At 50.7% G+C, this 70,935-nt stretch overlaps 2 protein-coding genes across 2 annotated transcripts in view; both read left to right on the forward strand.

The window, feature by feature from the left end:
• The first annotated feature begins 769 nt into the window (after positions 1 to 769).
• On the forward strand, positions 770 to 57,041 carry pde10a (phosphodiesterase 10A). The gene is made up of 22 exons (XM_056291679.1): positions 770 to 1,081; positions 15,566 to 15,697; positions 31,761 to 31,789; positions 33,006 to 33,126; positions 34,036 to 34,085; positions 34,193 to 34,333; positions 34,429 to 34,584; positions 35,326 to 35,376; positions 35,957 to 36,015; positions 36,311 to 36,362; positions 37,225 to 37,367; positions 37,563 to 37,655; positions 38,071 to 38,257; positions 38,854 to 38,996; positions 39,406 to 39,489; positions 39,630 to 39,780; positions 41,218 to 41,373; positions 43,104 to 43,276; positions 43,472 to 43,583; positions 44,763 to 44,843; positions 46,559 to 46,647; positions 54,385 to 57,041. The coding sequence occupies exons 1-22, from the start codon at positions 1,018 to 1,020 to the stop codon at positions 54,506 to 54,508; spliced, it is 2,391 nt and encodes a 796-aa protein (XP_056147654.1). The 5' UTR covers positions 770 to 1,017; the 3' UTR covers positions 54,509 to 57,041.
• A 13,595-nt stretch (positions 57,042 to 70,636) lies between these two features.
• The window catches only part of pla2g12b (phospholipase A2, group XIIB), a 3,619-nt gene continuing 3,320 nt past the window's right edge, over positions 70,637 to 70,935 (forward strand). The window contains exon 1 of the mRNA XM_056292260.1: positions 70,637 to 70,935. This exon is cut by the window's right edge and continues 413 nt beyond it. Coding sequence (XP_056148235.1) covers positions 70,637 to 70,935 — 299 coding nt within the window.

Below are 70,935 nucleotides of genomic sequence, written 5' to 3' on the forward strand. Positions count from 1 at the left end.
GCGGCGCCACGGGGCGTCAGCGGCGTCGCCGCCAAACTACTCCTCGTGTCCCCGTGTTAACTCCCGTTTCGCTCGCCGCGCACGCGCACGCGCACAGGGTCGAGCCTCCGTCCCCCACTGTGTTGATTCCCATTTCCGAGCTCCTTCCCTCTCCTTGCGCACACACACACACACACACACACACACACAGACAGACACACACAGAGAAAGATCTGCTCATCTGCCTCTCCCTTAACTCCCATTTCTCTCTGCTCCTTCACTCTCCTTGCACGCGCACGCGCACACACACTATCTCTTTCTCACACACACACACACACGCAAACAACCACATACACACACACACTATCTCGGTCTCTCTCTCTCTCTCGCTCACACACACACACACACAACCACCCACATACACACTCACACACTATCTCTCACGCACTATCTCTCACGCACTATCTCTCTCTCACACACACACACACACACAACCACCCACATACACACTCACACACTATGTCTCACGCACTATCTCTCTCTCTCTCTCTCTCTCTCTCTCTCGCGCTCTCTCTCTCTCTCTCTCACACACACACACACACAACCACCGGCATACACACTCACACACTATGTCTCACGCACTATCTCTCTCTCTCTCTCTCTCTCTCTCTCTCTCTCACACACACACACACCCGCACACACACACAGAGCGCTGCCACGCCGAGGAGGAGGCGGACCGACGTCTAAAAGCGACACCTCGGCGAGCGGCGGTGGGGGGAGCACACTGCCGATGCCTTCACCGCGCTGCTGCTGCTGCTGACGGCGTCGTCCTTCTCCCGCACCGAGCATCAGGGCGTCCGCTGCGCCGCTTCGGACGAGTCGGTCGGTTTGCGACGGGGCAGCGACACGCTGCGACTTCGGGCAGTTTCTCCGTGGCCTCTCTCTCTCTCTCTCTCTCTCTCTCCCCTCCTCTCTCTCTCTCTCTCTCTCCCCCTCTCTCTCTCTCTCTCTCTCTCTCTCTGCGTTCACAATCCGAACATGGAAGATGGTCCTTCTTCGACAAGCTGTTTCAGAAGGTTAACGGATTGTTTTCTGGGTGCAAGTAGGTACTTTTGACTTCAACTTTACCCCCCCTACACCCACCCCCACCCCCCACCCCCACCCCCCGCGGTTCCCGGCCGTAACGCCGCGTTCGTGAGCAAGACGGTAACGAGGAGGTGTTCCGCGCTTCATCCCGAGCGGCTCGTAGCTATCTGCGTATATCGGGAGTTCGCGCGGCGTTCAAGCGTGCGCCGCCGCGCGGCTCCGGCGTGAACACGCGCACGTGCTGTTCGCACTAAAACCCAATAAGATCCAATAACATCCCAGCAAGAGCCGAGTCATTCCGCTAACGTGCCCACCCAACTTTATGAATGGCAGGCTGAGACCCGACCTGGCTTTGGAACATGGGTGGGGACTTAATTGGGGGGGGGGGTGTTCCGCCATCGGTGCTGGCTGTTGCGGAGCGTTCGAGAGGGTCTGCGCCGAGTCGGTTTTGCGGTGGATGAGCGGCGGACCGGGGGGGGGGGAGCGCCCCGGTGGTGATCCGGTGTCTTCGGACCGGGGGGGGGGCGCCCCGGTGGTGATCCGGTGTCTTCGGACCGGGGGGGGGGAGAGCGCCCCGGTGGTGATCCGGTGTCTTCGGACCGGGGGGGGGAGCGCCCCGGTGGTGATCCGGTGTCTTCGGACCGGGGGTGGGGAGAGCGCCCCGGTGGTGATCCGGTGTCTTCGGACCGGGCGGGGGGAGAGCGCCCCGTTGGTGATCCGGTGTCTTAGGTCTCCCCCTCCGCTGCCTGTGCAGCGGCGGCGGCGGCGGCGAGACGAGGGCAGCATTGCAGGGAGCAGCCCAGACACGTGTGTGTCCGTCCGGCCACCCCCCCCCCCCCAGTAACCCGAGCGTGTGATAAAGTTGTTGTGAGATCACATACACACACAAAAAAAACCCTATACGAATAGCTGACATCCATACAAAGTGGAAGTTGTGTGAGGTTTGCCCCGGGCTGGCCTACTTACCACCAAAAATGGAGCAGGCGTCAGATCCACAACTTGTTGGGGGGGGGGGGATTAATTAAAAAAAAAAAAGATGAATAATTTGAAAGAAACGCCAAACTGAAAACTGCAAAAAGCCTTCAACGGCTGCTTTATTTATTTTTTTTAGGTTGGTGTCAGAACTGGCAAGTCACGACTGGCAGTCAGGACTGGCACCCCGGACGTCATCTGAGCTAACCACCAAAACCGCCAGAGTTGGGGTTTTTTAGTTTTTACGGTTGGCTGCACTTTTCCCTGAACCCCCATAAATAACACTGAGCCGGGGGTGATGCCGGGGCCCTGAGCGGCCCCGCTGAGCCACCTTTTGGGTCGTCACAACGCCCTCTCGGTTCCGGTCCCGTGTTAGCCGTTCGTGCCGAGGCATGAGAAAGGTGGTAGAATGCAGCCCTCCTTCTTTTGTTCTGGGATGTTTGAGCCCTGAGGTGGGGCTCAGAGGCCGGGGCAGAACCCGGGTGACCCCTGAAGGTAGACACCGCTTGGCTAACGCTGCAAGCCTGGGTGGCGGCTCGTTGCACGAGGCGGACAGTACATGTTAGGGGGGAGCAATTACAAATAACCATCATGCTTTGCTGCTAAGTGTCAGACAATATTGAGGGCTAAAGGAAAGCGAAACTCGATGACGAACGAGGCTCGCAAAAAAGAGCAAGATTGTCACATATCGGGGTGGATAGAGAGAGGCAACACAGTGTGGCAATCTGCAGAACATCTCTACGCGTTTAAGAAACCGCAAATTGCCCCCCCCCCTCAGATTGCATACAGTACCCTAGAATACGTGGGGGGGGGGGGTAGTTCTGAAGCAGCGTCCCAGGCCAGCCTCCTCGCAGAACGGCTTCTCGCGGCCGGTCGGTTAGAGAAGGGGTTTCGTCGTAGGCGGGGAGGGTAACTGACGTTGACGAACCAGCACAGGTGCGGTTCCGAAGACTGCGGCCCGATTAACTCGCCCGTCTCCTTCGCCCACGTTTTAGTCTCGAGGTCCTCGGGCGGTGTTTTGCTCCGCCTGTGGCATATTCTTCATACAGATGTGTGTCTCGTATCGTAAAACGTTACGCCGTATGAGGGAAGTACAGGATGTTTTGGGGGGGGGGGGGGGGAGGCGGTATTATTTTGTGTGTTCTGGTTTTTCTGGCCATTCTTGGCACGTTTTACCCCCCCCTCCCCCCCTCTGTGATTATACATGTGATAACTGAGCTTGTATTGAGAGGTGGGAGAGTCGTAGCTGGTGGCGGGGACTGCCGTGCCCTGCACCGTGGTGGACACGTGCTGCAAAGCGGCTCCTCGGCGGACACACAACCTCACTTTGTTTGTGAAGGCAACAGTGTCGGGTCGTTCAGGTACTGGCTCACTTGTGTATTTCCAGTCCTGTCACACTCAAACATGCTCTGTGTAGTCGCACGGTGTGTGTATGTGTGTGTGTGTGTGTGGCCCCCAGTCAGCATGGCCCGGCCTTAGAGGTCACCCTGGGTCAGCCCTGAGGTGATCCGGCAGGCATTTTCCTAACCCGGCTGACAATGAAGAATTGCTCAACTCGGCGAAGAAGAGCGCATGGTCAGACAGGAAGTACTCAAGCCGGCCATTTCCTGCCCCGCTACATGCACTTATCGCGCTGCCGTCTTCTCGCAGACAGTTTGTGTAGCGAGTGAATATCTGTATACAACGTGCGCGCTACCGATAGCGGCGCTTTTCTGACATTTCGGTGGCGTAAATTCCACAGTGACGCGCTTGCGGGGGAAACACGCTGGCCCGCGCGGCGTGCGCGCAGCTCTTACGCGGACCTTTAGGTTGGGAAAACCGCTTGTTTTGAAATGTAATTCCTAGTTTTGGATGTCCGTATCAGCAGGGCTGGATGGTTGTCAGAGCGGAGTCACACTTTAGCAGCGGTGGAACAGATGGCGTTTTCCATTCGTTGGCCTCTCGATGACTTGTAGCGGGTTCAGATCCGAGGGGATGGTTAAAGGCCACATATATATATATATATATATATATATATACACACACACACACACACATGTAGATTTCTTGTCCTTGTCCTAGTGTCAAGGCTCATAAACGAGTGTGGCGTCAGGAGAGGAGGCCCGGGTCTGCAGTTCTCGTTACTGGGTCCCCGCTGGCCCCCGCGGCGTGGCTGCAGAGTTCAGCACCGGTCCAGATGTGGAGGGCCGGGAACGTGATCCTATCACTGATGTGGCTCTGGGTGGGGGGAGTGGGGGGGGGGGGAGTGGGGGTGCGGCGCCACATCAAACCCTCGGTCTGAACAGGCCGCTAGCTCCGAGGCGACAACTCCAGCCCCAAGCGCACGGTCGCCGCGTTAGGGGGCACGGTTTTGTAGTCCTCGTCCACCGGCGTCCGTTCGGTTTCGCTCGACGGGGGGGAAAGTGCGCGAGTTAACGGGTGCGGGCAAGGCTACGGGTAGCGCGTCGGTATTTATAGCCTAACCTTGGTGGCGCAGAGGACAGGGCCTTTCCTAGTTGAGTCTGAGGGTTGACTTAATGCGTCTAATCGCGGCAAGAGTGTTGCAGCACGATTGGACGGTGGATCAAGGGACATGCCTTATCTACATCTCGGCTTGCCATTTATAGCCCTTACCCTTTACATCTAATGACCTGGGCCATGGCAGTGGAAATAATGCAAATTACATTTCCATGGAAATCTCTCTCTCTCTCTCTCTCTCTCTCTCTCTCTGATTCGGTGAAGGAGGTGTGAGCTTGCATGTTTGTGCAGCGGTGTTTGTTTTCACAATGTGTGTGTGTGTGTGTGTGTGTGGGAGGGGGTGTGTCTCCGAAAGTGGTGGTGTGCCTACAGGTGCAAAGCGAAAGAGCATTTTTTTCCTTCGTTCGACCCCTTTTCGTCCAACCGAACATACGGAGCAGGAAAATTTAGCAAATTGTAGGCTCACCAGTCAGCTCCACCACTGGCTGCTGCAGAATGAGAAGCTGGAGTAGTGTGTGTGTGTCTGTCTGTGTGTGTGTCTGTGTGTGTGTCTGTGTGTGTGGTCAGATGCATATAAACACTCGCATTCTTGCCCGGCGTCGCTCACACGGGGCAGATGAATGAACCAATGAGCTGCATGAGAAGAGTCTCGGCCTTTTCATCCCCGCTCTTCGATCTTTCTGCCCCTCCGCCGCCGCTCGCTGAATGTCAGCGTTGGACGCGGCGCTCCGGCGCTCCGGCCCTCCCATAGATAAGATAAGAACCACATGCTCTTCCCACCTCCTGGCAAGGGAGTCCCAGGCGGACCTGCTGACGCACGCAGCACGCTGGCCCCCCCCTCCCCTCCCCTCCCCTCCCCTTTCCTGCCTCAGCCTCATGTCAGGAAAGTGAAAAGTAGTACCTTGGCAGCTTGCCCTTGACTCTCAGCCAGGCGGAGAACGCTTCAAGAGAAGCGGTCTTTTCCCTTCTTCTTCTTCTTCTTCTTCTTCTTCTTCTTCTTCTTCTTCTTCTTCTTCTTCTTCTTCTTCTTCTTCTTCTTCTTTTCATTCGCTCGTGTGCATTTATTTATCTATGCATTGTGTACGGAGAACATCCTGCCCCCCCCTCCCCATACACCCCCCCTCCCCCTCCCCCTCCCCAACCACAGCTCGGCCTCCGCTATTGACGGCGCTTCTTTTGGGCGAACTACTACAGACCGGTACGCCTCCGTCGCGCTACTGTCGTGCAGACAGCCACGTATCTTGTAGGACTTGGAGACGCCTGACGGAGTTGGGGTTGTTTGGGGGTTGTTTGGGGGTTGTTTGGGGGTTGTTTGGGGTTTTTTTTGTTACCTTCCTCTATCAGCATAAAAAACCCCTACGATGCTTTGAATAGAAGGCTTTAACGCCACTAAGTCGGACTCAGTCAGCTGCGTCTAAAGTGCACGAGTTCAGGGCGTCCGGGTGGCCTGGCGGCCTATTCCGGATCGCCGGTTCGAATCTCCCGCATCACCTCCGGCTTGCTCGGGGCGTCCCTCACAGACACAGCTGGCCGTGTCTGCGGGCGGGAAGCCGGATGTGGGTATGTGTTCTGGTCGCTGCGCTAGCGCCTCCTCTGGGGGGGGAAGGGGGAACTGGGGGGAATACGAATAAAGCATTCCGATGACCCTCCCGCGCGCTACGTCCCCCCCCCTCCCCCCTGGCGAAACTCCTCACTGTCAGGTGAGAAGAAGCGGCTGGCGACGCCCCATGTACGGGCGGAGGAGGCGTGTGGTAGTGTGCAGCACCTCCCCCCCCCCCTCCGGATCGGCAGAGCAGCGCCCGGGAAGGCTCAGAAGATTTGGGTGATTTGGCCAAATACGACTGGGGGGGAGGGGGGGAGGGGGAGGAAGGAGGAGTATAAAGCTGTTGTGAGGTTGAAGGGAAGTTGACGTGTTGGATGAGGGATGGTCGCTCCCTTCCGGTCGCCCGGCAGCCGGGGGCAACGAGACACGAAGTAGACCACAACGCGGGCCTGACGACGATGTAACGTAGTCTTGAGAATCAGAAGGGGAGCCAGATGGTAAACTAAGGGCAGATAGACACGACCAGAACCAGGAGGTACAGGGAGGGGGGGTGGGGGGGGTGGGGGAAATCAAGTCTTGCTTCATTTCTGTTTCCTCATTTGAATCCTCCGGGCGTTCGCACGGCGAGACGTGGCGTGTTGGAGAGACGGGTTTTCCTCTGTTGCGTCATGCGCTACACACGACCGTTGACCCACAAAAGGGCCTCAGAAACTTCAGGCCCGGCTCGTGACGTTACACCACAGCCCGGCGCTCGCATTTCGCAATCGGGAGGCGTAGCTCGCTGACGTCGCTGTTGCCGCCGTGGGTTACGGGAAGGCTCGCGGAGCGGTTTTGGTCGGAGTTCACTCGACCCGCGGCTAAACCGGCGTTTTCTGAACCGTGCTGCCGGTGCTGCAGAGAGCTCAAACCCACGTGTGTTTCCCCCGCAGGCGCTGTTGGACTTTTTGTGACGTCTTTCGGACCAGGGAAGATGCTCCGCATGATGCTTTGTCTCATATTCAGACTCGCTATATATAGATTTATATTTCAAACATTGTTTACGGAAAGCGCATTTTTTTTTGTACATGAGAGGAACAAATAAAGTCCTTTGTACCTTCGATCCATCACTTTCACAACCCGTTTCCTTCCTTGTAGTAGACTGCACCCTGCCCGCTGGATTCCCCACCCCCCCACCCCCCCCCCACCCACCCCCCCCCGGTGCAAAATGTTGCAGGATTTTTGCAGCAGACGTGCAGCACAGAAGTCCCTCGCTGCCCCGGCCCCCCGTCGTCTTGAGGCCTTCCCCGTGAACCGCCTGGTGCGTTTCCCTGCGGAAACGTGGACGCGGGTGAGGACGGGGAGACCCAGACCAGACCGGGACCTTTTCTTCTGTTTTTCCGGTCCTTTCCGAACCCGGGGCGACGACGCCTCACTGGCTGAACTCGGGGCCCCGGTTTTGACACAGGAAAACATGGCTGAACTCGGGGGGCCGCGAGCGCTTTGCCAACTGGGCCTCTGGCAAACATACTGCACAACAACACCGACAGCACGCCACCCTCCACCCGCCCCCACCCCACCCCCCGGCTTCCTGTCCCCATATACTGGTGGATGAGCGAGGCGCCAACCTCTCTCACGCCGAACCGTGAGCTGTTATGCAAATGGCGGCGGTGACCCGCCGGAGCCCTTACGCGGCGCTTCGCACGACGGCAGACGCCGTGAATATCGAACGTTTCGGCGATTCTCGACCCGCCGTCCGTTTCGAGAGCGCGGCGATTTTATGGAGTGACAACGAAAGTTTTAACACCGCATTCCTCTCGGATGACGAGGTGTCGGGGGTATTAAACGGCCCCGGCATATGTCTCTGGGAAAAACGCTCGATGCGTCAATCACTGTGGGAAAACTCCTCCGGTGCTAATTCGGCATTCCTTTATACGCGTCCGAGACTCTTTTCTTTTCTTTTTTTTTTAAACCGGATTTCTCTTTTTCGACACAATTCTCTTAAAAGTCCGTGTGATAACTTGCCGCGAATCGCAGCGCCGTGGCGACAGTTCACATTTGCGGTCTTAACACTGCGGTCGCACTTGTCACGGCGTCGGATAACGAGCATGTGTGCACGGCGGATCAGCACAAATGAGCCGAATGGCAATAAACTTTTTTCTTTTTTTTTTTTGTTTAACCAAAAGAAAGTAAAATTTTATATTATCTCATCTCTTATCGTCTCATCATCAGCCCGCCGAGACCGTGATCATTTTAAATGAGCCCTGTGAAGGCCTGGAGCCCGGTGAAGGCCTGGAGCCCGGTGAAGGCCTGGAGCCCGTTGAAGGCCTGGAGCCCGGTGAAGGCCTGGAGCCCGGTGAAGGCCTGGAGCTGGCCTGGAGCCCGGTGAAGGCCTGGAGCCCTGTGAAGGCCTGGAGTCCGATGAAGGCCTGGAGCCCTGTGAAGGCCTGGAGCCCGGTGAAGGCCTGGAGCCCGGTGAAGGCCTGGAGCTGGCCTGGAGCCCGGTGAAGGCCTGGAGCCCTGTGATGGCCTGGAGCCCTGTGAAGGCCTGGAGTCCGATGAAGGCCTGGAGCCCTGTGAAGGCCTGGAGCTGGCCTGGAGCCCGGTGAAGGCCTGGAGCCCTGTGAAGGCCTGGAGACCTGTGAAGGCCTGGAGCCCGGTGAAGGCCTGGAGACCTGTGAAGGCCTGGAGCCCGGTGAAGCCCTGGAGCCCTGTGAAGGCCTGGAGCCCTGTGAAGGCCTGGAGCCCGGTGAAGGCCTGGAGCCCTGTGAAGGCCTGGAGCCCTGTGAAGGCCTGGAGCCCTGTGAAGGCCTGGAGCCTGGTGAAGGCCTGGAGCCTGGTGAAGGCCTGGAGCCCGGTGAAGACCTGGAGCCCTGCGAAGGCCTGGAGCCCGGTGAAGGCCTGGAGCCCGGTGAAGGCCTGGAGCTGGCCTGGAGCCCGGTGAAGGCCTGGAGCCCTGTGAAGGCCTGGAGTCCGATGAAGGCCTGGAGCCCTGTGAAGGCCTGGAGCCCGGTGAAGGCCTGGAGCTGGCCTGGAGCCCGGTGAAGGCCTGGAGCCCTGTGATGGCCTGGAGCCCTGTGAAGGCCTGGAGTCCGATGAAGGCCTGGAGCCCTGTGAAGGCCTGGAGCTGGCCTGGAGCCCGGTGAAGGCCTGGAGCCCTGTGAAGGCCTGGAGCCCTGTGAAGGCCTGGAGACCTGTGAAGGCCTGGAGCCCGGTGAAGCCCTGGAGCCCTGTGAAGGCCTGGAGCCCTGTGAAGGCCTGGAGCCCGGTGAAGGCCTGGAGCCCGGTGATGGCCTGGAGCCCGGTGAAGGCCTGGAGCCCTGTGAAGGCCTGGATCCTGGTGAAGGCCTGGAGCCTGGTGAAGGCCTGGAGCCCGGTGAAGACCTGGAGCCCTGCGAAGGCCTGGAGCCCGGTGAAGGCCTGGAGCCCGTTGAAGGCCTGGCAGCCTGTCCAGGGTGTCTCCCCGCCTGCCGCCCCATGACTGCTGGGACAGGCTCCAGCGTCCCCGCCACCCTGAGAGCGGGATAATGGATGGACGGACAAACGGTTGGCATTAGTGTCCACGGGTAGCAGGATGTTACATCAAACGCATCACTTCCTGTGTGACGGTAATATTTCCTGCCGGTTTAACTACCGGTACGGTACACCAGCGCTCAGACGAGGCCGTCGCAAAGGGTCTCGAATTAAGCTGAACATGTCGTTCTGTCTCCAACAGCCCGATCACAACTATCAAAAATTACTATATTACCAAAGAAGAAGTTACCACATGGCGCTTTTAAGTGGTGGCGGCCTTTTTTCTTTTCTTTTCTTTTTTTTGGAGGTTTCACAAAAACCTGAGGTTGGGCCATTGACTAAGACCTGCCCTTAACCCGGCGGTGTGAGCTCTGTGCCTCTGCCCTGATTGAATGAGCACATGTGGTTCCCCATCGGGTTAACCATTCGGGACCGCAGCGTGTGGGACATCGGGCTACAGACCTTGCCGCTCTCTTGCTCTTTTGATTAGCCACCCCTCGTTCCAGGCCCGGGAGACTGACGCATGTCCTACAGCTCTAAATGTCAGTATGGTCACATTAGGTTAAGCTGCGGTTGTAAAGACTTTACGGAGGACCGGAGGAAAAAGTCTGTTAGGGCTGCAGAAAGTAGCAGGAATGTCAGTAATGTTCTGGACAAAACACTATTAATCACCATCATATTGGAATGGTGAGTTGTTGGGCCAGACCAATTGCTTGCTTTTCTGAGATTGCATGGCTCAAATTTTTCCAGAATGTATGAATGCTGATCTTCATGACGAGGGGAAACAACAGTGAGTTCTGCGGGATTTTCATTTTCCATTTCTGCACCTAGTGTCTCTCCAAATGCTATCAGCAAAGTAATAGATCCAGCTCAAAATGAGCCCGGGGTAGATCCAAAAGATTAAGATCAATCAAAAGGAGTTTAAGACCAAAGAGAGGCTCTTTGACGGATGGCGAGGCGAACTTGGGTTTTTTTTTTGGCGAAGCAGGAAGTGGAAAATAATCTATTTATGCTTTCCATAAATCTCGGTAATAAGTTGCTGACGCTGATGCGCAGGGTCGAGTGGAAGTGAAACAGCGAATTTTGGCATCTCGGAAATGTGCACGCCACCCGGAGAGCTCCGACTCCACACTGCGGCCTGTGGGGCTTTATAGCCGCCGGTGCCGTGTGACCCTTTGAGCGGCGCTAATGGTGACGCGTGTGACATGCCACATGCTAACACATGTGTGTGTGGAGAAACGACAGGTGTAACTGGAGGGCTATAAACAGCCGAGGTAACGTGTAAGGGGGGGGCAGATGGGTAGAGTACGTGTGGTTCGAGCTCAGACGGATATGGGGTTAAAAAAACGAACGGCGGGGGGGGGGGCATCCGGGTAGCGTGGCGGTCACGGGGCTCGCCGGTTCGAATCCCCGTGTTACCTCCGGCTTGCTCGGGCGCCCCTACACACACAATCGGCCGTGTCTGCAGGTGGGAAGCCGGATGTGGGTGGGTGTCGTGGTCGCTGCACTAGCGCCGCCTCTGGTCGGTCGGGGCACCTGTTCGGGGGGGAATGGTGTGATCCTACCACGCGCTACGCCCCCCTGGCGAAACTCCTCACTGTCGGGGGAAAAGAATCGGCTGGCGACTCCACATGTATGGGAGGAGACACGTGGTAGTCCGGATCGGCAGAGGGGGTGGAGGGGGTGGAGCTCGGAAGAGTGGGGTAATTGGCCGGATGCAACTGGGTAGAAAAATCAACAAAAAAACGAACGGCGTTTGTGCCAGATCGGGCTGTGAGTTGGCGAGAGTCTGGCGATACGATACGTGTCACGATACAGGGGAGGGTCACGATTCGCTGCTGTAAGAAAGGCGATACATTGTGATTCCATAGGCCTGTGTTCCTTGTGCTCGCGCTACTTCCTGTCTCGGTTTTTTTTACGTCGTTGGGTTGGCGCGGAGGAGTCACATGGCCGAAGACGGATCACAACACCGCCATCCGGCGGTCGTGGGGTGACACGCAACACAACACGTTGGTCACCAGCCTTTACATGTGGACAATTACGCATCGACGTAGCGGCTCCGAGAATCGATACGGTGTCGCAAAATATCGCGATACTCGAGTGTCTCGGTATTTTCTTACACCCCCCCCCCCAGAGCTGGATGCATGATGCCCCACAGAAACCCGTCTTAGCAGTTTCCTCGTGTGCATGCCGGGCGTTTACGTCCACTCGGCCGAGGGGGCGTGGTTGCGGGTGCACGTGCGCCCGTCTTCGGCTCGCCTCCCCCCGTGGAGCCTTAAAACCAACCTGCAGCACCGGAAACGACGTTGTCGCTCATCGTCTGGTTGACGCAACCGGTGCTGCAATTTGCGTTTCATGTGCCTGCATATGACAGGCTCTTGCATATGCGTGTAATGGATTTTTGTTGTCGCTCGACCGGCTGACACCAAACCTAGATTCATTCATACAACAGGTTTTTAGGGTCGCTCCCCCCTCCCCCCCTCCGCCCTCCGCCCCCCTCCCCCTCCCCCCCGCTCCGGTGGTGTTCCTTGCTTCAGGGCCTTCTTTGTGTCTTAAATAGGACAAAGTCTATCTGCGCTCTGTCACTGCTCCCTTCATCTCACTTTCTATCCCCTGCTCCCCCCCCCTCCCTCCTCCCTCCTCCTCCTCCCCCTCCCCCTCCCCTCTGATTTATTAAGCCGTATCCTGCCGATGTGCGTCAGCGCTGGCCGGGAGTCTCGTGAGGTGTTCGCTCCTAAAAAGCTGTGTCTCGTGTCTGGACAGCGTCAGTCGGAAACCCCCACCCTGACACATACACACACACATACACACACATCCTTGTCCCCACCCCTTTCCTAGCCACCGCCTCTATTCACAACTGATTTGCCTAGAGGCGCCGCCCCTCCTAATTCACAGGCGCTGCAGCGATGACGCCTCTCGGAAGATGGTCGTCTGGCTTATCTGGGTTCGTTGTCGGACTCGTCCGTGTGTTTCACATTTACGCGCGTGCACGCGCACGCGCCGATGACTTCTGAAAAACACGGCTCGCGCACATTCTAACGCATTCCAGCGGCGCGCCCGGACGACGGCGGAAGTGGGACTCGCCTGGCCCCGCGACCACGTCTCGTTCGCGTGGGTTTAATTGGTGCGAGGGGCGAAGCTGACGCTGGAGTCACGCACGCGCACACCAGACACGCGCGCGGTCTGGTCGGTACCGCTCTTTGGGTCTGTGTGTGTGTGTGTGTGTGTGTGTGTGTGTGTGTGTGTGTGTGTGCGCGCGCGGCCGTCTGTCTCGTCTGTCAAACCCTTCCGAGGGCACAACACAAGCTTTATCCGTCCCTCCATAGTCAAAGGGAGCCTGCGCAGACGCGGCCGATATCGATCTAGACAATTTGTGAGAGAGCGGTATAAAAACTTTATTGCTGTGCAGGGGGGGGGGATAAAAACCCGAACCCGCTTGGCTCTCTCTGTGGTACTATCTTCCCACAGATGTTTGCCGTTACACGTTAACTCGGTACCACTGTAAATATTTGATGATGGGGCAGTGGGCGACGTCAGGGGTCGGCGATTGGGTTCGACTTGGAAGCACACCAGAGAGAGAGAGGGCTGCGGAGGGAAGGGTGGCGGGAAAGCTGTTGGCCTTCGTGGGCATCGCCTCTCGAACCGCTCCGTGGCACCGGTGGGGACAGCACCGGTTATTCAGCAGCGGACGAGCGGCTGCGGGCGAAGACCGAGGTGTACCCGGGAAGACTGGAAAATCTGATGCGAGAGTCCAGGGGGGAATTCTAGGATCAGAGCTTTAGGGGTGCTGAGCACCCAGAGTGCTGGCCGGCCAGGCAAGATAAATTTGGGGGGGGGGGTGGATCAAACCATTTTCCAAGCATGGGGGGGTGCTGTATTTTTGTTGTTAAAATATTACGTTTAAAACATATACTGGATACGGTTTTGACGTTTTTTCAGCTTATTGTAACCGGTTATTGTCTTGCCCGGTGCGGGATTCGATACGGGGTGTACTGCGCCACAAGGCGACATCACTAACCGCTCGGCTAAAGGGTCAGATACCGTTAGCTAGGGGGCTAACGGGTCTTATTAGTAGTTTACAGTCGTCACCCTCTCCCGGAAGCGCGCCCTCGCGCTTTGTTCTTCCCGCGCTCCGAAGAGACTTCTGAGGATCTGCGCACTTCCGGGTCCCGCCGCTACCACCAATGTAACCGCTTGTTTTCTTGCCCGGTGCGGGATTCGATACGGAGTGTACTGCACCACAAGGTGGCGTCACTAACCGCTCGGCTAAAGGGTCAGACCCCTTAGCCAGGGGCTAACGTGTCTTATTAGCAGTTTACAGTCGTCAGCCTCTCCCGGAAGCGCGCCCTCGCGCTTTGTTCTTCCCGCGCTCCGAAGAGACTTCTGAGGAGCTGCACACTTCCGGATCCCACCGCTGCCACCAATGTAACCGCTTATTTTCTTGCCCGGTGCGGGATTCGATACGGGGTGTACTGCACCACAAGGTGGCGTCACTAACCGCTCGGCTAAAGGGTCAGATCCGTTAGCTAGGGGGCTAACGTGTCTTATTAGTAGTTTACATTATTAAACATGGACATACAGTAAAAAATTTAAAAAAAATCTTCAATTTTAGGGGTGCTGGGGTTCAATTTAGGGGTGCTGCAGCACCCCCAAAAATAGGCTAGAAACGCCTCTTCAAAAAATAAAATATACTTCCTTCTGCTTTATATCGCGGGTCGTGTCCTTCAGGGTTGCCACGCCTCATAACCACCGCGTCTTTCTTCTCAAGCGCTTTTTATATCGCCGGTATGCCGAGGCGACCCCGGGCGGGCTTTTGTTTTGAAAAAGGACCCGCCCCCCCCCCTCACTTTCAGCCCCGCGGCGGCGGCAGCAAACTGACTGACAGCAAGTAGGGACCAATGGAGACGCCGGCTTGCATGGCCCTCTTCCTGATTGGCTGATAAGGAGCGGGCGCTGGAGAAAACGTTCTCTCGCTGTCCTCGGAGAGCAACATATGGGGGGTTTTCTTCCTCGGGGCTCCCGCTGACTTGGTGGGCCGTCAGGGCGTAGGAAGACTTTGACCGAATGTGATCAAAGTTTTCCTTAATTAAAACCGCCGACAGCCACGTTAAGCCATGTTTATTTGTTATTGTTTTGTGCGGTTATTAACTCACTGTTAGCTACACGTTTTCTCGGCTGGACGGTTTCGCCTCGAGTCGTACGCCATCTTGTTCACCTAATCGGTGCTGCGCATCAGGGGGGTTTGTTTTTTTTGCCTCTACGGGGACAAAACAGAGTTATGATTTTGGGCCTTTTCCTTTTTTAGGCCCGTCCCACGTTGAATTGGCCCGTGCCGCCCCCCCCCCCCCCCAGGAGCGAGTGGCGTCCCACCCGCGGGCGGCGTCCGTGGTCATTTTGAGTGAATGGCCAGACATGACGCTGCCATGTTACGGTGCAGACGCCATTTGGTGTATTAAAGACGTTTCTTCCCCGGCGATGATCTGGCAAATGGCCTTCTTTTTCCTGACAACAAAGACAGTAAACAGCAGCACTTAGCGAGCTCTCAAGAACTTAATTGCCTGTTAAGCACAATGGAGTCCTCCTTTGTCCCGGCTGCCTGTGTTCGGGGCTCCTGTCCCCGGAGACCCAGCTTTACAGTAAACATTAGTGCTCTAGCCAGACTTGCTGGGAGCCTCAGCCAAAATCGTTCTGCTTTTGCCACACTCACCTCAGAGTGAACCAAAAAAGAGGGGGGGGGGTGGGGGGTGGGATGACTTCAGGCTATGAGAAATACTGGAGGCTATGGCTCTACCCGTACTGTTGGTGGGACAGCCGAGAGCGCCGTGGGCCCCACGGGCCGTCACGCCGGACCGTGATTTTTGTCTCCATCCCACTGTTGTGTTGTGTTGTGTTGTGTTGTGTTGTGTTGCGTTGCGTTGCACCCTTTGACTCCTGGGCTGCACGCGGAGCGAGCCGCCCGCCTCCGTACCGTCCCCGGGCGGAAACCCGCCCGCCGTCCTCACGAACGAATAAACCGCGTTGTCTTCTTGTGCTCCGTAGGTTTGACGGATGAGAAAGTGAAGGCCTACCTCTCGCTGCACCCGCAGATGCTGGACGACTTCGTATTGGAGAGCGTGAGTGCAGAGACATTGGACAGATGGCTGAAGAGGAAGACCAACAGCAGGCCTGCAGGTATATCCAAAAGTACACACACACAGACACACACACAGACACACACAGACACACACAGCATGCCTGACTGTGCTCGGTATCATTTGTGCGAGCCAGATATTCTAGGATCAGATCATTTCGATATATTGCTAAGATGCCAGTTTGCGTAACGCTTAAGAGATTTTCTCCCCCCTTGGTGACCTTTTGACCTCATCGCTCACGTGGCGCCCGAATGGGCGCTGGAGCGGTCAGCCGTGAACGCAAGCTGCCGTGCATCCTCCACATGCCGCGGCAGCCCTTAGACCTCGATTCAAATTAAAACCCGAGCAAGTCGAGAGGATATAAAAAAAAAATAAACACGTGTATATATAAGAAAGTGGACATGTACCACGCGGAAGACCGCGGAATTCGCCGCGGCCGGAATCCCTCGGGAATGTGTCGGGCCCCCGTCGTCCTCCGAGCTCTGCGCGCGTCCCCTTCAATGGCGGGAGTGTGTGTGTGTGTGTGTGTGTGTGTGTGTGTGTGTGTGTGTGTGTGTGTGTGTGTGTGTGTGATGGAGGGACAGAAGAAAGGGAGAGGACCTGTCAGGTTTTTATGGGTCGTTACATTTTGTTGGAGCGAGTCGACTCTGTGCCATGCACTCACACAGCAGCCCTCTTTATGGAGCGACCGCATCCGTCGAGGGCCTACAGAGCTGGCACTGGGCCCGGCTGAGCTGCTGACGTCAGAGCTGACCTCCAGGGACACGCAGCCAGCTGAAGGGGGGTGGGGGGGGGGGAGGTGATGGGGGGGGGAGGTGTCTCATGGTGTGGCTGTGCTGGATGGGGGAAACTGGTCGGGGGATGAATTTGTCGCATTTTGGAGCCATTTTACCCACGAAGGCTACCGGAGCCCAGTGTGGAGTTCCACCATGCCGGGGGTTTTTTTTTCTCCTGTTTCTCAGCATATCCCTGATATATTATCTATCTCCCTCTCTCTCTCTCTCCTCTCTCTTTCTCTCCTCTCTCCCTCCTCTTTCTCTCGCTCTCCTCTCTCTTTCCTCTCTCGCCTCTCTCTTTCCTCTCTCGCCTCTCTCGTTCCTCTCTCCTCTCCCTTTCTCTTTCTTTCTCTCCTCTCTTTCTCTCTTCTCTCTCTCCTCTCTATCTCTCCCCTCTTGCTCTCTCCCCTCTCTCCTCTCCTTTTCTCTTTCTTTCTCTCTCCTCTCTCTTTCTCTCCTCTTCTCTCTCTCCTCTCTCCTCTCCTTTTCTCTTTCTCCTTTCTCTCTCCTCTCTCTTTCTCTCCTTTCTCTCGCTCTCCTCTCTCTTTCCTCTCTCTCTCCTCTCTTTCTCTCCTCTTCTCCCTCTCCTCTCTATCTCTCCCCTCTTGCTCTCTCCCTCTCTCCTCTCCTTTTCTCTTTCTCTCACTCTCCTCTCTCTCTCCTCTCTCTCTCTTTCTCTCGCTCTCCTCTCTCTTTCCTCTCCCTTTCTCTGTCTTTCTCTCCTCTCTCTCTCCCCTCTTGCTCTCTCCTCTCTCTCTCTATCACGCCCCCTCTCTTTCTCACTCTCTCCTCTCTTTCTCTCCTGTTTCTCTCTCCTCTCTATCTCTCCCCTCCTGCTCTCTCCTCTTTCTCTCTGTCGCGCCCCCTCTCTTTCTCACTCTCTCCTCTCTTTCTCTCCTCTGTCTCTCTCTCCTCTCTATCTCCCCCCTCCTGCTCTCTCCCCTCTCTCTCTATCGCGCCCCCTCTCTTTCTCACTCTCTCCTCTGTCTCTCTCTCCTCTCTATCTCTCCCCTCTTGCTCCCTCCCCTCTCTCTCTATCGCGCCCCCTCTCTTTCTCTCTCTCTCCTCTGTCTCTCTCTCCTCTCTATCTCTCCTCTCTTGCTCCCTCCCCTCTCTCTCTATCGCGCCCCCTCTCTTTCTCTCTCTCTCCTCTCTTTCTCTCCTCTGTTTCTCTCTCTCTGTCTCTCTCGCTCTCTTGCCATTCCTTTTTCCCCCCTGTCGTTTCTCCTCCTCTCCTCACCATGGCAGATAGTAAGGGAGTAACGGCCCTCTCATATGAATCAGAAGTGCCGATGCCCCGTACGAGGTTCATGTGAGAGGAAGGGGGGCGAGCACGCGGAGCCGGTCTGCCGCTAAACGTGGACCCTCGGCGCGAGACCGCCTAGCGATCCTGCAGCCTCGCAGGGACGGTGGAGGAGAAGCCGAACCCCCTTTTTCGGTTTCCGTGTTCTTCGTCGGTTTTATAGCACGAGACTGGAACTGAGTCCCCTCTAAACTCACACCAGGAACAAGTAAAGCTCTATTTTCTCTCTTAATTGATAACTAGATGCAGTGCTCCCACGTGTCCTGTAAAACCAAAGAATTTAAAGACCGGCTTTCCAGCCATTGTAAATACAGGGAAAATTAAAATTACCCCGGGGGGAAAAAAAAGGAAAAGAGAAACTGGGTGACCATGGAAAATCAAGAGTGCCACAGGTACATTTCACTGTAGTCGCGCTTCAAATGAAACGAGGACGTTTTCAAGAAAAGCTTTGCAAATATAAATCGGCATCTGAAATAACAGCGGCTTAATCGGCATCTCTCTGCAGACGGCCGCCGGCCGCCACGTGACACATTGCGTTAGAAATACCGTCCAACAATACTCGCTGGATTTTGGAAGCAGGCCAAACTCACTCCAGTGTGGGTCATCGTGGGGGCCGTGACCCCTGTTGCTCTCAGTCTTGACGCTAGCATGCTATGCTAGCTTGCCGGCCTACATACCTCGGAAACTGTGGCCGTCAAACCCCGTTCGGCTCGCATCCTATCGATGTTTGTGTCGTGGGGCCTTCATGAGAGATACCCGATCCCTGTGAGAGGCAGCCAGACTCCCCGCCAGACTCCCCGCCAGACTCCCAGCCAGACTCCCAGCCAGACTCCCAGCCAGACTCCCAGCCAGGCTAGTGAGCACATCAGCAGTGTGCGCGTCTCTCTTCCCGTCTCGGTCCTCGTGTCGGAGCCGTTAATCTCACTCCGGGGGTCTCCTCCCGTGGAGGTGGAAGACCACTCTGCACGGCCACTTGGGTACCACACCACAGCCTCTCCGGGTCTGCCTCTCAGTGCCTGTTTCCACTTAAATGACGAGTGCTGCTGGATCGCTCGTTCGTCCCCGAGACAGAGCGGTCATTGTATTTGGGTGAATGCCTGATTCAGAGCTTGATTTTGTTAGGCGATGGCAAACTTTGAGAGCACGTAGGTACGCTTCTCCCCATTTTGTATTTTTTTTTTTAAAGATGGCCAACCCACCCTCGAAAGGTTGCCGTGATAAAGTAATAGCTGCTGCGGTCATATTTTGTCTCGATATTTGGAGATGAACGTCAGCCTGTATTTTTTTTTTTTTTTTTTTTTTTTGTGCGTTCTTTCAATGGCAGCTAGCCTTCCCAGATAGAGAGACGCTAACAGAAGTGCAGCAGCAGGAGCCGTCGTCATGTGACCGTCATTGAGATGCACACTACTTTCTGGAAGCAATCCCTCCAGCCAGTCCCTTTCCCACTTATCATGTGATGAACAACATCAGGTCCTTATTACATAAGCGCTTTGCTCGACAGGGCTTGTGTGTGTGTGTGTGTGTGTGTGTGTGTGTGTGTGTGTGTGTGTGTGTGTGTGTGTGTGTGTGTGTGCGCCATGAAACCACCTACCTAGTGGGGACATTTTATGGGTCCTCATGAGGAAAAGGGTCTGTTTTAGGGTCAGGACTTGGTTTTAGGGTGAAGGTTAGGGTGTGTGTGTGTGTGTGTGTGCACGTGTGTGCATGCATGCATGTGCATGCATGCACACACATGTGCATGCATGCATGACTGTGTGTGCACAAATGCTGTTTGATGTAGTCCAAACCTGCAGAAATTGCCCGCATTTGCCCACTTGGCACTGTGGCGGTTCTTCCGTGCTGTGCAGTTTCATTGCTCAATTCAATTCCAACTTTCACCGTATGAAGAGAATTCTTGTTTAACACCACGTCTTTTTAAAACGTGTATCAACTCAAGGCTCAGATGAGTGGGCAGAGTCTCCCTAATCACCCCGCTCTTCCGAGCCGCCACCGGTCGCCGCGCCACCCCCTCTGCCGATCCGGGGAGGGCTGCGGACTACCACACGCCTCCTCCCGTACACGTGGAGTCGCCAGCCGCTTCTTTTCACCTGACGGCGAGGAGTTTCGCCAGGGGGAGGATCACGCTATTCCCTGCGGTTCCCCCTCCCCCCCCCTGAACAGGCGCCCCGAGCGACCAGAGGAGGCGTGCGGACACATACCCACATCCGCCTTCCCTCCAGCAGACACGGTGTGTGTAGGGACCCCGACCCCTGACCAAGCCGGAGGTAACACGGGGATTCGAACCAGTGAGCCCCGTGTTGGTAAGCAACGGAATAGACCGCCACGCCACCCGGATGCCCGAGCGGGCAGATGTGTAACCAGTGTCCCGGGCTGCCGATCAGGAGCTGGAGCGTCCGCGGTCAGCGGCAGTGGGGCAGGACCCGGGTCCTCTCCGTGTGCGGCCTCCGGGGCTCACCGGGACCCGCGAGCCCCGCTGGCGGCAGCTGAGCCGACGGCGTTTCTCGCCCGGCGTCCCACTGACCGTGTTTACTCGATGCCGCATTCTGTCGTGGGGCAATTAAGAAACTTTTAAGCCCCCCTGCCGGTGCCTTCCCTCGCGTGCGTGTCCCTGCACACAAACACACACATGCAAGCATAGCCACAAACACAGTCTCACACACAAACACACACATGCAAGCATAGCCACAAACACAGTCTCACACACACACACGCACACACAGGGATTGGAGCACGTTGTGTATCCACGGATTGTCGTTTTGACAGCCTGATGTATTGCTGTGCAGCGGACCTTGTCCTGGAGGAAAAGCTAGTTTTGTGTTTAAGAGGCCTCAAAGAAGCTGCAATGTGCCATTATTCTATAAGGGAGGGGGAGACACAATGCACTGTTTGTCTTTCTCTTCCCTCTCTTTGTGAAGAGAGTCGGGTTTCTTCACAAATATTTGAGTGTCATGGTCCACTCACCCGGGCTCATGAAGCGGTTTCTTATTTCCCAGATTTATGAGCAGGACAGATACGTGGCCGTGGGACAGACACGCAGCTGCGTTCGACTCTCTTCTGAGATAGGCCGAGTAACTCGAAGGGCTGTTTTGTCAGAAAATAAATCTCAAATAATGAGAGAGAGGGGGGAAAAAAAAGTCTAATAAGGCTTGATTTTGTGGCGAGGGAACCGACGCGGCCCGGTCCCTGCCCTGTCTGGACGGGGGTTCGCGACGCACCGGGCAAGGCGTGCAAACATGGGACTTGGGCTGAACTGAGCCGGGCCGGGCCGGGCCGGGCCGGGCCTCGCTGGCAAACAGCTGATCCTGTGTATCGGCGATGTTGGGTGGTGGCCACAGCCAGACAAAGATGCTGTTGTGTGGCAGGACATCATACCCCGGCGCTGTGATAAAAGGCCTGTCTCACCTGTAGGGCTTGCCGCCGGGGGGGGGGGGGGGCGGGGCCCCGCGTTCTCGTCAGGAGGCTCAGTTTAATACCCTGGAAAAAATCAGTGTCTCGGCTCGGCTCGACCTTACATGGGCACGATGCGGTCTGAAAAGCCAGCAGGACGGCACCACAGACAAATATTCTTTGAGTTTTTCAAAAGCTAAAAAAAAAAAAAAAGTAGTAACTCTAGGGCGTCCAGGTGGCGCGGCGCTCTATTCCGTCGCCTAGCGACACGGGGATCTCCGGTTCGAATCCCCGTGTTGCCTCCGGCTTGGTCGGGCGTCCCTACAGACACAATGGGCCGTGTCGGCGGGTGGGAAGCCGGATGTGGGTATGTGTCCTGGTCGCTGCACTGGCGCCTCCTCTGGTCGGGGCGCCGGAGGAGGGGAACTGGGAGGGAATAGCGTGATCCTCCCCCTGGCGAAACTCCTCACTGTCAGGTGAAAAGAAGCGGCTGGTGACTCCACATGTATGGGAGGAGGCATGTGGTAGTCTGCAGCCCTCCCCGGGTCGGCAGAGGGGGGTGGAGCAGCAGCCGGGACGGCTCGGAAGAGTGGGGTAATTGGCCCAAAAGTACAACTGGGGAGAACAAGGGGGGAAAAAATCCGAAAGAAAAGAAGTAGTAACTCTTGTGTTTAGCGAGAAGACGTGTCCAAGACCTCCTGGGTGTTGGACACGAGTCCGCCTCTGGAGCGGGCCGCACTGTGCCGCTGCTGCTGCCGGGCTGTTCGCAGGTGGAGGATGGGAAGCCCGAGGTGGAGAAATGCACTGCTGCTTTTGTCAGCTGCGCCTCCTCCGTGGAGCGGGGCTGATGCGGTCCGACCCCCAGGTCGAAGCTTATTGACCGCTGAGTCACCGCTGCCCGACCGGCCTGCAGGAGGCAGGCTGTGTATCTGCAACAGCAGATCAATGGAGCGTTCATTAAGTTTCGTGTGCACCGGATCCAGCTGACTGAGGGCTTTTTGCCCCGGTGAAAGACCTCTCGTCCCACACAATGGGGCGGGGGGGGGGTAATGTCGTGGGTCTCTCTCCCAGTCATCTATTGCAGTGTATGATAAAGTCTACCAGATATGTTTGTGTGTGTGTGTGTGTGTGTTAGTTTCTAGACTCGATCAGAAATACAATTTAGGAGAAAAGTAAAACAAGTCGCCCATCTGTCGCGAATCAGAGAACGAAGAGGAGCGTTGAGAAGACGAAGAGGAGTGTTGAGAAGACGAAGAGAGGCGTTGAGAAGATGAAGAGGAGCGTTGAGGAGACGAAGAGGGGCGTTGAGAAGACGAAGAGGAGCGTTGAGAAGACGAAGAGGGGCGTTGAGGAGACGAAGACGAGCGTTGAGAAGACGAAGAGAGGCGTTGAGAAGACGAAGAGGAGCGTTGAGGAGACGAAGACGAGCGTTGAGAAGACGAAGAGGAGCGTTGAGAAGACGAAGAGGAGCGTTGAGGAGACGAAGACGAGCGTTGAGGAGACGAAGAGGGGCGTTGAGGAGACGAAGAGGAGTGTTGAGAAGACGAAGAGAGGCGTTGAGAAGATGAAGAGGGGCGTTGAGAAGACGAAGAGGGGCGTTGAGGAGACGAAGAGGGGCGTTGAGGAGACGAAGAGGGGCGTTGAGGAGACAAAGACGAGCGTTGAGAAGACGAAGAGGGGCGTTGAGGAGACGAAGAGGAGCGTTGAGGAGACGAAGAGGGGCGTTGAGGAGACGAAGACGAGCGTTGAGAAGACGAAGAGGGGCGTTGAGAAGATGAAGAGGAGCGTTGAGGAGACGAAGAGGGGCGTTGAGAAGACGAAGAGGGGCGTTGAGAAGACGAAGAGGAGCGTTGAGGAGACGAAGAGGGGCGTTGAGGAGACGAAGACGAGCGTTGAGAAGACGAAGAGGGGCGTTGAGAGGACGAAGAGGAGCGTTGAGGAGACGAAGAGGAGCGTTGAGGAGACGAAGAGGGGCGTTGAGGAGACGAAGAGGGGCGTTGAGGAGACGAAGAGGGGCGTTGAGAAGACGAAGAGGGGCGTTGAGGAGACGAAGAGGGGCGTTGAGAAGATGAAGAGGAGCGTTGAGAAGACGAAGAGGGGCGTTGAGGAGACGAAGAGGGGCGTTGAGGAGACGAAGAGGTGCGTTGAGGAGACGAAGAGGGGCGTTGAGGAGACGAAGAGGGGCGTTGAGAAGACGAAGAGGAGCGTTGAGAAGACGAAGAGGAGCGTTGAGAAGATGAAGAGGGGTGTTGAGGAGACGAAGACGAGCGTTGAGAAGACGAAGAGGGGCGTTGAGGAGACGAAGAGGAGCGTTGAGGAGACGAAGAGGGGCGTTGAGGAGACGAAGACGAGCGTTGAGAAGACGAAGAGGAGCGTTGAGAAGACGAAGAGGAGCATTGAGAAGATGAAGAGGGGGGTTGAGAAAAGGGTGGCTGCCGTCTCCTGGGGAGCGCCTTGTGTTTCCAGCGATGTGAGCGGTGTGTGTGCAGCTCCTCCGGGGTTGCGTGTCGCCGTGTGCGGCCTTTAGTTGTGGTGCTGGTGTGTAGTCTCTAGGACCATGCTGGCCCTCCTGCTCTCCTGTGTTTACTCAAAGCAGAGTACGGCCCCATGAAAATATGGGATGCCATTAGACCAGAATCTTCTTCCACGTCTCTGTGGCCATGGCTGACCACTGGGGAGTACGCTAATCTCTTTCTCTCTCTCTCACTCTCTCTCTCACTCTCCTTTTCTCTTTCTCTCTCTCCTCTCGCTCTGTCCTCTCTCTCTCACTCTCCTTTTCTCTTTCTCTCTCTCCTCTCGCTCTGTCCTCTCTCACTCACTCTCCTTTTCTCTTTCTCTCTCTCCTCTCGCTCTGTCCTCTCTCACTCACTCTCCTTTTCTCTTTCTCTCTCTCCTCTTGCTCTGTCCTCTCTCTCTCTCTCTCACTCTCCTTTTCTCTTTCTCTCTCTCCTCTCGCTCTGTCCTCTCTCACTCACTCTCCTTTTCTCTCTCTCTCTCTCCTCTTGCTCTGTCCTCTCTCTCTCTCTCTCACTCTCCTTTTCTCTTTCTCTCTCTCCTCTCGCTCTGTCCTCTCTCACTCACTCTCCTTTTCTCTTTCTCTCTCTCACGCTCTCTCCTCTCTCACACTCTCTCTCCCTCCTTTTTTCTCTCTCCTTTCTCTCTCTCTCTCCTCTCTCACTGTCTCGCTCTATCCTCTCTCTCGCTCTCTCTCTCACTCTCCTCTCTCACACTCTGTCTCTCTCTCTCTCACTTCTCTCTCCTTTTTCTCTCTCTTGCTCTCACACTCTCTCTCCTTTCTCTCTCTCTCCTCTCTCACACTCTGTCTCTCTCTCTCTCACTTCTATCTCCTTTTTTCTCTCTCCTTTCTCTCTCTCTCCTCTCTCACACTCTGTCTCTCTCTCTCTCACTTCTCTCTCCTTTTTCTCTCTCTTGCTCTCACACTCTCTCCTTTCTCTCTCTCTCCTCTCTCACACTCTGTCTCTCTCTCTCTCACTTCTATCTCCTTTTTTTCTCTCTCCTTTCTCTCTCTCTCCTCTCTCTCTGTCTTGCTCTCTCGCGCTCTCTCTCCTTTTCTCTCTCTCTCTCACGCTCTCTCCTCTCTCACACTCTTTCTCTCTCTCCTTTTTTCTCTCTCCTTTCTCTCTCTCTCTCCTCTCTCACTGTCTCGCTCTATCCTCTCTCTCGCTCTCTCTCCTCTCTCACACTCTGTCTCTCTCTCTCACTTCTCTCTCCTTTTTCTCTCTCTTGCTCTCACACTCTCTCTCTCTCTCTCTCTCTCTCTCTCACTCCTATCTCCTTTTTTTCTCTCTCCTTTCTCTCTCTCTCCTCTCTCTCTGTCTTGCTCTCTCGCTCTCTCTCTCTCTCTCACGCTCTCTCCTCTCTCACACTCTTTCTCTCTCTCTCCTCTCTCCTTTTTTCTCTCTCCTTTCTCTCTCTCTCCTCTCTCACTGTCTCGCTCTCTCCTCTCTCGCTCTCTCTCTCCTTTTCTCTTTCTCTCTCTCACGCTCTCTCCTCTCTCTCTCCTTTTCTCTCTCTCTCCTCTCTCACATTCTGTCTCTCTCTCTCTCCTCTCTCTCACTCTCTCTCTCCTTTCTCTCTCTCTCCTCTCTCTCTGTCTTGCTCTCTCGCTCTCGCTCTCTCTCCTTTTCTCTTTCTCTCTCTCACGCTCTCTCCTCTCTCACACTCTTTCTCTCTCTCTCCTCTCCTTTTTTCTCTCTCCTCTCTCACTGTCTCTCTCTCTCCTCTCTCTCGCTCTCTGCATTTCTCTTTCTCTCTCCCACTCTCCTCTCTCTGTCTCTCTCTCTGCTTTTCTCTTTCTCTCCCCCACTCTCCTCTCTCTCTTCTTTTCTCTCCCTTTCCCTCTCTCCTCTCTCTCTGCTTTTCTCTTTCTCTCTCCCACTCTCTTCTCTCTCCTTTTTTCTCTCTCCTCTCTCTCTCTCTCCTCTCTCACTGTCTCTCTCTCTCCTCTCTCTCGCTCTCTCTCTCTGCTTTTCTCTTTCTCTCTCCCACTCTCCTCTCTCTCTCCTCTCTCTGTCTCTCTCTCTGCTTTTCTCTTTCTCTCTCCCACTCTCCTCTCTCTCTCCTTTTCTCTTTCTCTCTCTCACGCTCTCTCCTCTCTCACACTCTCTCTCTCTCTCCTCTCCTTTTTTCTCTCTCCTCTCTCCTCTCTCTCGCTCTCTCTCTCTGCTTTTCTCTTTCTCTCTCCCACTCTCCTCTCTCTGTCTCTCTCTCTGCTTTTCTCTTTCTCTCTCCCACTCTCCTCTCTCTGTCTCTCTCTCTGCTTTTCTCTTTCTCTCTCCCACTCTCCTCTCTCTCTCCTTTTCTCTCCCTTTCCCTCTCTCTCTCTCCCTCTCTCTTTCTCACAGACACACACTTGCACACCACCCTCCCCGGCTGCCTCAGGGGGAGCTGTACCATTACAACCGATCCCTCGACACAAAGCTGATGAAAACAAAGATGTTATTGTTACGAAACGCGACTGACAAATTCGGCTTCACTTTTACGCGTTCACCTAAACTGCGAAGCCGCTTCCTGCCGCAGCCGCAGTAAAGGAAAAGGGGAGGTGGGGGGGGGTAGCATCCTTCCAGATGCACAGAAAGTAGCGCCGTAATGAGCAGCTCAGCTGACGCTGGCTGGGGAGTAAACCTCGAGCGAGGAGCGAGCGGCCCGGTGTCGTATTCGTGAATAATTGATGCCGGAGCTAAAATCCAGACACATTAACGCCGAGTTAGGCTCGGGTGTAAATGGGCCTTGAAAAGCTCAGCAGGATTTTATGATTTCAGGGAGGAGGAGGAGGAGGAGCAGTGAGAGGAAGTCAGTGAGATTGTGCATGTTTTGCTCGGACCCTGGACAGTTTTGACGTTACTGTTTAGTGTAGATCGAGAACAACCCGCCGTTTGAGGTTGTTCAGTTGATAACGCTGGTCTACAAAAAATATAGTTTTTTTTTCTTGCGTGGACTTTGGAAACTGTTTTTGGCTAATTTTGGGCTGCTGAATCCAAATCTGAGCTCAGATTTGCTCCGTCACGTCAAGTTTTCGTGCTCTCTCTATGCTCCTTATTCAGGATTTTACAAAAGTTGACCATCTAGTCTGGCAATCTTGGTGGGGATAAAAGTGACCCCTATTCATTCCCTAAGTAATGTCATGCTAGGCTGAGTGTTTATTTATTCATTGTTATCATTTTTGCATCTATCGATCTTCTAATGCAACAGTGTTTTTTTCAACTTCGAGTGTAAAATTGCTGTTTTCTCAAAAATAGTTCAAAAACCTGATGCGATCGGCAAAAACTAACGCCAGATTTGGATTCAGCACCCAGAAGTTAGCTAGAATCCGTTGAAAAACCCCATGCAAGAAACATTGTGTTGACCAGTGCACTGGTCTACAAAAAATATTGGGTTTTTCTTTCTTGCGTGGACTTTGGAAACTGTTTTTGGCTAATGTTGGGCTGCTGAATCCAAATCTGAGCTCAGATTTGCTCCATCACGTCAAGTTTTCGTGCTATCTCTATGCTCCTTATTCAGGATTTTACAAAAGTTGACCATCTAGTCTGGCAATCTTGGTGGGGATAAAAGTGACCCCTATTCATTCCCCAAGTAATGTCATGCTAGGCTGAGTGTTTATTTATTCATTGTAATCATTTTTGCATCTATCGATCTTCTAATGCAACAGTGTTTTTTTCAACTTCGAGTGTAAAATTGCTGTTTTCTCAAAAATAGTTCAAAAACCTGATGCGATCGGCAAAAACTAATGCCAGATTTGGATTCAGCACCCAGAAGTGAGCTAGAATCCGTTGAAAAACCCCATGCAAGAAACATTGTGTTGACCGGTGTAATGACTAGCAGCAATCTCCTCGGATAGTCCTAGGAAGTATTGTGCAACACTGCAAAGGTGAGGAATGGCTGTAATAAACCCCATGCGCTGTTTGAGGCGGACGTATTTTTCTTGGGTGCAAGAACCCATGTGATAAATATCGGTTGAAAAGGGGAGAAAATGACGTTTTTTGATGTAAATCTTTGGGTTTTCTCACAACACGGGGGCGGCGGGAACGAGTGTCAGGCCTTGTGCGAGGAGACCGAAGTCTTCCTCGGCCCGAGCTGTGAATGAGACGTTGTGTAACCCTCCCCGGAGCTCTGTTTAGGTACTCGAAAGAAGACTTTCCATGTTTCCCTCTGAATACGCTTTCTATAATCTCCTACAATTAGGAAGCTCGAATTCGGCTAATGCCCCGCCGCCGTTACACACAGCCACCGTCAGTTTCTCCCCTCGATGCAGCGTTTCACAAGTTTTCCCTAATTTCACTTGACGTTTGGGTGGAAACGGGGCCGTGCGGGGGTCAGCCCTGCGGACTCGACACCGACAGCGTAGCTACGCCGGTGTTATTTCACTAACCGGGAGATGTGCGACTGTCCCAGGGAAATTCTCCCAAAAAATCAGTCCGTGTTTATAGAGGGGCAATCAAAAGGCCCGGTTTAACGGGATCACATTACAGACCTCTTGTTTTTTTGGCTTGTTTTTCAGAGACTTGTTCGTGTACACGACACTGGACTGGATTACTCGGACATTTTGGGCTTTATTATTGCTTCTTTCCTCCGAAATAGGGTTAGGATTCCCCCCCCTCCCTCCCTCCCCCCGTTTCTCCCCAACTGTACTTGGCCAGTTACCCCGCTCTCCCGAGCCGTCCCGGTCGCTGCTCCACCCCCTCTGCCGATCCGGGGAGGGCTGCAGACTACCACATGCCTCCTCCCATACATAACCCTAACCCTAACCCAGTCGCCAGCCGCTTCTTTTCACCTGACAGTGAGGAGTTTCACCAGGGGGGCGTAGCGCGTGGGAGGATCATGCTACCCCCCCCTCCCAACAGGCACCCTGACTAACCAGAGGCGGCGCTAGTGCAGCGACCAGGGCACATACCCACACCCGGCTTCCCACCCGCCGACACGGCTAATCGGCTCTGTGCATAGCTGTAGTCCCCTGACTTCCGGTTTCCACTGCAGCGCTCATACCAGCTTCCGGTTTGTTGGCGTGTGCTGTTGGCCGGCATGTTTTTCACGACGCCTGCAAGATTTACCGTGGATAGACGTCAACGACCTGCACAGAATTGTCGACAAACTCTCACCCGCACCTACCAGCAAACGGGTGAAACGTTTCAAGTTGTACATATCAAGGTATGCCGTAACTTGGTATGGTAAATCGTGCAGGCATCGCAAAAAATAGGCCACCGTCAATACCACACGCCAACAAACAGGAGACTGGTATGACCACTGCGGTAGAAACCGGAAGTCAGCGGACTACAGTTACGCCGGAAGTAACACCGGGATTCGAACCGTCAACCACCCCCCCGTGTTGGTAGGAAACGGAATAGCCCGCTACGCTACCCGGACGCCCTAGGTTTGGGATTTTAGGGACAGATCTCTCATTGCCAGCATGGCTGCATGACATTAGGGTGACTCCACACCCAGCCCTCGCCAGGCGGCTGGCTCTGCAAACCAAACACGCCAGACCGCATCCGGATGTGGGCCACTTCAGGCAGTGATGCGGCACTGATGGCCTTCTTCTGGCCCTGACATGATGGGCGTGAGCCTGAAGTGGCCCACATGTATAATACCAAATACACTGCTCTACAAAAATATAGGTTGTTTTTTTTTCTTGCGTGGATTTTGGAAACTGTTTTTGGCTAATTTCGGGCTGCTGAATCCAAATCTGAGCTCAGATTTGCTCCGTCGCATCAAGTTTTCGTGCTCTCTGTACACTCCTTATTCAGGATTTTACAAAAGTTGACCATCTGGTCTGGCAATCTTGGTGGGGATAAAAATGACCCCTACTCATTCCCTAAGTAATGTCATGCTAGGCTGAGTGTTTATTTATTCATTGTAATCGTTTCTGCATCTATCGATCTTCTAATGCAACAGTGTTTTTTTTTAACTTCGAGTGTAAAATTGTTGTTTTCTCAAAAATAAGGATTTTTCATAGTTCAAAACCCTGACGTGATAGGCAAAAACTAATGCCGGATTTGGATTCAGCACCCAGAAGTTAGCTAGAATCCGTTGAAAAACCCCTTGCAAGAAAAACTGTGTTGACCGGTGATATAGGTCAAATATGCCAAATCAAATATGGGCCTTTTTTTTGGCAAAGCTGCGGTGCTCTGGGCAACATGTAGTGTGGATGTGACCCTGAAGTGGCCCGCGTGGTAAATGGTGAATATGTCCCAAATGTCACAAAACAAATATGGGCCACCGTTGGCAAACATGCGGCACTGCTCTGGCTTGGTTCTGGCCCAGATCTGGCAAACAGGAGCGGACCGCCCAAGTGCCGTCATCCGGTACGCGGTACGTGGGCCGGATGAGAGCGCCGGGTGTGGGACGGGTGGACGGGGGTTGGCGGCGGAGGCCTTTCCCACACATCACAGGTTTAAAAGCGGCCTCCGTGTGGAAACACACGTCCTGAGAAATGTGCCGTCTGGCTACGTCTTACTAATAGTCATCAGGGCTCTGCGAGATGAGCTTCTGGGGGGGGGGTGCTTTTTTTTTTTTTTGGCTGTATCTCCGTGTCTCCTGATTGACGCCATTCCTACCCAGAGGTTGACTCTAAAATAGCTCTCAGGGCTAAGTTAAGAAGCACGCTGCACACTGGAGGAATGTCTGAAACAATAAACAGAACAGACAGTGTGGGGTTTTTTGTTTTTTTTACCCCCTCGCGCACAAAGGGGCTCATTTCAGACGGGCCGCGTTTCGACAGGTTGCTTTTTAAAAGACCTTACGGCGTCGCGCACGGCTGCATCACACCAGACGGTATCAAAGGGACCTCAGTGGCTGTGGGTCATGTGTGATACGGGTCTGTGTTTTAATAAATGCTTCTCTTTTTTTATTTATATATCTATAAAAAAAAAGAAAGGAAGAAATCGCTGTGTGACTTGAACGGGTGTATTAGCGGCGGCGCGCCCAGGCTGGCTTCGCGAGCTGTTTTGATTGGCAGACTCCTCTCGTCACATCCGCCGGTGACCATGTCCGAAGGCCGCGCTGCTCCTTTATCGAGCGGTCCCTCCGAGGGCCTGAACCCCCGCCGGGGGGGGGGGGGTTCACTCCGAGCCACAAATCCGCACGGCCTTGCTGGATTAATGCGCCCGTTAGATATTTATTCATGCACGTTTTCGGTCTACTCCGTTGCCTACCAACGAGGGGGTCGCCGGTTCGAATCCCCCCCGTGTTACCCCCGGCTTGGTCGCGCGCGGGCAGCGTCCGAGTGGCGTCGCTGTCGCTGCGGACGCGTCACAGGAAGTCGGACATGCGGAGCGCGGTAGACGGCGCAGCGCGGCTGTGTTTGCAACAGCAACTCGTGCATGCGCCGCCATAAATCCGGTCATAAAAAATCACGCAAAAAAAAAAAACGAAGAAAATCGCAACAAACTGCTTACTTCTAACGTCGTCTGGGGCGCCCCGCGTCTGACTTCCGTTTGCTGCGAAGCTTCCGGTTCCACTCGGGAAGGGCCGAAAATAGCTCATGGCCGCTGCCCCGTTGGCCGTGTCTGTGGGTGGGAAGCCGGATGTGGGTATGTGTCCTCCCGTTCAGCGGGGAGGGGGGGTGGCGTGATCCTCCCACGCGCTACCGCCCCCCCCTGGCGAAACTCCTCACCGTCAGGTGAAAAGAAGCGGCTGGCGACTCCGCATGTATGGGAGGAGGCGTGTGGTAGTCTGCAGCCCTCCCCGGATCGGCAGAGGGGGGTGGAGCAGAGACCGGGACGGTTCGGAAGAGCGGGGTAATTAGCCGGATAAAATTGGGGAGGAAAAAAAAGGGGGGGGGAACCCCGGTGGACGTTTTAGCTAGCGATGCTGCCATATCTGCTCGTTAGCTGCAAAATGCACGGCCTCCACTTCCACCTCACTACCGCCCGCCTCCTCCTCCTCCTCCTGCTGCATCTGGCCGCTGTTCCTCCCACAAAGTTCCCGAACTGATTAAAACTACATTGGGAACGAGTGGATTTCACGACAGAACTGCTAGTCCGTTTGATTTAATGACGTGTTGAGAACTGTTCTGCGAGGCCCATCTGTCACAACATCCAGCTCCTCTGGATGTCCTCCTCTCCTCTGTCGGTTTAATGTCACTCACGTTGTACCTTTTCCCCCTCTCTCTCTCTCTTTAGATGACACAGCAGCAAAAGACGTCAGCAGGGTAGGTTTTTGCTTTTACTCTTTGTGTGTGAGCAAATAAGCACGTCGTCCATGTCATCGGGAATATGTGCGTATTTGGGCTGCAACACCGGTGCCACCGGCCGAGCACGTGGGTGGAAAATAAGGACGGCGCATGAGCGGCGGTCGACTTCCTATTTGAATAGCTGCAAAACCACGTCGGCGCACTCGATTGAAGTCGCACACTTGGACAATAGGTCTCCCTGTGCTTGTGCGTAGCTTCTTGCGGCGTGCCCTCGTGACCTTGTCCTTCTGCCTTGCAAAAGGCTGGAAAACATGCGTGCCTGCAGAGGGAAAACCGCTCCTCCTTAACTGACGTTAAGCACCGCCTGGGAATCAAGGGAAGCTTGTGGAACAAACGTTGGCCAGAAGTGATCTGCCTTTATAAGTCCCCGGGACAGCAATCAGTGGATATTCAATACAAACCTATGAGGAACTGTAGCCGCATGCTTCATCCAAGGTATGTGAGAGTTAGCGGGACGTTTTTGGCAAAAGTAGGAGCTCTGTGCTCCACAAAGTAGATGCTAAATACTCCCCTCTGCTCCGCCGGGAGCTGCTGCGATGGAACCGGAGGGAGGGCACCGAACTGGGTAGAGGGGACTGGCGCTCGCAGCGAAGGAGAAAAGGAGGCGCACTCGACACCCGCGGTGCGTCATCCGTACGTCCGCGCGAACGGGATGTGGGAGGACAGGAGGCGTCCCACGAGGGAGGCTCTCCGGTACCCCCGCCCCCGCCCCCCTCCGCCGTTCTGTCCTGACCCTCTCTGCAGGGATAGAAATAGACGTCTCTCTGGCAATGCGCGCGGCAGGAGGCCTGCCTGTTACATAACCGCACTTCCAAGCGGAGGTTGAGTGCGGCAAGGCTTTGCCAGGGCCCCGAACAGAGCTGTGCGGAGATGACGGCCCCCTCTTGGGACCGCAGGGGGGATCCCTGGCCTTGGATACAGCCGCGGACGGGATGCAAGGGTGGGAAGGGGGTCGGTTTTGATGAATGGCCTCGGTCTTTGAGAATGGCGGGGCGATAATTTTCCGTTCGCTGAAAACAAAGAGGGGGGGGAGGGGGAAAAACCTGTTTGAATATAGAATCGTCGGTCTGTCCGGGCGATAATTAACGCGCCTTTTTAATTACGGTATTAGTTCTCGGTGATCAAGCGAAACTGTGGAGTTGCATTCTGCATTGTGTGTCTTGTTGTCTAGCAGTACCAGGACACAAATATGCAGGGTGTGGTGTACGAACTCAACAGCTACATGGAGCAGCGCCTGGACACTGGAGGAGACAACAAGTTGCTGCTCTATGAGCTTTGCAACATCATCAAAGCAGGTGGGTCACACGTAGGATGAGGGCTGCGCCCATACCGGTAACGGACAGCTTGCCAATAAAGGGCCAGTGAGGAGTATCGGTATTCGGTATTTTACCCAAGACTACAATCCCAGTAGCATGTCACAAATGAAAGCAAAATGGTTTGATTCCCTGCAGTTTTGGCAATTATTGTGGGCATCGATGGGCAATTATTTTGCCCATCGACCCCAAGTGGTTTAAGTCCGCACTGTTCGGCAAAAGCAATGGATCGGTACTCGATATCAGCCGACACGTAAAGATTTGTACTCGGAATCGATATCGGCGGTGAAGAGGCGATACGGGTGCATCCCTGCTTGAGACAGACCCGCTGATCTCCAGCCGGGCTCGCGTGAGCGAAAACAAGCGTGTGCGCAGATGCTAACAACACATTTTGAACTGTATCGAAACTTGCACACACCGGCGTCCAGGTAGCGTAGCGGTCTATTCTGTTACCTACCCACACGGGGATCGCCTGTTCAAATCCCCGTGTTACGTCCGGCTTGGTCGGGCGTCCCTACAGACACAATTGGCCGTGTCTGCAGGTGGGAAGCCGGATGTGGGTATGTGTCCTGGTCGCTGTGCTAGCGCCTCCTCTGGTCGGTCAGGGCGCCTGTTCAGTGGGGGGACTGGGGGGGAATAGCGTGATCCTCCCACATGCTACGTCCCCCTGGCGAAACTCCTCACTGTCAGGTGAAAAGAAGCGGCTGGTGACTCCACATGTCTCGGAGGAGGCATGTGGTAGTCTGCAGCCCTCCCCCTCCGGCTCGGCAGAGGGGGTGGAGCAGCGACTGGGTGATTGGCCAGGTACAACTGGGGAGACACACCAGCAGCAACTGAACTTTCTCTCTCACTATCAAACACTCCTGTGACTCGTGTTCTTCTGCCCCACAGCTACAAAAGCTGATGGATTTGCACTTTACTTCTTGGGAGAATGCAACAATGTAAGTGCACAACACATTCTCTGAAAACACTGTCTTTGCTGAGTTATAGTTGTGACGTGCATATGTTTGACGCTTCTCTCTATGTGCCTTCTATATCTTCTCCATAGAGTTTATGTTTGTTCACTCCAACCGGGGCCAAGGACGGCCCTCCAAGCCTCATCCCTTCTGGTCCCATCGCGTATGGGACCACCATAGCCGCTCACGTTGCCAAGACTCGCAAAACACTTCTTGTAGAGGACATCATGGGGGTAAGGCACAGGAGACCCTTTATCGCCCGTTACAGAGACTGTCCTGGATGATGTCAGGGTGATGAAGACCCTGACCCCTGACCTGTATGTTTCAGGATGAGCGCTTCCCCGACGGCACAGGGCAGGACTCAGGGATCCATGTTCACTCTGTCCTGTGCCTCCCCATCCTCACTGCCATCGGGGACCTCATTGCCATCCTGGAGCTGAACCGGCATTGGGGGAAAGAGCCCTTCAACCTTAGTCACCAGGAGGTGAGTGGGACCCAGACAACACAGCAAAAAGTGAGAGGCCGGAGCGATGCTCACAGTACTACAGCTTGGCCTTAATCTGATCCCTCATGGCCATTGGACTGTTTAAAGCACACCCCGGCGGCTGTGGAAAGTACATTGCAGCAGTGCTGCGGTGTACCCGAGAACTGGCTAGCACAGTGGCTGCTAATGAGATGAGTACATAAGCTTAGCGCCGGACCTCATGTTAGAGACCTACATAGAAGTCACACTTGTGTAGATTTACTAGAGAGCCGATGTGAAGTTCGTCAAACGTCAGCATTTAAGCAAGAAGCCTAGATTTGTTTCTTACTATGTGACCTTTGAGGATAAAGACCAAAAAAACAAAACTGCAAATGAGGTTATTTTTTTGGCAGTGTATGTTTATCTGTTTGGACTTCACATTTGTCGCTCTTGGCAGAGGATTGAAATCTTTTTTTTTAAGGATTCCCTTCTTTGATATGGTACATGGAGATTATTCCCAGCTATGTTACTTGCACACGACAGTGCACCGAAGGAGTTCTAATTATGAGGCTCTCAAACATGCGTGGGATATTAATTGAAAAACTTGGAGTGGAACGGTTGACTGTGCTGAAATGTGCCGGATGGCAAACGTGATACGAACACACTGAATTTGGAAAATTGATGTTTACGATTGCATTCTCTTAAGAGGAAAAACTGTAAATGTTAATGCGTTGAAATTCAGCTTTAGCTTCTTTTCCCTAGGTTGCAACAGCTAACCTAGCGTGGGCATCGGTAGCCATTCATCAAGTACAGGTATGCACTTTTCTTTTCTTGCAATTTAAACACCCAGAGCAGTCAAGTTCAGAACCTTGACCAGGATCTGATGTGCAGCTGAAACCCACCTGTGCAACAGATCATGTTCCCTTTTGACTTTGTTTGTCCTGGGGCCGTGCAAGTGTTTGCGATGGGGGAAATCCACTGTGTACAGGTCCTGGGTTGTCAGTGCACCCAGTCTAATCAAGCCAGCCATGGCTTTAACACACTTCTCCCGGTGGACGTCATTACGACCCACCAATGCTGTTTTCACACGAACAAACGACGTGCACCTCAGAGAAGCGGCGTCCCACTGCAGCGCAGGCCACAATGGGCCTCAGTACCTCGGTGAGGGGTACAGGGCCACGGTTTACTGCACTCCTGGGTCAGCTGATGACTGCAAAACAATCTCTGTGGTTACGCTAGAGCTCAGGAAAGCGGCCCGTGACAAAAAGTTCCCCTTGGAAGTCAGTTTGCTTGCAATACATTTGAGATGGCGTGGCTCCAGTGTTGTATGGGACCACTGCGCATCGGGGTCGTGACCTTTTTTCTTTTCTTTTTCTTTTTTTCATGTTTTTAGGTGTGCAGAGGCCTCGCCAAACAGACCGAGCTCAATGACTTCCTGCTAGACGTGTCAAAGTAAGAACAGCTTCCTGTCTCTTGGGCACTTGGTGCAAAAAAAAAAAATCACCAAATGAAAACTAAAGAATTGGAGACAGACACTTCAAAAAGATGATATTTAGTGTGTTCCCAGCTTGCTCTTGATTTCGTCTTAACCGAGAAACTGAAATGTTATGTGTGAGTCGGCTCTTATGTTGAGCCGGTGGTGTTTTTTATTTAAATGAGATCTGCTTTCATGTCTCGAATGTGAACCTCATCAGAGCCTTGTGTCTGCCAGATGTCTCAGTATACCATCTCTTGTGTTTTTGCACAGAACATACTTTGACAACATTGTGGCAATAGATTCTCTACTTGAACATATTATGGTAAGTGCGAATTCTCCAGAGCAACGTTCGTCAACACGGTCTTCGAGGCTGCCGTGTTTAGAGTGAATATTTTGGCAGTACATTACGTCACGTTGTTTGTATAGCCGTGCATTGTTTATGTAGCCGTATTCTATAGCCGAGTTGCCGAGTTGTGAATATGGAGGGACCAGCCTGGTGCGTAAGGTCGCAGTGCCATGCTAACAAGGCTAATGCTAACAATGTCAATCCTAAACGCTAACAACGCCGCTGTGAGCATCACAAAGTACAAAATCTTACTGTTTTCACTGTATATTGACAGGTAAATGAACAAATATGTAAAATGTGTCGTGGATAATATCATCATTAGGGTAGTAAAACAAAAATGTTGATGCAGATTTGGTTCGCCGCTTTGTAAAGATGCGGCCTCGCAGGCAGTACACGGCTCCCGAGCTGTTTGACGAACGATAGCCGGTCCGGTGCGGAGGACTAATAAAAGTGCGGCTTGGAAAGAAATCCTGGGTGAATGAAAATTGTGTAACCCGCTATCGTGTGTTTTTACTCTAGTTTTTCTGTCTCCACTCGATACCCCCCCCCCTCCCCTCAGTGTTTCTATACCTTATGTTGTGCTGTGACTGTGGTGTCATCTCAGGTCATTCGGCTCATGTGGTTCGGATGCTTACATGAACTGCAGTGGCCCACAATTACATGTTTTATAGTTCTCTGCATTTAACTGTTCCATCAGAAAACCACAGTACTGCAGCGGTGCAGCTCAGTTTATTCATGTCCTCCCTCGGAGTCAGCCGGTTGCGAGCCGAGTCCTTCGCTGCCGACAAGTCTTCTTTCATGTTGCTAATATGACGTCTGCCTTGGTTTTGCGTTGCAGATATATGCAAAAAACTTGGTGAATGCGGACAGATGTGCGCTCTTCCAGGTAGATCACAATAACAAAGAACTGTACTCTGATCTGTTTGATATTGGAGAGGAGAACGAAGGCAGACCTGTCTTTAGGAAAACCAAAGAAATTAGGTGTGTGGTATTTCTCCATTCTCCTACAGTGTTGTGTGTGTGCTCATTTCATTTTTACGCCATCCGTTTTCAAATTTGATGACACGGACGCATTGACAAAGCTCTGACTGACTGTAATTACCGACGAGCCGAAATACAAGTGATAAACCCACCCTGTGCTCTCTTTCCTCTCTTCTTTCTTTTCTTCCGCCGTAGGTTTTCTATAGAGAAGGGAATAGCAGGCCAAGTGGCTCGGACCGGAGAAGTGTTAAATATCCCAGATGCCTATGCAGACCCACGATTCAACCGGTAAAATCAAACAGGCTATATCGTCAGCTGTAACCACTAATTGGCTCGGTTACATAGGATTAACACATATCTAATTAAACCTTATTGGATAATTGTCGTGCCATTACTTATCTCTTTGGATTAGCCCGGACAATCCTGTTCAGCTTTCATTATTTTCCTTCTGTGTTTAGAATATAATCAGTACAGTCCTGCTACCGTTCATTAAAAAAGGTTGTCTAGGTTTTGGTTTAATCCGAAATAAGATGATTATCCCGGAAGAGTAAACAGTTCCGCAGTACTACTCCTCAGTGCACACACAAGTCGTCAGGGCTTAGACAGACATACTGCGCCGGTATAGGTCACATAGACCTCAATGAATGAAGACAGTGATTCACAACAAAGTGACGTTCTGCATTCTGCTGCCTCTCCACGACAGGGAGGTGGACCTCAAAACCGGTTACACAACGCGGAACATCCTGTGCATGCCCATCGTCAGCAGGGGGACCGTTATAGGTGTGGTGCAGATGGTGAACAAGCTAAGCGGAAGTGCCTTCACTAAAACCGACGAGAACAACTTCAAGATGTTCGCCGTCTTCTGTGCCCTGGCCTTACACTGTGCAAATGTAAGTCATCATTGCTCCTTCCCCCCGGCCTCGCTGTTCTCAAGGTGGGCCAGATAACGGCCAACAAACTAGTTTTCCCTGTCCAAAAAAATGTGATCTCCCTCTTCTTTAAATCTTTAAATCCGCGATAACAGAAAATGAGCCGGATTGTGTGTCGATTATGCAGCGATTGTGTAAAGCGTGATACATATAGCATCGTAACATGAATCATGCTAATTCCTGATGCTTTAGTTACTCAACATCTGACAAAGCCTTTCCCCTCTTTGGGCCCTGGCTCACGATGTTGAGTCACAAACATGTGCGGGAGCAGCATCGCAGCGTTTAGAGTAAAACGAGGAATGTTAGTATTTTGCAAGCTCGCAGCATCCATCCACTGGCAGGAATGTGTGTTTACCTACAATTTACGCCTCGTGTCCTTCGGTAAGTCGCTTAGGCAAGCTCCTGATTGGCGTTATGAGGGAAGGTGTTGAGAGTTGGCATGCGCCCCTGACTGTCTCATCTCTGCCTGTCTTGCAAGGCGACGTGGAAAACAACCGGATGACGAGCGAGTTTTTCGGAGGCCGACTTAATAGCCGCAATCTCTCGCTATCCCACAGATGTACCATCGGATACGGCACTCGGAATGCATTTACAGAGTGACTATGGAAAAGCTGTCCTACCACAGCATCTGCACATCGGAGGAGTGGAAGACCCTAACGCAGCTCAACCTCCCTACACCTATTTATAAAGAAATCGAAATGTAAGTGTCTCTTAGCTCAAGAGGGGGCGCCCTTTAAGTTGCGGAGCGCCTTTTATGACATTGGTGTGTATTCGATGACGTGCTACCAGCATAGCCTCAGATCCAGCCTAAACCTGATGGGCCCTGAATATACTCTGGCCTTCAGCCATGTGCCTGTGAAGGAGACAGTTGACAGAGTCCAGGCCTGGGTGAGGGGGGTCTCGCCCCTTCCTGTTCCAACAGAAAGGGATGGGGTGGGGGGTGGGGGCGCTTGTGGGTGACAGCCTGTTAGATCTACAGCCCCGCACGTCAGAGGCCTCATGATCTGAGACCTCAGATATCCCCTGATCTGTCTCTCCTCTCCTCCCTCCCAGGTGTGCTGGCCATGCTAATCTGAGACTCTCCCCCGATCTCTCCCTCCCTCCTTCAGGTTCCACTTTGACATTAGTCCCTTAGAGGAGATCTGGCCCGCCGTCTTTGTCTACATGGTTCATAACTCCTGTGGGCAGAGCAGGTAAGGTTTGGCAGGAGAACATAAGCAGATTTCCTTGGATCAGTTGCCTCATGCATTGCCGGCACAGTCTGTGGACTGAAGCCTCCCCGATGATCTGAGTGTCCTTCATTTTTTTGTCTTTTCCGTTGTGTCCGTCTCAGCTTTGAGCTGGAGAAACTGTGTCGATTCACCATGTCCGTACGGAAGAACTACCGCCGTGTACCGTACCACAACTGGAAGCATGCCGTGACGGTGGCGCACTGCATGTACGCCATCCTGCAGAGATCCACGGGGATCTTCACAGAACTAGAGGTTCGTCCCACATCAGGTCTAGTTTTAGCGCTGCAAGGGGAGAGAAAAAAAACACTTTTTAAAGAGGTACTAAACCCTCGACCTTGATTTTAGTGAGTTTGCTGACATCTACAGGTTCACAAGACTAGGTCTAAACCTAGTATGTGTGGCTGGACCGTACGGGTCAATGTTAGAAATTGCGGCCGGTTTGTTTACAGGGATAGTCGGCGGTAGTGTCTAAAATGTGAATCCCTGGATATTAAATGTTCATCTGCAACTTTCTGTAGTGGTCCCTGTAATATTTGTTGTTAAAGTGTCCTGAAGTAGCACATCGCATGACATGGTTGAGCTACGTTCAGTAAAAACAACACAAAAAAAAGGCTATAAATGCAGTTGCAAGAACAATACTCTCCACTCATACCTTGGGATGTTTGATTTGGAAGATAATTTAATAGTAATTATAACTATTCTAATTATGTGTTAACCCCCCCCCCTCCTCCTCTTTCATCTGTCTCTATAGTATGCGGATGTCTCTTGTTTCTCTAAGACTCACTCTGGGTTGAGTGTTTTGTCAGAGTGATTGTTATTTGGGGTGCTTTAACTGTGGCTCTCCCTCACGCCTCAGCACACGGAGAGGCTCGTTTCTCTCCTACTCTGCTCAGATGTGGAAAGAGCGGCATAATGTCCTGTTTTTAGCATTTCGGTTGTAGCCACGGGCAGCGATACATTCCGCTCGTTAGCGTGTGATAAATGTAGAATGGGCTGGATCATTTGGGAAGTGCAACGGCCAATAGGGAAAGCCCCACTTCCGTGTTTACCAGCGAGGTCGCTGGTCGGCCGACCAATCGAGTAACTCCCCGCTGGGCACCTGATCCAGCGGCCCAATCGTGTGACTTGACCGCTCAGTCACTCCAGACATGATCACTCAGTCACAGGTATTGGTGTTTGTAGGGCCGGCCCGCTAGTCCGGTCCAGTCAAAAACACTTGAAGGTAGACGTGGCAGGCTGGTCTTGGTACTCTGTGGTGTTAGCATAGCAGGATGAACACAGCTGCAGCTAACGGTATTAATAATGGCTCCGTTGGCTGTGGCTGTGCCAAAGAACCAGCATTGACGGCGCTATTGATGATTATCAGTGCTGGCTGTTTCTGTCCGTCAGTCAGTCAATGCTGATAGATGTGCTGGTGCACATTGTTATTGTTATTATCTGCAGCTATGTTCATCCTGCTACGCTAACGTCACAGAGCACCAAGACCAGCCTGCCATGTTTTGACCTTCACGTGGTTTTTAACCTGCAGATGTCTGCAAACTCACTGAAACGGTCTAGGGTTTAGTTACCCCTTAAATAAAAATGTAATTGAGGTTGTGTGCTGATGTGCTCGAACTTAAATTAGACGCTAATTTGTTCAATGTATCTCATTCCCTTTTATTCTCCACACACTCTCTCTCTGGTATGCAGAAGAAGGGTCTGTTAATAGCCTGCCTGTGCCACGACCTCGACCATCGGGGTTACAGCAATTCATACCTACAGAAGTTTGACCATCCCCTGGCTGCTCTGTACTCCACCTCCACCATGGAGCAACACCACTTCTCTCAGACCGTCTCCATCCTACAGGTAGAGAGCTCCACTACCCAGAGCCACCTCATTGACAAGACAAAGCATAAGTGGCCATAGCTTATTATTATTACTATTATTATTTTTATTATTGTTATCATCTCAAAATTCTCATAAGTAAGCAAATGCAAGCAACGATGTGGAATATTTTGAATTTTTATTCGTTCATTTTGCTATTCAAGCAACAAATCTCAAAACTGTTGTATTCCAGGTTGACAGTAAGCGAACGCGAGTTGCTCATTGTTGGCAAAACGGCGCGGACGGTGACCGTTAGCGTGGCGGAAATGGGGTGCTTTGGGTTGCTTTGCTCACTCCTGGGCCTCTGTTGAATGAACGGATGAGCCCCGGTTATAATTCACAATGTGTCGACCCAAAAGAAAGATTTCTCTTGCGTTCTCAGAGGGGTCGATTCAGTTTTATCGATTTAAATTGATCGATTTAAAAAAAAAAAAAAAATTTTCATCAGACTCCAAATTATTTTTGTGACGCAAATGCAGATGCTTAACGTGTGTTAGCAGATGATGAAATACTATTTGTATTGCCTCTTTCATCACTCTTTCTCCCCTCGTATGTAGCAGGCAAGCTGTGCATGGGCTGTAGAACTGGTTTAGCAGACGGGGCACCACCTACGGATGACTTTCACACATGCGTGCATGCACAGCACAACTCATTCTTATGTGTTCGTCAAATTATTCAAATTGTTGCTATTAAAGCTTAAGGCCAGGCATGGGAGAGCATTGTAGAAAACTGAAGCTGAGATAAAACTAATTAACACTTGACCTCCACGAATGTAAACACGTTGGAACTGTTTTGATTTATTTGAACTGTCGCCATACTGTGATGACCGCGACGAGTGAAGAGACCTGCTGAGACATGCTGAAGTTATCGAAGGACGGTTTTCTGTTACTATAGACAATGTGTAATACCGGGACGTCCGGGTGGCGTGGCGGTCTACTCCGTTGCCTACCAACACAGGGATCGCCGGTTCGAATCCCCGTGTTACCTCCGGCTTGGTCGGGCGTCCCTACAGACACAATTGGCTGTGTCTGCAGGTGGGAAGCCGGATGTGGGTATGTGTCCTGGTCACTGCACTAGCGCCTCCTCTGGTCGGTCAGGGTGCCTGTTCGGGGGGAACTGGGGGGAATAGCGTGATCCTCCCACGCGTTACGTCCCCCCTGGTGAAACTCCTCACTGTCAGGTGAAAAGAAGCGGCTGGCGACTCCACATGTACCGGAGGAGGCGTGTGGTAGTCTGCAGCCCTCCCCGGATCAGCAGAGGGGGTGGAGCAGAGACCGGGACGACTCGGCCAAGTAAAACTGGGGAGAAAAGGGTGGGCGGGTGGAGAAAATGTGTAATACCAAGACATGCCATGCAAATTTAACTGTTAAACTTTCACCAGGAAAACACACACATGCTTATGAAATGTTTTGTTTTATCCATTTTCTATTATTAGTATTATTATTATTACTATAAACAATAATAGTAAAAAATGATATTTATTTATATATTATGTTTATATTTGATAATAATTATTATTATCCATGTTTATAACTGTTGCATTGAAACTGGCATTGGATGTAATGCCTGCATTTCATTCCTCAGACACCCGGGATGCCCCAGACGGGGGCTGGAGCAGACCGTTGGCTTTGCAGCCCTGTTGTAGTCTAGCTGAGCTGAACGCCTCATAAGTGGAGCTTTTGCTTTTTTATTGATCTCTTTGTTTACCATAGCTGGAAGGGCACAATATTTTCTCCAACCTGACTTCCAGCGAGTACGAGCAGGTGTTGGAGATCATCCGGAAGGCCATCATCGCCACGGATCTCGCCTTGTACTTTGGCAACCGACAGCAGCTGGCTGAGCTGCTGACATCGGGCGGTCTGGACCTCAACAACCACGGACACAGGTCAGGTCACGATCAGGTCAGGCTAGAACGGGTCCATTCAGTGGTACACCGGTTACCTCGGGGGGTGGGTGGGGGGGGTTTGCCAGGCTGATAGCGTCACACATTGACCTGTACGCATATGTAACACGTCAGGTTTTACACGACAGTCACTAACGAGGCTTGGTTTCCTTTCCGCACCTCCCGCCCCTTCCCCAGGGACCGCGTGATTGGTCTGATGATGACCGCCTGTGACCTGTGCTCGGTTACCAAGCTATGGCCAGTCACACGACTCACCGCCAATGACATCTACGCTGAGTTCTGGGCAGAGGTACAGTCAGAATGTTTGGAGCCTAAAGTAGGAGTTTGAGATTGTTGTTGCCTTTGCGCCTCCCTGTGCACAAAAGCGGTGGTGTTTCGCCGAAGAACGACTTCGTTTTGCATAAGAAACTCCCTCTTGGTGCAAAGGTCCCCCAGCACCCGTTGGTAGTCGGTGCTTGTGTTTTGAAGAGAAGAGTGTGAGACGTAGCGGTGTTCCGGAAACACGGCTGTTTTGGCTTCCGGGTAGCGTGGCGGTCTATTCCGTCGCCTACCAGCACGGGGATCGCCGGTTCGAATCCCCGTGTTGCCTCCGGCTTGGCCGGGCGTCCCTACAGACACAATTGGCCGTGTCTGTGGGCGGGAAGCCGGATGTGGTTATGTGGCCTGGTCGCCGCGCTAGCGCCTCCTCTGATTCGGTCGGGGCGCCTGTCCGGGGGGTAGGGGGTAGCGTGATCCTCCCACGCGCTACCTCCCCCTGGCGAAACTCCGTGAAAGGTGAAAAGAAGCGGCTGGTGACTCCACGCGTATGGGAGGAGGCATGTGGTAGTCTGCAGCCCTCCCCGGATCGGCAGAGGGGGTGGAGCAGAGACCGGGACGGCTCAGAAGAGGGGGGGGGGTAATTGGCCAGATAAAATTGGGGAGGAAAAAGGGGAAAGAAATCCAGAAAAGGAAATAGGGCTGATGGTAAAATATACAGCAGCAAGGTGATGTGGTGTATCAGCTGTGGCCACGGGTCCCGTCTGTGTGCTGTAAATTGCCTTTTTTAGATCTTGCAGGGAACCCGACCCAGACACGGGGGGTTTGGCGTCATTAACGCCGGTATCTAAATCTTCTCTCTGATGGTCTCGTTTGCTTATGTCCGTCACGTAGAGGCATCAAACCTGACCATCGTCAAGATGGAAACTCTAAAATCTGCTGTGGCGACCCCTGAAAAACAGGGATAACGCTGAAAGAAGAGGAAGGAGAAGGGATATAGGGGCGTGGAAATCCAAACGAGGCCGCTAAACAGTCGGGGGGACCTCGGTAGCAGCTTTAAGCTGGTTTTGGTGGAAGTCGTGGTGCCGCTGCAGTGATTCGTTTTGACTGACTTGTGCAGGGTTTGTCTGCTGTCCCGGTCAGACTATGAACTGTGACGACAAATACGATGTATTGAAGGAGTCGTATCTTCCCCTTGCTGTTTTTACCATAGGGAGACGAGATGAAGAAGATTGGACTGCAGCCCATCCCAATGATGGACAGAGATAAGAAAGATGAAGTGCCCCAGGGCCAAGTAAGACCCGACACTTAAAGCCAAACGTCTATCACTGGCTATCTGTTCGTCTCCGTCCCTCGTCCGTCTGTCTGTCTGCCTTTAAATGCTGCAAAATGACCTAAAGAAGGTGAACTCGGCGTTGGTCCGAGTGTTTAGGGGAGCGGGAAAGTTTTTGTGAGGCTATTTGTCGGGGAGATGTCAGGTGTCAGACAGCCGGCAAACAGAGCACCGTACCGAGCTCTCCGAAGGCGGCCGAGACTGACTTGCGGTTTAATAACCTGACAAAGTGTGAAGCACCCGATAAGAAATTTGTATAGCTCTCAATCACGGCCGCAGTCTCAGAAGGCTTTACATTTACACAGCGGAAATCAGGTAGATGCGGTAAATGTCAGTGGACGGTGCTCTGTATGCTCCCCCCCCTCCCCCCCCCCCCATCGATTCAGATGAGGAAAAGCCACACAGATGAAAACCTTTTCAGGGACAAAAAAACCACCAAAAAAACCACCACTCAGCCCCTACACTATGTCCAGGACATAGTGTAGGGGCTGAGTGGTGGGCCCGGTGGATAAATATGGCGACAGTTAGAAATAAAGTGCGTGATGAGAATCACATCATGACGCCGCCGAGTGATGGCGAAACGGGGCAAGGGAGGAAAAGCAGATGCAGCGGCAGCGCTACGTGCAGAAGTACACGAAGCCTCCTCCCCAAACCTCACATGCGGCGTCATCAAAAAGGAGCGAAGGGGCGTCCGGGTAGAGTGGCGGTCTATTCCGTTGCCTACCGACACGGGGGCTCGCCGGTTCGAATTCCCGCGTCACCTCCGCCTTGGTCGGGCGTCCCTACAGACACGATTGGCCGTGTCTGCGGGCGGGGAGCCGGATGTGGGTGTCGCTGCACTAGCGCCTCCTCTGGTCGGTCGGGGCGCCTGTTCAGGGAGGAGGGGGAACTGGGGGGGAACAGCGTGAGCCTCCCACGCGCTACCTCCCCCTGGGGAAACTCCTCACTGTCAGGTGAAAAGAAGCGGCTGGCGACTCCGCATGTATGGGAGGAGGCGCGCGGTAGTCTGCAGCAACTCCCAGGATCAGCAGAGAGGGGTGGAGGGAAGAAAAAAGGGGGGAAACCCCCCCCAAAAAATGGGGGGAAATGTACTTTGCTCTTTGTGACTATATAGCACTCTTTGCTAGGTCAACACTCAACAGCATATACACACACACACACACACACACACACACACCGGGGTATATATATATATATATATATATATATATATATATGTGTGTGTGTGTGTGTGTGTGAAATAACGGGTCCCACACAGCAGCAGAGCCAAACTAACACAGTGAAAACCCCCTTTAACCTCGGGTCAGTAATGGAGTTTGTGTGCCAGTGGGGGTCTCTATATCCAGCAGGGCTTCTAAACGGTGGACTAAGGGTAATGCAAAATCTTGACCAGCTCTTCACATTCGGAGAAAAGCTGCACACAAGTGGGGCAGAACTTTGCTCCACAGCCCTCGGGGGGAAGGAACCGCCCTGCCCCCGCACTCCTCATCCGTGAATAAACTATTATTAACACATATCAGAAAACCAGAGAGAATTGAAATCATGAGATGTGCGGCGCAGTCCTGATAATTTGGTAGTGTGTAATTACCAACTATTAATCATTGTATCTGAATTTATTTCTTAACCCCAAAGAGTGTTTTTTTTAAAAAATTTTTTTTTTATGTCCATTTCTAAAGGTTGGATTCTACAACGCTGTTGCTATTCCGTGTTATACGACGCTGTCGGAGCTGTTTCCTCCATCTTCTCCTCTCCTCAGAGCCTGCAGGTGAGTACCGGCGGAGAACCAGAGCTTCCTCGGCTGTCGGCCGCCTGTCCGTTTTGTGTCTGTTTCTTATAAAACACTTGGCAAAACGTGTACTGGCAAGCGAGGAGTCTCGCTGTGAGCCAGCTCGGTTGGGGTAGGGGTTTTTAACCAGCCCGTTATGAAGCGCTGCGGAAAGTGATTGTTTCCTCACCCGTCGTGCGCCGCGTCCTCGTGACGGTTTCTGCAGACGCACTCGTGTCTGAGAAAACAAGTGGACATTTGGGAGTATGATGGTAATCATCTATTCCAGTGTTTCTCAACCCAGTCCTCGAGGACCCCCCCCCCTATCCTGCAGATTTTCGTTGTAACCCTGCATAGGTAGCCCTGCTTGTACTTACTCGACCAATCATCTTGCAGCACTTAATCATGCAAGGTGTGCGACGTCTGACACAATTCGTTGCTGATTGGTTGAATAACTACAAACAGGTACCTATTCAGGGTTGCAAAGGAAATATGCAGGATAGGGGGTCCTTGAGGACTGGGTTGAGAAACACTGATCTATTCTGTTATTTTTTCATCTATTCAATCATTTGTTATTCAGTTTTTTTGTTGTTTAGTTTTTGTCATACTACTTACAACACCTGAAACGTTTTGCAAATGCACCCAATCCGGTTCCAGCCATGATAATAATACCCGGCCTTTTGATTTTCCCGTAGCCTTTTTTAATGCAATGAGCCCGTAACGTGCAGGAAGACCTGATCCCAGACTTGCTTAACTTCCCCTCTTTTGTAGCGCCCTCTAGCTCGTGAGTGGTCAGAGGGAGCCATTAGTGTAAGCCGTTTGGTGAGTTCTGCTGTCCTCGTGTTCTTCCGAGTCTTGCTGCAATAATGAAAGCTGTCAGTAGTCATCCAAACTGCGCTTTGGCGACACCTTGTGGCCGGAGTGTTTATATCAGCAAGAAGCCGTAGCGGCGGGTGGGGGTGGGGGGCAGTGGCGCCCCCAAGGGGTGGCCAGGGGTGGCCACGGCCACCCTGATACTATCCCCGCCCCCCCCCCCCGCTGGCCCCCCCCAGCCACGAGTGGCATATGCAGAATATGCTTCTGATTATGCAGAATATGCTTCTGTCTGATATTTTACATTAGGTGCTGTTCATTTAAATCAATAATGTATATTTTTCTTAACTCTCATATTGACAGTTTTCCACTAGCCTATACAGTATACTACAACAGCAGCATAGAATTCCCGAAATTCAGTCGTGGCTTTTGGTTTTGGTGTGCCACCCCAAGATTTTCAGTGGCCCCATTTTGCCCACCCCTATGAAAAATTTCTGGGGGCGCCAGTGGGGGGGGGGTAACGTTCTAGCCCGGTTTCGCCAGCGCGTCCTTCCAGAGGGGAGGAGCCGCGGAGCGCGCGTAAGAACGGGCCACGTGCCTCCTCACATTTACTACACCTTCCGTCTCGTGTCAGGCCGTCTTAAAGAGCTTCAGAGGGGTGTGGTAGCATCTGTGTACACTTTTATAATGAGTAAATTTGCTTCTAATGTCTCTTGCGGCCCAGCCAGTATTGGGTATTGTGCCGTGCCACCCCCTTTGCAAAACAGGAGTTTATTCAAGCGTGCTCTTAGTGCAGTGTTTCTCAACCGGGGGTCCGCGGACCCCTAGTGGTCCGTGGTGTAATTGCAAGGGGTCCGTGAAAATAAAATATCTTTTAAAAAAAAAAGATCCTATGACATTTATAGAAATAGGATTATTTTACTCAAATGTGACTGAGACCTTTATCTACCTAAACTATAAAGGGTAACAGGACTTTTTTCTCTAATTACATCTGTTTCACAAGTGTAATTTATCGTATTTTAATAAGAGATCTCGCTGCCGTTTGCGTTGTTAAAAGTTACTGCATTAAAATTCTGTTGTTACATATATCTGAAAGTTACTGAATACATATTCTGTGTTGTTACATATATCTGAAAGTTACTGAATACATATTCTGTTTTGTTACATATATCTGAAAGTTACTGAATACATATTCTGTGTTGTTACATATATCTGAAAGTTACTTCATAAGAATTCTGTTTTGTTAACTATATCTAAGTTACAACTGAAAGCTCTTATTTTTGCCCCAAAGAGTGAATAAATGCTATAATGCAATTTAAAATGCAGTTTCTACTGTTTCTATCAAATTGCAACCCCCCTCCCCCAAGATCAGGTGGAGGGGTCCTCAGGGTAGATCAAAAATACGCAGGGGGTCCAGGACCCCAAAAAGGTTGAGAACCACTGTCTTAGTGTACTTATTTTAAACTAAAAAATCAGCGAGCATGCTTTCAGGTTACTTTTTAAGTACTTATCAGAGATGTGCTAAATAAAAATATACTTAAGTATACTGCTGTTACACTGATATTAGATATACTAATATACTTGAGATATATGTGAACTTTACTTCATAAAATAAACTTCAAGAATACTTTTTACGTCTCCTCGCCATTATCATGTTCTTCTAAGTCCCTTTGCCAAATCAAGCTTGGTGTATGATCGGTGTTTTTGCAGCGTGCTGGGACGCCGTGCATCATGTTGGGTAAATCGAAGAGCATATGCATCACACATTAGACTCCTCCGGACGCCTGTTGAGTTTGAACACGCTCCCCGTACGGCTCCTTGACCGGAGATATTTCCAGAATCCTCCCTTCGCTTTCAAGCTAGACCGGTCGTCCGTTCAATTTTTTGAAGTTGTCGTCTTCATCTCCACCGCTCATTTATTTAATCGGGTGAAGTCGAAATGTTGCATCCGGGTAGGAGGAATGACACCTGGGTCTGGCAAGCCCATCCTTCGTGCCACGTCTCTGTGATTAGGGTGATGTCTTGTTGCTCGGGACGCGTCCCGTTCCCTGCTGGATGTGGGGGGGGGGGGCAGGGGTTGTAAGCGCTCAAGAAAGACTGTATAATTGTTTGCATTGAGCGAAGAGGCCATGACTTTTTGAAGATTCGATGAATTTAACAATTTATGACATCTGTAATCAGTGAATAGTTACATTTTCACATGGATAAGATTTGTGAAGTGCATTTCGATATAAAAAAGTACTCATCCTTTGATTTATTTTGAGTCCTAGTGTGTGTGTGTGTGTGTGTGTGTGTGTGTGTGTGCACATATAAATATTTATAACGTATTAGCGGGATGCTCTTCCTTTGTGCGTAGCTGCGTCTATGTGTGTTTATGCCTGTAGCTGCATTGGGGGTCCGCCTGTTCGTTTTGCCTTCACGTTCGTGCATCTGTGCGCGGGTGTGGCCGAGGGCACCGGGGTTTGTTGGTCTGCGTGTGCATGCGTGCACGTATCACCTTCTGCATTGGGGTGGGGGGGGGGGGGCGGGGGTGTTTGTCAAGCTCACATTGCACATTGGCTTCCCCCGCTGGGTAACCCGGTGCTTCTAAAGCCTTCGCGGCCTTGATCTGTAGGGAATGTAAACAGAGTGAGCAGAGCAGTATGGAAGCTTGGCCCCTACGTCAGCACCGGGGCTCTGGACTGCTCTGGGTGGGCAGCGGGCCTAGACGCTCTGGAGCCCGGCTTGTTGTGGGATCAGCCACAGACGTGTAAACTACATCAGGCTAGCTAATTGAATGGAATGGCCGAAAGGGCTGCGCATTCTGTGTGAGTGTGTGTGTGTGTGTGCGCACGTGTGCGCGTGCGAGGCATCTGGGTGGAGTGGAGAAGTACACCTTGATACAACCTACATAAACTAGAACGACCAAGGCCGTCATTTTGACGGCGTTGATTTTTCAGTTTAATAACTTTGTGAGAAAAAATATATATACAGACCTGCCGCTCCATGAATGATCCTGAAATTGGATATATTTGAATTAAAATGGGTTCTAGATCAATTGCAAATCAAGCTATGATAAGATCGATCTAAAACGACCATGAGCGCTCAAAATGGCCGCGCGTAATTTGCGCGTCATCGTGCGCGTCATGCCACTATTTATGACGTCTTTTGGTCGCGTCGTTTTCTTCACCGAGTTCGTTGCTCCGTCCTGGAAACACGCTAGCGCCCTCCAGTGGAGAGAAATAGTCTAAACTTGATTTTTGATGATGCCCAACATGTCTGGTTACAGACGCACCATGACTACCACCGAGGCGCTGCAGTGTTTACAGGCGCTGGACAGCGGCCATTTTGAATTGTTTGAAAAATAGTATTAAAGTTGTTAAAATGTTCATTTGGGTGTCAGTCGTTTCCTAACAGACGTAGTAACATATGCAATTCATTAATATCTCAATTGGGTGTTTATCTTGACAGAATACAGAGTTTAAACACCGTGGCGGTCAAAATGACCGCCTACGGTCGTTATAGTAGTTTTTAAGTTCCTGTCGTTGTCTGGGACTGTTTCAGTATATATTTTTTTACATTTCAGGTTTTATAGGCCTTGTTATGTTTGTTAGAGTAGCAGCACGTGTTTTCCGTTTTTGTTTTTCAGGTAATATTTTCACTTTTTCAATTTTGCTATTCAAGTCCGACCACGTCTCTCTGAAGTTTAAATTGTTTACAAATAGTATTGTAGTTGTTAAAATGTTAATTTGGGTGTCAGTCGTTTCCTAACAGACATACAATGCATTCGTATCTCAATTGGGTATTTTTTTTGTTTGTATCTTGACAGAATATAGAGTTTAAAAACCGGCGGTCATTTTGACCACCCATGGTCGTTTTAGGTAGGCGTGAAATCCCGGTCGTTCTAGTGTTGAAGTGCGTGAGCAGCAGTGTGCATTGCACGGTTGCTTTTTGTCAGAATGCGTTGTTTATTGGTGTAAACTACTAATAAGACACGTTAGCCCCTAGCTAACAGGTCTGACCCTTTAGCCGAGCGGTTAGTGATGTCGCCTTGTGGTGCAGGACACCCCGTGTCGAATCCCGCACCGGGCAAGAAATTAACCGGTTACACTGGTGGCAGCGGTGGGAACCGGAAGTGTGCAGATCCTCAGAAGTCTCTTCGGAGCGCGGGAAGAACAAAGCGCGAGGGCGCGCTTCCGGGAGAGGGTGACGACTGTAAACTACTAATAAGACACGTTAGCCCCTAGCTAACGAGTCTGACCCTTTAGCCGAGCGGCTAGTGACGTCGCCTTGTGGTGCAGGACACGCCGTATCGAATCCCGCACCGGGCAAGAAAATAACCGGTTACATTGGTATGGCTGTTGTTCATGTCAAGTTTTTTTATATTTGCCTTAATGTTCACTTCAGTGTTTTGCGATTTTGTTACTTTTCCCAGGCGTTCAATGGGAAGAAATCTCCGTCGCTTTAGACTCACACTCAGCTCGAAAATAGCGTTTCTGTCTTTTTTTTCTTTTTTCTTTTTTTGTTTTTGTTTTTAATCCGATGCACACCGATGTCGAAGTAAACTGGGACACCCTTATGAGCCTAACCCATGTGAAGCTAGACGATCGGTCTGTATCTGTTTTCATGGAATAAGAAATATGAATGGTCATCAGCAGCATTGGGCGACAGTGTTTTGCGGCGTGATGGTGATTCAGCAGTCTGTGGCCTTGGCGCGCAAGCGGAGCTGCTGATGTAAAAAAAAGGAAAAAGTGAGAGAAGCGGAAGAGAGACCGCTGTGCTGAGCTCTGACATCTCTATTAAGGGCACCAAACTCCTCAGCATATATCGTATGAAATAGCCCTGGTGTAGAGGAGCTCAAGCAGGAGTCGTGACAACTTTCTCTTTCGGCTACACAACGTGCACCATTTATTCCTTCCACCATTACAACAACAACAAAAACCCGCGCAGCGGAAGTGTGTCGCTGTAAACCCGAACCGAGGAAACAGCAGCTGTAAACTAACGTTCCTACCAGCTCAATAAGGGGAATTATGTATCCCCATAACCACTACACTGGCCAATTATTTTCAATTTTAAGACTGTTTATCTAAATTTGATGGCACAAATTAACTGTTCTGTCAACACAGAAGGACATTTTTGGCAAATGTTTTCCCTTATTATGGTAACCTTAGTTACTGTACACAGTAACAGTCGAAATTGGGAGGTGTACCCGCAAAAAACCCCCCAGAAAAACACAAGGCGCTGTCTGATGACGTTGCCATGTATGTTTTAAAGGTACATTTCCCAATTTCGACTGTCGAAATAGGGAAATGTAAAACACACTCGATGACGTCATCAGAAAGTGCCTTGTATTTTTTTAAAGGTACGTTTCCCAATTTTGGCTTTGTTCATGTCGTCATTTCCCAATTTCGAAATGTTTCCCAAACATTTCCCAATTTCGACTTCGTTCGTGTCATGTCGTTTCGAGTTTGTTCATGTTCGACGTTGTTCATGTCAACACATTTAGCTATTATTTCATTTAGACGTTTATATGTGTAATATTTAAGTTGTTATATCATGTCCCCTTTGCCTACGAGTGAATATTAGTTCCCACCTGCCGTTGTTTAGGTGGGGACAGTGATGAGTGTCACACAGAGAGGGGAAATAATATGTGCGGTGAGGGTGGTGAACTCCGGGAGAGTGAAGGGATCGTCTCTACCGTCTTGCCGTGTTGGTGTAAATCCAAAATCTACTCCCATATTATTTTCACAATGTGTGTGTGTGGGGTGTTAGTGTAGATAGCGGGACCGAAAACTAAAGCATTTATGATCCTAATTCTTTTTGGAGGTGGTAGGTATTGTCTCAGAGAGTACGGGAAAAATCCCAGACAGTTAAAATTATGCATAATTATTATGCATAAATATGCAAAATATGCATTTTTCTAAAAATTGCTAAAAAAAAAAAAACACTTTTCTCGGCATTTCAGATGATTCTGAGCATCTTTGATTTTTTCACCTATATAAAAAACATTTCTGGGACTTGGAAATGTTTTGGCATTATGCAAAATATGCATTTTTGCAAAAATGCACTTATGATCCTAATTTTTTTTGGAGGTGGTAGGTATTGTTCCAGAGAGGACCAGAAAAATAGCATAAAATTAAAATAATTATGCATAATTATGCATAATGATGCAAAATATGCATTTTCTAAAAATGGCTAAAAAACTACTTTTCTCGGCATTTCAGATGATTCTGAGCATTTGGGGGGAGGTAGTTGGAGGAGGGGGGTAGGTTTAGGGGCAGGGGGAAGGCGGTTAGCTGGCAGGATGAAGAGGAGGGAGATTTAGACGGGTGGAGAACCAAACCGCTACATTGTAGCGGGGTTCTTCTAGTCAACTCCCATATTTTTGTAATGTGTGTGTGTGGTGTTAGTGTGTGTGTGTGTTGGTTAGTGTAGATAGCGGGACCGAAAACTAAAGCACTTATGATCCTAATTCTTTTTGGAGGTGGTAGGTATTGTCTCAGAGAGTAAGGGGAAAATCCCAGACGGTTAAAATTATGCATAATTATGCATAAATATGCAAAATATGCATTTTTCTAAAAATGGCTAAAAAAACACTTTTCTCGGCATTTCAGATGATTCTGAGCATTTGGGGGGAGGTAGTTGGAGGAGGGGGGTAGGTTTAGGGGCAGGGGGAAGGCGGTTAGCTGGCAGGATGAAGAGGAGGGAGATTTAGACGGGTGGAGAACCAAACCGCTACATTGTAGCGGGGTTCTTCTAGTATTGAAATAAAGACACAAAGAGAAAGTGTAGCCCGCTTATGAACCACACGCCAGCAGAACCGGGGGGCAACGACCGGGACTGCTCGGAAGAGTGGGGTAATTGGCTGGGTACAATTGGGGAGAAAAACGGGGGGGGGGGGGTTCTTGCATGCAGAGTTTGTAACGGGGGTGTTTGTGTTTTCAGGGAGAACCTGAGCCAGTGGGAGAAGATAGTGCGAGGAGAGGCGGAAGACATCGTGCTGAGGCCTTTGAACCCTGTGGACAGCAGCCGGCCGAGTGATTCGGGACCCATCAAGGTTGACAACTAACTTGCCGGAGTCTCCAGCCCGCTGCAGAATACGCCCGGAGTCAGGCCACGGACCGCGTCTGTCCACGGGGCGGGACCCAGGTCCCGTGTTGGCGGGGAGCGGGGAGCATACGGACAGAAACCACGACTGAAATTTGAACACACACGGTTACCTCACTGGGTGACAAATGTGTCAACATCGATAGTTTCGCCGAACCCAGAGACTGACGGACAACACGGGGGGGAGGGACTCTAACCCGCAACCCCGTGTCTACACAGCTGCGAGATGGAGGGATCTGGTCAAACGAACTTCTCCGTGTGTGCAGTTTTTTTTTTGGTTGTTTATTTGGTTGTCTTGTGTTATTTTATTGTGTTATTTTTTAATTTGACTCCAGCTGGTTTCTTTCATGGACTTGTATTTGCAAAGGCCTTACAATCTGAACCTTTCACAGGCTAGGAAATGTGAAATCTTGACTGTTGTCAGTTCAGGTTTTTTTATTTTGAAATGGTACTGTGTTTGCCTCCCATGGTAGATGTGTGTCGTACGCGTACTACCACCACTCCGGAGGTTTTCAACCAGACAGAAGGAATGTTTAGAGCAGACGCGTGTCGCGAAGCCGTCACGACGAGAAGGTGGTCGCCGGACATGTTTTCGATTACTTTAGAGCAAAAATCGTTTGCGGTACTTGAATAAAAGACATACAGCCTATTCTACGTGGAGACTGTGGAAAACACCCCCCCCCCCCCCCGCAGTGTGTTGTGCAGAACCCAAATGAACTGTGACGGGAGGAGTTAGATAATGTCAACACTCGGCGGAGTCACACGAGAGTCACAATGTTCCATCCAGAAGTGGCCCCCGTAACGCCGCCTGTGGCCCCTGGGGTTTGAGGAACCTGCTGCATAAATCAGCTTTTGAGCGTCTGATTAGTAGAACCTTACTTTGGGCTGGGTGTCTGTTTTTAACACACAGGCAGAGTTCACACAGGGCAAAAAAAGCAAGGCACACACACACACACACACACAGTCAGTGATCATCTGTAGCGATCATTAACTGGATGCCTGTACTCCACAGTGTTTAACCTCCAATAACCTTTAAGATTACTTGAAACAAGGGTGCGCTTGTTTCAAGTAATTCAGTTACCCTTCGTTTGTCATTAATAACGTTGTCGACACGGTTAATTGAGTTAACCTTCAAAGAAAGATGCTGCATGAGTCGCTCACGAAAACCCTCAACAATGAACAATCCATAACCCGGTTCACATGTGATGCAGACGTGACAGATTCGCGCCGTATTAGTCAAACAAATGGAGGGCAGTGCAGTTAGTAAAACCCCGACCGGGGAGCAAACCGGGGAGCCCACTAGTCCACCGTGCCGTGCCGTTTTTGACTTTTACCGGCTTATTCAAAGGAAGCAGTAATGAGCCGACATGTTCCCATAGTTCTTGGCCTTCGCAGCAGCCACTCGACGTCGAAGGCCCCTTCGATCGGTGAACTTGCACACATCGTCACGGAAACCGTCCTCACGGCCCTTTAGCTAAGGAACCCGAGGGTCATCTAAGATGAATAGACGAATGTGTTTGCGCACAAATGTCGAGACGTGTATTCTGCAAGTCCTTGTTGGTGTGAGTAGACCATTTGAAGTTTGAACAAAGAAAAAGTGCCCTATCTGCTTCCCCCGGCCTTTACGCGGAGGTCATTTGAAGGGGTTTATTGTAAACTCTTTTATTCTTTTAAGCTCTTCCAGAAAACAACATTTTGCCTTCCCCCCCCCACTGCAGCCAACGTTGTCCCGCCGAGATATTTGTTTAACCTTTCGGTACCGTGGCCCCAGGTGTGTGAATGTACATTTTGATGAATGTTTTGACGACTGCAAATTGCTGGTGGTGGGCATGTGGTTTAGTTAGTTAGTACGCCATCGGTTTCCACAAATAAGCTCTTGTCTTACTTTTGAGAACTGCTTCCAGTGACCTTCCAACCAAGAGCAACAACAGCATCGACACGCATGCACCTAAACTGACGTTTATATATGATTTTGCATATACGGTAAAAGGTGTGTCCTGTTGCACATGCTAGACATTGGCTTGTACAGACTTAAGATGTATGCTCTGACGGTGCTAAACTGAATGACAGTCATGCACTTTCTGAGTCTGTGTGCGCGAGAGAGAGCGAGAGAGAGCAAGAGAGAGAGAGAGAGCTTTGGACTTTTTCTCCCCACCTCTAACCCCACTTTGAAACATGGAGAAATCCATGGCGTTGCACTGTCCCTTTTTACTTTTCAGCACCAGTTATATCTCATTGTCTGCACTATGTTTAGCTTAAGACTATTATCCTTATTATTATTATTATTATTGATATTATTACTATTGTTATTTTTCTTAGAATTAAATTTAAATTAACTTATATTTTTATACAAAAAAAGAACTGTTGCCCTTTTTGTTTTGTACAAAATGAACATTAAGATAAAACAGTCTAGACAGGACACTGTTACCCAGATTAACTGAGGAATGTCTCCACTGTAAAACGTTAAGAGAAGTAGCCCTAAAGACTTTTATTAAATACCTGAAAAAACACGTGTTTTCATTGTTTTGTTTTTGTTTTGTCTTGACTGCAGTGCTTGCATAGATGTATCCCTGTTCCCCCTGATGTTTAGATATATCCCTGTTCCCCCTGATATTTAGATATATCCTGTTCCCCCTGATGTTTAGATGTATCCCTGTTCCCCCTGATGTTTAGATATATCCCTGTTCCCCCTGATGTTTAGATGTATCCCTGTTCCCCCTGATGTTTAGATATATCCCTGTTCCCCCTGATATTTAGATATATCCTGTTCCCCCTGATGTTTAGATGTATCCCTGTTCCCCCTGATGTTTAGATATATCCCTGTTCCCCCTGATGTTTAGATGTATCCCTGTTCCCCCTGATATTTAGATATATCCTGTTCCCCCTGATGTTTAGATGTATAGCTGATCCCCCTGATGTTTAGATGTATCCCTGATCCCTCTGATGTTTAGATGTATCCCTGATCCCCCTGATGTTTAGATATATCCCTGATCCCCCTGATGTTTAGATGTATCCCTGATCCCCCTGATGTTTAGATATATCCCTGATCCCCCTGATATTTAGATATATCCTGTTCCCCCTGATGTTTAGATGTATAGCTGATCCCCCTGATGTTTAGATGTATCCCTGATCCCCCTGATGTTTAGATGTATCCCTGATCCCCCTGATGTTTAGATGTATCCCTGATCCCCCTGATGTTTAGATGTATCCCTGTTCCCCCTGATATTTAGATATATCCTGTTCCCCCTGATGTTTAGATGTATAGCTGATCCCCCTGATGTTTAGATGTATCCCTGATCCCTCTGATGTTTAGATGTATCCCTGATCCCCCTGATGTTTAGATGTATCCCCGATCCCCCTGATGTTTAGATGTATCCCTGTTTCCCCTGATGTTTAGATGTATCCCTGTTCCCCCTGATGTTTAGATGTATCCCTGTTCCCCCTGATGTGTAGATATATCCTGTTCCCCCTGATGTTTAGATGTAGCCCTGTTCCCCCTGATGTTTAGATATATCCTGTTCCCCCTGATGTTTAGCTGTAGCCCTGTTCCCCCGATGTTTAGATATATCCCTGTTCCCCCTGATGTTTAGATGTATCCCTGTTCCCCCTGATGTTTAGATATATCCCTGTTCCCCCTGATGTTTAGATGTAGCCCTGTTCTCCCTGATGTTTAGATATAGCCCTGATCCCCCTGATGTTTAGATATATCCTGTTCCCCCTGATGTTTAGATGTATCCCTGATCCCCCTGATGTTTAGATGTATCCCTGTTCCCCCTGATGTTTAGATGTATCCCTGATCCCCCCTGATGTTTAGATATATCCCTGATCCTCCTGATGTTTAGATGTATCCCTGTTCTCCCTGATGTTTAGATATATCCCTGATCCTCCTGATGTTTAGATGTATCCCTGATCCCCCTGATGTTTAGATATATCCTGTTCCCCCTGATGTTTAGATGTAGCCCTGTTCCCCCTGATGTTTAGATATATCCCTGTTCCCCCTGATGTTTAGCTGTAGCCCTGTTCCCCCTGATGTTTAGATATATCCCTGTTCCCCCTGATGTTTAGATGTATCCCTGTTCCCCCTGATGTTTAGATGTATCCCTGTTCCCCCTGATGTTTAGATGTATCCCTGATCCCCCCTGATGTTTAGATATATCCCTGATCCTCCTGATGTTTAGATGTATCCCTGTTCCCCCTGATGTTTAGATATATCTTGTTCCCCCTAATGTTTAGATTTATTCCTGTTCCCCCTGATGTTTAGATGTAGCCCTGTTCCCCCTGATGTTTACGTTTTCTTTTAAGCAAACCTTTTGCTCATGTGGTGCGGAGATTGCGCGCTCCGTTAGCAGGTGGAGGTTCCCCTAAAGGTGGTTGCGTGGGTCCGCCATTTTGGGGCGTGCGTTTAAATTCTGTCCCATGTGGAAACAGAAATCTGTGGGGGGGGGGGGTAGTGTAAGCGAATTAGCTTGTATAAGGTAAACCCTCTAAAGTGCCAGCAGACGAGTTTACCTTTCTTTTTTTGTTGTTCTTCTGCGGCGGCGTCTTTGACGTCATGACGTTCGTGATGTCACCAACGCGCCGGAAAACGGAAGTAAACAGAAAGCGGCGCGGAAGCCAAGAGAGACGGTGGTTAACGTTACTTTTTCGTATCTTGTACCTCAGGCTCCTTCAAACCATACAAACTCGGGACAGACTGAACGAAGACGCTGTACCCACAAACAAACGTTTTTTCCTCGAGTTGCCGGCGCGATTTTATAACGTGCGGACAATGGCGCTGCGTCATCGCGCAAATTAGGCGTCCGCCCGGGTGTCGCGTTTACGTCAATGCCGGCCGATCGGATGTGGAGCCGACGATACGCGTGACTACGTCAGTCATCTGACCCGGAAGTGAATGCCGATCGTACACGTTTGCACTGACCACCATAGGCGGGTGTTAGCGGGGTTTTTTTTGGCCAGAGTGAAAGGGGTTAATAGACGTTCAGAGCCACACTCCACACCAGTTGGCGGCGGTAATGAGCTAATTCGTTTTTTTTTGTCAACCGCCAATAAACCCTAAATAGAAGAAGAAGAAGGGTCGCCTGCGGCGTTATGTGGTGGAACACCGAGCAGAGCGACTTAGCGGCGGTATCGCGGAGCGGTTCTTTAACTCATCACAAACACGCGTCGTGAGCGCTTCGTCAAGTTAGTAGCCGAGAGGTGGCTAACACCTTTAGCATTAGCTAACGAAACGTCACCCCCTCCTAAAACGAGGCAGCAGTCGATTGCTAAACTCGAGAAAAGTCGGAGAAACGCGGCGGTTTGGCCGTCTTTTTAAACTTTCCTTTCGGCCGCGTCGGTTTAGCGATTCACCTTCCGTTTCGAACCGATTCGTAAGTATTGTAAACTACTAATAAGACACGTTAGCCCCCTAGCTAACGGGTCTGACCCTTTAGCCGAGCGGTTAGTTACGTCACCTTGTGGTGCAGTACACCCCGTATCGAATCCCGCACCGGGCAAGAAAATAACCGGTTACATTGGTGCAGCGGTGGGACCCGGAAGTGTGCAGATCCTCAGAAGTCTCTTCGGAGCGCGGGAAGAACAAAGCGCGAGGGCGCGCTTCCGGGAGAGGGTGACGACTGTGAACTACTAATAAGGCGGATCTACTAGAGCAGTGGTTTTCAACCTTTTTGGGGTCCTGGACCCCCTGCGTATCTTTGATCTACCCTGAGGACCCCTCCACCTGATCTTGGGGGAGGGGGGGTTGCAATTTGATAGAAACAGTAGAAACTGCATTTTAAATTGCGTTATAGCATTTATTCACTCTTTGGGGCAAAAATAAGAGCTTTCAGTTGTAACTTGGATATAGTTAACAAAACAGAATTCTTATGCAGTAACTTTCAGATATATGTAACAAAACAGAATATGTATTCAGTAACTTTCAGATATATGTAACAAAACAAGAATATGTATTCAGTAACTTTCAGATATATGTAACAAAACAGAATATGTATTCAGTAACTTTCAGATATATGTAACAAAACAGAATATGTATTCAGTAACTTTCAGATATATGTAACAAAACAAGAATATGTATTCAGTAACTTTCAGATATATGTAACAAAACAGAATATGTATTCAGTAACTTTCAGATATACGTAACAAAACAGAATATGTATTCAGTAACTTTCAGATATATGTAACAACAGACATTTTATGCAGTAACTTTTAACAATGCAAACGGGAGCGAGATCTCTTATTAAAATACAATAAATTACACTTGTGAAACAGATGTAATTAGAGAAAAAAGTCCTGTTACCCTTCATAGTTTAGGTAGATAAAGGTCTCAGTCACATTTGAGTAAAATAATCCTATTTCTATAAATGTCATAGGATCTTTTTTTTAAAGATATTTTATTTTCACGGACCCCTTGCAATTGCACCACGAACCACTAAGGGGTCCGCGGACCCCCGGTTGAGAAACACTACTAGAGGGTCTGACCCTTTAGTCGAGCGGTTAGTGATGTCGCCTTGTGGTGCAGTACACCCCGTATCGAATCCCGCACCGGGCAAGAAAGTAACCGGTTCCAGTGGCTTTAAAAATAACGCGCCTTTAGTTTTGCGCTCTTCTTGGCTGGGGTGACCTTTAAGTCGGCTCACTGTATCCGTAAGCCAGTGGGTCTGTGTTGGCAGAGACGGCCGTATAGACCACCACCGCGGGCCACCGAGGCCGGTCACAAGGCTGACACCCTCGTCTCCAGCTCACTGGGGCGCCACAACGCGACCCAGAAACACCCTTACCAGCGAGACAAAGCAGCCTTTCTGAAGCATGTCTCAAGGCAGCGGTGGTGGTGGTGGTGGTGGTGGAGGAGGAGGGGGAGGGGGGGACTAAACTCCAAACTGCTCAGTCCAGAACATTAAGCGATCGAGAATACCTCGGAGTCAATACAAGAAGCTGAAGCCCCACAAACGCAGCTCGGTGAGAGGTCAAGGGGAGGCGCTCAACCCGGCCGAACCGGTGGTGAGCGGTACCGAGGGCCGTGTTGGATGCCGGTCTTCTCTCCAGCGGCCGTATCATCTGACCCGACTGAGCGCGCTCGCAGCCAGACAGCGGAGGACAAGTCGGCGGAGCGTTCGCTTGAAGTTCGTCCTGAAACAATTAGTCAAGTGACAGAAAATAAATCGATTCTATTTTTGGTAATCGATTTGTCATTTCAGCGTGTCGAGTCGAAATAAAGAACCAGTCACAGTTTCACAGATGCTGAGGTTCGCCTGGCCTTCCTCCAGTTGGCGTCGTTAAGAAGGTTAGCGGAGGTTTCCTTCATGGATACAAGTAAACCATTTTACAGTTGGTAGCCCCAAGCTAGGCGGCACGGTGGCGCAGTGGGTAGTGCGGTCGCCTCACAGCAAGGAGGTCCTGGGTTCGAGTCCCGGGGTAGTCCAACCTTGGTGGGTCGTCCCAGGTCGTCCTCTGTGTGGAGTTTGCAAGTTCTCCCCGTGTCTGTGGGTTTCCTCCGGGGGTTCCGGTTTCCTCCCACAGTCCAAAGACCTATAGGTCAGGTAATGGTTCGGCGGCCTGTCCAGAGCATCTCCCCGCCTGTTGCCCAATGACTACTAGAATAGGGTCCAACATCCCCGCGACCCTGACAGCAGGATAGGCGGTTCAGATAATGGATGGATAGCTGCAAGCTGCTAAGTTAACACTACTTGGAAACTTGTGATGGGCATTTGTCATTATTTTTGACATTTTACAGACCGATTAAGAAATTAATGGGGGAGAATAAAAAGAAAGACGGGGTATTCGCTCATGAAAATAGGCCCCGGCTGGAAAGAAAACCTGCGTACACGGCACATCCCAGATGGCAAAATTGCTGTGGCCCGGACCCGTCCCACGCCCAAATTTCATCGGGCCCACGAAACGTGTGAAATGATGGCACTTGGGCGGTCCGCTTCTGTTTGCCAGATCTGGGCCGGAACCAAGCCATGGCAATGCTGCACGTGCCACATATTTGCCCAAGATGGCCCATATTTTGTGATATTTGGGCCATGTTCACCATTTACCACACGGGCCACTTCAGGGTCACATCCAGATTACATGTTGCTGAGAGCACCGCATCTTTGCCAAAAAATGGCCCACTTTTAATTTGGCATATTTGGGCCATATTTGCTGTATACCTGTGGGCCACTTCAGGCTCACATCCATTTTGTCAGGGCCAGAAGAAGGCCGTCAGTGCCGCATCGCTGCCTGAAGTGGCCCACATCCGGATGCTATCTGGGATGGTTGTGTGTCCACACCTGGGAGGGGCTGTCCGAAGACGATGCAGCGATTAAGCAGGAACGCGGTAGTCGAAGCGAGACCTCTGGATGTGTAACTGGTCCGTGGTGTAACTGGGAGACTGACCACTGAGACTGATGAGAGAAAGCTATACAGGGTGAGAATGTGCAAATCACTTTTTGAATGACCCACCACATAAACGTAGGTGAATATGAGTGTGCGAGTGCACTTTGGATTTTCAAGCCTCCAATATGTCCACCATTTATTTAATTTATTAGGGATTTTTGATATAGCTTCCCAAAACAAACGCACACATACAGACGTACGCACACACATCCACTTGCCGCTTCTTGTCAGTGTCATTGTTGGTTGGTACTCGGTGTGTGTGTGTGTGTGTGTGTGTGTGTGTGTGTGTGTGTGTGTGTGTGTGTGTGTGTGTGTGTGTGTGTGTGTCCTACACAGGAGCTACAGAAGCTTTCCTCGCAGAGCTGGCCCAGCAGAGACTGCCTGAGACTGTGCAGGGACATATTTGATGACGTATGTGACGGCTCACCAGTATTTGGAGGCATCCTGAGGGAAATTAAGGTTTTTCTATTTCCTCTCTACACACACAAGCACATTTTTAGCATGTGCTATCAGACATACTAGAGCTTAGAGAGAGGGAGAGGGTCTCTGGTGTCGTAAAGGGAAAGTGGAGCATTTGCTGGAACCTGGTCGTGGTGTATTTGGGAGCAGGCCGTCAGAATGGCCTGGTTCCATTAGCGCTCATTCATAAGACTGGGCGAGGCGTCATACAAGGTTCTCCTCTACAAGGTTCTCTTCTATAAGATTCATACAAGGTTCTCCTCTACAAGATACATACAAGGTTCTCTACAAGTTTCATCATACAAAGTGTTCTCTGCACATAATGCAAGGTGCTCCTCTACAAGGTTCATACAAGGTTCTCCTCTGCACATAATGCTCCCTTTGCCACCAAAATATATATATTTCACTTTCCTCTCCTATGATATTTAGATATTTAACTCTGCACCAGTTGCACTTTGTGTATAAGTGAAATGGAAATGGATCATCACTTTGGGTGTGTTGGTTGCTGATAAGCAGGAGGCAAAACGTGAGTCATCATACAGAGGGGAAAAGTTGAGACAAGGCTAAAGATGGGCTGTGCTTCACTCGTTAGCTATGGCTGCAAATCTACATTCTCAGAAAAAAACCGTCAATTAGCAGGGCTGTGATATTCTTCAGATGAAAGGAATACCTGTCGACCACGAGTGATTGACAGGCAGGTCCGGTGGCTTTACAATGAACTTATTGAATCAGCAGTGGCGGCTGCGGGGTCACCGTGATGCGATATGATTTGGTTTCCATCTAGAGGATGGGCAATGCCAGTGTTAGCCCAGCCACTTTGAGGGACATTTATGTGTGATATCGTTCCCCCAAAGTGGGTTAAACCCCATCACCATTTGTCACGTTTGCTGTAGCAAAGGATGAATCATAAAAAGCAAAGATGAATTCAAAATAGGCTGAAGTGACACATGAATTTTATTTCTTAAGCAAAATTTGATCAGCACCTCAGCTCTGCGGTGGCCTCGCAGGCATCTCCACAGAACAAGGTGGCGTGATGGATGCTTATTTAAGACCGATTGTGCTCAGTTTTAGATGTTATATATGGCATCAAACATCCCATAGATATATGAAAGGTAAGCCCGTGGCGGGTATAATTTAAGTAGCCCGCACAGTGGCCATTACTCATCCTCCTCGTGATAACTGAGGTGTGTGGTAACAGGGGTGTGTGTCCACCAACCACACTGTTACTATTGTGTGTTTCATTGAGCGGGACGCGATTTGCATGTTCCAGACCGTCCCGGGTGCAGAGTTTCTCACGCTCGCCAAGTGTTGGACTATTTAAGCCCTCCGCAGAGGAGCGCACCGCTTCAACCAGCTCTTCAGCAGTCGCAGCAGCGGGCAAACATCTGTGTGGTGCAGAGCTAGCTAGAACAGAAATGCTATGTAAACACCGGGCCTTGCAGAGCTGCTGTTTCCATATTCCTTTATTAGGACATAATGTCACCGAGGAGTCCCCCTGTCTCGTGGAGCCCCACCGTGCAGCTACCTTGCCTCTGACAACTCTGCAAATGATGACCAAAAAAAAAAAAAGGGGGGGGGGGTAAAAAGTCCAAGTCTAAATGTCCATCTCAGTGTGTGAGAAAAAGCTATGAGGAAGGAAGGGAAGTGGCCTCCTGCAGCTGCTGTGCAGGATGACGTCAACACTGTTGCCATGGAGATAGAAACCCCAGACCCTTCCATCGCACTGGAAGATTTAGACCACGATGCACACGCGCACACACACACACACACACACACACACACGAGTTGGAAAGCACAATGTGATCTTCTAGGGAAATGCTAAGAGCAGGTCAGTGTACATAGACAATCAACTGACAACCCAGACAATGAATAAGGTTCTCGATGTCCTGAGAATGATGTCGTTATGCACGCTCAATAATCCAGGTAAGGAAATCACAGAAAGTCGAATCAGTTCATCTGTACACACCACACAACTCCCACTAAACGTTGTGTCCACATGAACTGATTCAACTTCCAGTGTAGTCCTATGAGTAAGTCATACGACCCCTGACATTACCACAGGGGACACACTTCTCTTTCAATTCTAACATCAATTTTCCATTGACGTTATTTCCTCATTCTTGGCATATTGGTTTCTATATTTATCGACGGGCTGTATTTTTCTGTGCTGTATTTTTCTGATCGTTGCAAAGCTTTTTTGTATTCCCGCTGAACACATCGATTGACGAAGTCCTATAAGTAGAATCCCAGGGTTGTTGTATAGGGAGATAACATGAGTACTGGTTCTTTTGTAATACCATTGCATGCTTGTTAAACTCCATAACAACAAACCCACTGGCACATTTTGTCTCTTTTTATATGTATGTTGCATAATATGATGCCTAACTTGTGTCACAGGACAGGAACACAGGCTCCTGCAGCGTTATCTCATTCCTGATAGCAGTGTGATAAATGTGGGTAGACGGGTAGGGAGGAAAGAGGGCTGAAGTTGGGACTACTACCGTACCTCATAGAGAGTAATGTGACCGTGTACTAGATTCAGTTGTGCAACCCTGCATGCAGCCCAGATAAGTCTTGCAACAGTAATACCAGCACAGTAAGTCTCCAGTAAGATCTGAGCAAAGCTATTTAGAGGGTGAAATAGTCAAGAGGAGGCTGAGGAGGAGGTGCACAGACTCTGGGGAGGAGGCCAAGAGACCTCTGGAGGGGAATAAAAGTAAGGGTGACGTCAAGAGCTGGCCACCAGCTTTAAAGAGAAAATAAATGTAGTGTCCTTGTTTAAATGTTCATTCACCAGCATGGGTTGCTAAAAGCTATATTTGTTTGTTCTGTCTCTGCTCTCGTTCCCTGAGAGTCAGAACCGGACTGCAGAATGCACCAGCGCTGAAAGGCACTAAGAGACTCGCGTACAGAGAAGCTTCTCAGCAAAGGAACCAGGGAACACATAGGAGTTCTGGCAGGCTATGCACTTACCTCCACCTGCAGGTTCTCATGCCAACCAGCAGTCTCCACCTCTGTTATTGACCACACCTCAACATCTAGTTTGCACCTTTGCTGGCCTGTTAGTGTTGGCTAGCCACGCCGGGTTTGAAATTAGTGCAGTTTTAATACCACCGAGCGGAGGTTAGCGTTAGGGCTTGAGTCTTGAGTCACATGACCTGGACAAGAGTCAGACTCAAGTCACAAATGTGATCCCTGAGGTTTCTTCCTATTTTTTCCCCCGTTAACGGGTTTTTTTTTAGGGAGTTGTTCCCTATCTGATGCGAGGGTCTAAGGACAGGATGTTGTGTTGCTGTAAAGCCCCTTGAGGCAAATCTGTAATCCGTGATATTGGGTTGCACAAATAAAATTGACATGACTTGACTTGACTTTAGACTTGACTTGACAACGCTGAAGAGACTTGTGACTCAGCTTTGACTTTTAACACCGGTGACTCATGACCCGACTTTTAAAAAGTGTGCTGCCGATCAACTCTGTTTCTATAATTACAGAGCCGCCTTGAATCCGTCCCTAACGAATACGCACTTATAAAGCAGCGATGATTTTGCATGAAATTTTGGGTATTAACGAACGCTCTTGTTAAAATTATTAAATGATATTAAATTTGATGAAGAGCGCACGGGGACTTGTTTAGGACTAGAAACTCAAAAGTTGAGGACTTGGGACTGGAGTGCCAAGACTTGAGATGTACTTGTGACTTGGAAAACAACGACCTGGTCCCGCATCTGCCGCTAAGCATGAAAAGGAGACGTCTACGTTCACGTCACTCAGTAGTTAGCTGTGCCTTTGTGTTTCCATACAAACTTGTCTTTTTTGTGGCGGTAAATTCTTCTCTCTTCCAGACTGAGGTGATGAGACATCAGGCCTCAGATGATCGCCCCAGGACCACCAACAAGGCAAAGGAGTTTGACCTTTCCCCTGCCATGTCATTCTTCTCTCGAGCACACTTTGAGCTAGCTGATAGAGGGGACATGTTTTGACTCGGTACCTCTAAAGGATCTGGGAAACAACTTGCAGTGCGGTGCTGAATAGGCTGAAAAGGAGCAAGGCCTTTAAACAGCATGTGTGCGTTTTTCCATGTTATCCACCCCCAGATAAGAGGTTATATTGGCCTTGTTATCAACTATGTGGATGTTCCTCACGGCTTCTCTGCTCCGTCTCTCCTCGCAGGGAGGAACCAGCCGATATATGAAGTGTTGTGCCGCTGGAGGACGAATCCCTTTATCAGCTGCAGTAGGAGAGGTGAGATTTACTTCTTGCAATGTCAGTTTGTCCTCGAGCGTCGAAACAAGCTTGCGCCAGATAGTTACCATGCTGCTCAGGGAAATAGGGGAGAAGTTGTGTTTAAGCATCACATGAGGCTGCTCATTTGACAATTTTAAAATGGATCTTTTGATGCCTTTTTGCTTGTGTGTACATGGTTATGAAATCTAAATGTTCAGAATTCAGTGTCACATGATAGGCCTTTGATCTGGTGCACATCAGCAAAACCACAGACGTTGCACCAGGAGGAAACTTTAATATCACACTCGCAGCTAAAAAGCATGATGTGTCTCGTCTGTTTTACTTCCTACCAAATGTGGAGGAGAGTTCGCAGCTGCAGCTCTTTCAGCGGCGGTTTTGTAAATCGTCAGGTCTTGAAAGTCCTGATGTTAATAATAATAATAATAATCGGGCCTGTGATAGACTGGTGGCCTGTCCAGGGTGTCTCCATGCCTGCCACCCAGTGACTGCTGGGATAGGCTCCAGCATCCCCGCTACCCTGAAAGCAGGACCAGCGGTTCGGATACTGGATGGATAATAATAATAATCATCATCATCATTACATTTATATAGCGCTTTTCTAGATACCCAAAGCGCTTCACATTGAAGAGGGTAACTCACTTCAACCACCACCAATGTGTAGCACCACCTGGGTGATACACGGCAGCCATTTTGCGCCAGAACGCTCGCCATACACCAGCTTGAGGCGGAGAGGGAAGAATCACTGAGCCAGTTATATGGGGGGATGATTAGGTGGCCAGATGGAGAGAGCCAGGTTGGGGATTTTGCCAGAACACCGGGGGACGCCTACTCTTTGTGATAAGTGCCATGGCACCTTTAATGACCACAGTGAGTCAGGACCTCGGTTTAACGTCTCATCTGAAGAGCAGTGTCTCCTACAGCACAGTGTCCCCGTCACTGCAGCGGGGCATTGGGATTTGATATTTGTTGTTTTTATTAGGACCAGAGGGAAGACTGCCCCCTACTGGCCCACCAACACCACATCCGGCAGCAGCTGAGTTTTCCCATGAGGTCTCCCATCCAAGCCCACACCTGCTTAGCTTCCGTCATTTGGCAGAGCCAGCGTACATGTTGGTAAGGTACGTTCTCATATTTGCAAACTTTACAACGAGGCAAATCATATTCTAGCAGCGATGGACAACAGTGGTCAGTGTTTTGAAGCTGATCAGACTTCACCAACAGTTAAAAACTGATCAATGCACAGCACGGGGTGTCGAAACACCGGGGACTTTCCACACAGTCATGTTGATATCAACTCCAGTGTTTACAGCCCCAGAGCAGAAGTGGACCAGAAAATCAATCTAGATATTCTCTCAGTCACCCTTTTCCCAGTTCATCCAGTATGGAGGTATACACTGGGATATCACTGAAGATTTGTGGCCACACAAACCCCTCTCTACTTCTGTCAACTCCCAGTACTGGTAAATGTTACAGAGCTCCAGTGAAGAGCACACAGGCCCCCGTAGTAGGCTTGGCGCTACAGAGCACTGTACTGTCCACCTCAAGCTGATGTGTGGTGAGCATTCTGGCACAAAATGGCTGCTGTGCATCATCCAGGTGGTGCTACACATTGGTGGTGGTTGAAGTGAGTTACCCTCTTCAAGACGAAGCGCTTTGAGTGTCTAGAAAAGCTGTATATAAATGTAATGATGAAGACGATGAGGGTTGTATTATTACCCCAATGCATCCACATAGAAGAAGTTTCTTTCTGTGGGCTGTCATTCAAATGAACACACTGTCAAATAAATCCAACCATTGTGTCTATACTATACTGTACGTTGTATGTATACTGGTACACTCTGTCATGTCCATCTTCCTCAGGCATGTACGTAATTAACCTGCTAACGTCTATTTCAGCATCTCTGATATATTCTCTGCACCGTTGCACCTTATCGCCTCTTATTTAGCCTGTATATAGTCAGTCCTTGTGTATACATCTGAAGATTGTTGTGTTGTGGTGTTGTTATTCTATGTTAAGTACACCGAGAGAGTCACGATACCAGAGTCACATTCCATCTTTGTGCAAACCTGCATGGCCAATAAACATGATTCTTATTCTGATGGTAGAATAGTTATAGCAGCCATCCAACAGCAGAGGGCAGCAGTAGCACACAGGGTGGCTCACTAACAACCCAAGGTGTATTCTTAACCTGAGAAGTATAGGACTGCACTGGTTAAGAAGCTATCCAGTTGTTTCACATTTTGAATTAGGGTCGATTAGTCTCTTTTCTTTTTCTTTTTTTAACCGAAATGTCTTTTTAGATTTTTATTGCATTTTATCTCCCTCAAGAATTGTGCCTGAAATTTGGGATATCCCAAAATATCTCAGCCTTATTTTTCAGGTTGTCCAATAATATCTGGCTGTCTCACACTTATTATGCAGCATGAATAAAAGAAGAGTCTTCCTCAGCCCTTATGCTGCGCTGAGCCCTTCAGTCTGTGACCTTTATAAAAACTCAATGAAGAGCATTCAAAGTTCATAATGTCTCCATAAAGGTCACGGTTTGAAATGTCAATATAAGATTCCCTGGGCATTCCGATGGATATGAAAACTTATCCTCGTAAGATTCTAGTGGCTTGTCGTTTGGAAGCCCCGAGAAGACGATTATAACTTTGCTGGCAATATTGTGATGAAATCACTCTCGGGTGGGTCTGAAGAAACACAGGGAATAATTTACGAGTGGTTGGAAGCGAGGAGGGGATGAATAGATCAGGGGAACTGGTGTGGCCGCTTCTTTCATTCAGAGATATGGGGTGACCTTTGCCCCCACCATCACAGACTGCCTTGCTGTCTCGCTGAACTAATCAGAGGTCAAAGTCTGCACAGCGGCTCAGAGAGCTGCTAGGAGCCCGGCGTGCTTTCGTTCCTCACTGTCGGCGCTTCTCTCAGCGTGTCAGCAACTCAACAACAACACGTTCTCCTGCAGGAAAGTGCCCACTCCCGCTCCAACTTTTTGCCCACCCAAAAAGCATGCTGTCCCGGACCGCAGCCCTGCTCCTCCTCTGTCTGTCCTATGGGATGTGTGCCACCCTGGGCCTTTACCAGGCTCCAGTAACAGAGCAGCAAGACGCAGAGGAATCCCCAGCCACGGACACCGCCGCTGTAGAGGCCTTTGAAAAGGAAATCGAAGTTGCTGGCGGAAATATAGCAGACAGTCCAGAGATTGTGGACGCTGGTGGACCAGTGGCCGAAAAGCTCGTAGCCACAGAACGTGTTGCCGAGTCTGATAACTATAATTGGGAAAGCCCAGCACCAGATAATCCCGCAGA

This window comes from Lampris incognitus, chromosome 13 (genome assembly GCF_029633865.1).
Source record: "Lampris incognitus isolate fLamInc1 chromosome 13, fLamInc1.hap2, whole genome shotgun sequence".
Classification (NCBI taxonomy): domain Eukaryota; kingdom Metazoa; phylum Chordata; class Actinopteri; order Lampriformes; family Lampridae; genus Lampris; species Lampris incognitus.

Excerpts from the sequence above, each read along its gene's own strand:
- pde10a (XM_056291679.1), top strand. The coding sequence starts at position 1,018 with ATGGAAGATGGTCCTTCTTCGACAAGCTGTTTCAGAAGGTTAACGGAT. Across the intron at positions 35,377-35,956 it reads TAGCCATTCATCAAGTACAG|GTGTGCAGAGGCCTCGCCAA; the intron begins GTATGCACTTTT and ends TCATGTTTTTAG. Across the intron at positions 36,016-36,310 it reads TTCCTGCTAGACGTGTCAAA|AACATACTTTGACAACATTG; the intron begins GTAAGAACAGCT and ends GTTTTTGCACAG.